General features: G+C 39.0%; 2 protein-coding genes and 1 long non-coding RNA gene across 9 annotated transcripts; all 3 read right to left on the reverse strand.

Moving 5' to 3' along the window:
* Positions 1–5,997: 5,997 nt before the first annotated feature.
* On the reverse strand, positions 5,998–8,318 carry LOC138896976 (uncharacterized). 6 transcript variants are annotated; one of them, XR_011410655.1, is made up of 5 exons: positions 7,352–8,318; positions 6,874–6,962; positions 6,479–6,576; positions 6,307–6,401; positions 5,998–6,207 (listed from the first exon to the last, which is right to left on the reverse strand). It is a non-coding gene; the product is annotated as an uncharacterized lncRNA (long non-coding RNA). The 6 variants fall into 6 exon arrangements; XR_011410654.1 differs by having other exon boundaries at positions 6,859–6,962; XR_011410653.1 differs by having other exon boundaries at positions 8,134–8,315.
* A 9,606-nt stretch (positions 8,319–17,924) lies between these two features.
* Positions 17,925–36,413, reverse strand: LOC104110228 (lysine-specific demethylase JMJ17). 2 transcript variants are annotated; one of them, XM_009619681.4, is made up of 25 exons: positions 36,216–36,413; positions 34,724–36,103; positions 33,061–33,118; positions 32,090–32,212; positions 30,323–30,380; positions 30,058–30,194; positions 29,567–29,725; positions 29,392–29,478; positions 28,650–28,826; positions 27,563–27,715; positions 27,282–27,473; positions 27,118–27,189; positions 26,456–26,551; positions 24,152–24,235; positions 23,944–24,060; positions 23,653–23,860; positions 23,506–23,570; positions 23,194–23,252; positions 22,976–23,107; positions 22,716–22,869; positions 22,311–22,643; positions 21,270–21,449; positions 21,077–21,138; positions 20,224–20,302; positions 17,925–19,371 (listed from the first exon to the last, which is right to left on the reverse strand). In XM_009619681.4, the coding sequence occupies exons 2-25, from the start codon at positions 36,046–36,048 to the stop codon at positions 17,977–17,979; spliced, it is 5,505 nt and encodes a 1,834-aa protein (XP_009617976.2). In that variant the 5' UTR covers positions 36,049–36,103; positions 36,216–36,413; the 3' UTR covers positions 17,925–17,976. The 2 variants fall into 2 exon arrangements, with proteins under 2 accessions (XP_009617976.2, XP_009617975.2); XM_009619680.4 differs by having other exon boundaries at positions 21,077–21,144.
* A 2,677-nt stretch (positions 36,414–39,090) lies between these two features.
* On the reverse strand, positions 39,091–47,477 carry LOC104110229 (glutamate--cysteine ligase, chloroplastic). The gene is made up of 16 exons (XM_009619682.4): positions 47,220–47,477; positions 45,294–45,628; positions 44,515–44,665; positions 44,195–44,302; positions 43,762–43,854; positions 42,699–42,782; positions 42,429–42,497; positions 42,283–42,353; positions 42,131–42,199; positions 40,995–41,088; positions 40,835–40,924; positions 40,665–40,745; positions 40,068–40,160; positions 39,776–39,856; positions 39,624–39,693; positions 39,091–39,465 (listed from the first exon to the last, which is right to left on the reverse strand). Exons 2-16 carry the CDS (start codon positions 45,617–45,619, stop codon positions 39,377–39,379), a joined length of 1,569 nt encoding a protein of 522 aa, XP_009617977.1. The 5' UTR covers positions 45,620–45,628; positions 47,220–47,477; the 3' UTR covers positions 39,091–39,376.
* Between the last annotated feature and the right edge of the window lie 24,612 nt (positions 47,478–72,089).

A 72,089-nucleotide genomic window follows, 5' to 3' on the forward strand; every position in this document is an offset into this window, starting at 1 on the left:
TTGTGGACCGCGTATATCGGTCATGTGTGGTGATTATTGGGGGTCTGGAGACCCGAGTAGATCTATTATTGCTCAGTATGGTTGAATTTGATGTGATATTGGGTATGTATTGGTTATCTCCATGTCATGCTATTCTAGATTGTCATGCTAAGACAGTGACGTTGGCTATGCCGGGAATTCCGAGGGTTGAGTGGAGTGGTTCTATAGATTATGTACCAGATAGGGTGATTTCATATTTGAAGGCTCAGTGCATGGTTGAGAAAGGTTGCCTATCTTATTTGGCTTTTGTTAGGGATGTTAGTGTAGAGACTCCTATCATTTATTCTGTTTCGGTGGTACGTGATTTTTCGGATGTGTTTCCTGCAGACCTACCGGGCATGCCGCCTGACAGGGATATTGACTTTGGTATCGATTTGGTGCCGGGCACTCATCCCATTTCTGTTCCACCGTATCATATGGCACCGGCGGAGTTAAAGGAATTGAAAGAACAGCTTCAGGAACTCCTTGATAAGGGATTTATTCGGCCTAGTGTGTCACCTTGGGGTGCACCAGTTCTATTTGTTAAAAAGAAGGATGGTTCCATGAGAATGTGTATTGATTACAGGCAGTTTAACAAGGTCACAGTCAAGAACAAGTATCCTTTGCCTTCCATTGATGATTTATTCGACCAGCTTCAGGGAGCGAGGGTGTTCTCCAAGATTGATTTGAGGTCCGGTTACCACCAGCTGAAGATTCGGGATTCAGATATTCTTAAGACAGCTTTCAGAACCTGATATGGCCATTATGAGTTTATGGTGATGTCTTTTGGACTGACCAATGCCCCAACAGCGTTCATGTATCTGATGAACAGTGTATTCCAGCCCTATTTGGACTCATTCGTCGTTGTATTCATTGACGACATCCTGGTGTACTCTCGTAGCCGGGAAGAGCACTCTCAGCATTTGAGGGTTGTATTGCAGAGATTGAAGGAGGAGAAGCTTTATGCAAAGTTCTCTAAATGTGAGTTTTGGCTCAGTTTAGTAGCATTCTTGGGGCACGTGGTGTCCAGTGAGGGTATTCAGGTGGATCCGAAGAAGATAGAGGCAGTGCAGAGTTGGCCCAGACCGTCCTCAGCCACGGAGATTAGGAGCTTTCTTGGTTTGGCAGGTTACTACCATCGCTTTGTGGAGGGATTTTCATCTATTGCATCTCCCTTGACCAAATTGACCCAAAAGGGTGCTCCATTCAGGTGGTCGGATGAATGTGAGGAGAGCTTTCAGAATCTCAAGACTGCTTTGACCATAGCTCCAGTGTTAGTGTTGCCATCAGCTTCAGGTTCTTACACCATGTATTGTGATGCCTCAAGGATAGGAATTGGTTATGTTTTGATGCAGGAGGGTAGGATGATTTCCTATGCCTCGCGCCAGTTGAAGACCCATGAGAAGAACTATCCTATCCATGATCTTCAGTTAGCAACCATTGTTCACGCCTTGAAGATTTGGCGTCATTATTTGTATGGGGTTCATTGTGAGATCTATACTGATCACCGGAGTCTGCAGTATCTATTAAAGTAGAAGGATCTTAATTTGCGTCAGCGGAGATGGTTGGAGCTTCTTAAGGACTATGATATCACTATCTTGTACCATCCGGGGAAGGCCAATGTGGTGGCCGATGCTTTGAGTCGTCGGGCAGAGAGTTTGGGGAGTTTAGCATATCTTCCAACAGTAGAGAGACCTTTGGCATTAGATGTTCAGACTTTGGCAGGCCAGCTTGTCAGATTGGATATTTCGGAGCCTAGTCGGGTATTGGCTTGTATGGTCTCCAGGTTTTCTCTTTATGACCATATCAGGAAGCGTCAGTATGATGACCCCCACTTGATCGTTCTTCAGGACAAGGTTCGGAGAGGTGATGCTAGGGATGTGACTATTGATGATGACGGGGTGCTGAGAATGCAGGGCAGGATATGTGTGCCTTATGTAGATGGGCTTCGAGAGCTGATTCTTGAAGAGGCCCACAGCTCGCGGTATTCCATCCATCCGGGTGCCGTGAAGATGTACCAGGATTTGAGGCAGCACTATTGGTGGAGGCGGATGAAGAAGGATATAGTTGGTTTTGTGGCTCGGTGTCTAAACTGTCAGCAGGTTAAGTATGAGTATCAGAGACCAGGTGGCTTGCTTCAGAGGTTAGAGATCCCATAGTGGAAGTGGGAGCGGATCACTATGGACTTTGTAGTTGGGCTCCCACGAACTTCGAGGAAGTTCGACGCTATTTGGGTTATTGTGGATCGGTGGACCAAGTCCGCGCACTTCATTCCAATTGGTACTACTTACTCTTCAGAGCGGTTGGCTGAAATTTACATCCAAAGATCGTTTGCCTACATGGTGTCCCAGTTTCCATCATTTCAGATAAGGGTACTCAGTTCACATCGCAGTTTTGGAGGGCCGTGCAGCGAGAGTTGGGTACTCAGGTTGAGTTAAGCACAGCTTTTCACCCTCAGACGGACGGGCAGTCCGAACGCACTATTCAGCTATTGGAGGACATGTTGCGTGCTTGTATCATTGATTTTGGGGGTTCATGGGACTAGTTTCTGCCACTCGCAGAGTTTGCATATAACAACAGTTATCAGTCGAGCATTCAGATGGCTCCGTACAAGGCTTTGTATGGGAGGAGGTGTAGATCTCCGGTTGGATGGTTTGAGTCGGGTGAGGCTAGGCTCCTAGTTACAGACTTGGTCTAGGACGCATTAGATAAGGTGAAATTGATTCAGGAGCGGCATTGCACGGCGCAGTCTAGGCAGAAGAGCTACGCGGATAGGAAGGTCAGTGATGTGTCTTTTTTCTGTTGGGGAGAAGGTTTTGCTGAAGGTATCACTCATGAAGGGTGTTATGAGGTTTAGGAAGAGGGGCAAGTTGAGCCCCCAGTTCATTGGGCCTTTTGAGGTGCTTCAGAGGATAGGAGAGGTGGCTTATAAGCTTGCCTTGCCACCCAACTTGTTGAGTGTGCATCCAGTGTTTCATGTTTCCATGCTCCGAAAGTATATTGGAGATCGGTCCCATGTTTTGGATTTCAGCACGGTTCAGTTAGAGGGTGATATGACTTATGATGCGGAGCCGGTGGCTATTTTGGATCGGCAGCTTCGAAGGTTGAGGTCAAAGGATATAGCTTCAGTGAAGGTGCAATGGAGAGGTCAGCTTGTGGAGGAGGCCACTTGGGAGACCGAGCGAGAGATGCGGAGCAGATATCCACGCCTATTCGAGACTCCAGGTATGTTTCTAGACCCGTTCGAGGACGAACGGATATTTAAGAGGGGGAGGATGTAACGACCCGGCCAGTCGTTTCGAGAGTTATAACCCTATTTTCCCCATTCCTATTTCTTTTTGTGTTATTCAGCTATATTATGTTATATCGGGTTAGTTGGTTCGAGTCCGGAAGGGACTCGGGGTGAAATGAGATACTTAGTCTCATAATTAAAAATTTTAAGTTAGAAAAATGGACCGGATATGGACCTATATGTAAACGACCTCCGATTTGAATTTTGATGATTCCAATAGCTCTGTATGGTGATTTTGGGGTTAGGAGCGTGTCCGGAATATTATTTGGAAGTCCGTAGAGGAATTAGGCTTGAAATGCCGAAAGTGTTATTTTAAGAAGTTTGACCGGGGGTTGACTTTTTGATATCGGGGTCGGAATCTGATTCTAAAAATTGGAATACCCCTGTTATGTCATTTAGGACTTGTGTGCAAAATTTGAGGTCAATCGGGCGTGATTTGATAGGTTCCGAAATTGTTTGTAGAAATTAGAAATTTCAAAGTTTATTAGGGTTGAATTGGGGTGTAATTTATGGTTTTAGCGTTGTTTGAGGTGATTTGAGGATTCGACTAAGTTCGTATGATGTTTTAGGACTTGTTGGTATATTTGGTTGAGGTCCCGAGGGCCTCGGATGAGTTTCGGATGGTTAACGGATCAAAAATTGAACTAGAACAGTTGTTGTAATTTCCTTCTGTTGGAAGTTGCTTCTGCCCAGCAATCTCCCAGCGATCGAGCCTGGAATCGAGGGCCACGATCGGAGACACGATCGAGCCCAGAATTGAGGGGCACGATCGAAGACATGATCGAGCCCAGAATCGAGGGCCACGATCGAAGATATGATCGAGCCCAGGGTCGAGGGTCACAGTCGAAGGCCAAGATCGAGGCCTAGGATTGAGGGCCAAGATCGAGGGCTAAGATCGAGGGCTAGGATCGAGGACCTCGATCGAAGACTGAGGATGTCTGGGCAGAATTATAAAAAAAATAGGGACTTCGTCCCATTCGCTATTTTTGGCAAATTGGAGCTTGAGGAGAGCCGGTTTTTGGTATATTTTCAAGAAAAAACTTGATGTAAGTACCTTGTTATCATTTCTACTCCAAAATATTGAATTATCATCGAATAATCCGGCTAGATTACATGGTTTTGAAGTGTAAATCGGAGATTGGAACTTAGAAATTTAGAAATAAGATTTATACATTTGAGGGTCGAGTTGAGATCGGATTTTGGTAAAATTGGTATGGGTAGACTCGTGATTGAAAGGGCTTTCAAATTTTATAACTTTTGTCAGGTTCTGAGACGTCGGCCCCACAGGTAATGTTTTGTGCCAATTTCGGGTTTTGGTCTAATTTTGAAGCTTTTCTTGTGGAATTCATTGGGGATTTGTGACTTGGTCCGCCCCGTAGCAACTGTAAAGTTGCATACTTTGTTGAAACCATTGATACTTATATGATTTAGAAAGATTTTATGTAAATTGGGCTGAATGCCATGTTTGGGCCTTGCGTCAATGCTGTTTGGACCCTTTGGGGTTGTCTCTTACCATCCTCTCATTATTTTCGATTGAAAATCTATACTCAGTAATGGTTATACTTGTTTACCGCATAAGTCCATTTTATGACTCTATTTTGATGCATATAAATGTTTTGGGCCGAATGCCATGTTTTACTGAAATGCCCGAGTGGCTTGATTTGTGAGGATGAGTGTGGATCGGGGCTGCCCGCCTGTAGCATACTTATGACTGAGTGAGGCCGAGGGCCTGATTTGTGAGGATGAGTGTGGATCGGGGTTGCCCGCCTGCAGCATACTTTATTATTATCGCACGTGAGTTGTCCGTGCAGATTATAGCGCTTGGGCTGAAGGAGCCCCTCCGGAGTCTGTACACACCCCCAGTGAGCGCAGGTACCTACTGAGTGTGAGTGCCGAGTGCTGAGTGACTGGGAGGCATGAGTGACTGTGAGGTATGCCCGAGTGGCAAGAGTGATTGTGAGGTATGCCCGAGTGGCAAGAGTGACTGTGAGGTTTGTCCGAGGGGCTGTTTATGATTTCATCATTTTGCTCACCTTTGCATTGAGCCTTTGTTTGAAAAATTGTTGGAAAAATGTCTTTAAATAATTTTTACTAGAATTGGGTTTAAACGAGATGTTTGATTCAAATCCTGATTTTTAAGAGCATGTGGTATTTTACGGAGATTTCTTGATATGAACGTTATATGCTTTATTGCTCGTCACTACTGCTCAGTCTTTATTTAGTGTTGTTACTTACTAAGTTGGCGTACTCACATTACTCCCTGCACCTTGTGTGCAGATCCAGGTGTGGCTGGACACGGTAACGGTTATTGAGTGTTCTGGTTGCATATTTTCTTGGAGATAGCAAGGTAGTTATTTGGCGATCGCAGCCCCTGCTCTTCTCCCTCTTATCTTCCTCTAGTAGTATTTAGCTATTTTCCAGGCTGAGTTAGCCTTGATATTGTTAGACAGATTATAGTAGATGCTCATGACTAGTGACACCCCGATGTCGGACTTTTCTTTTCCGCACTTCTATTTTTCTTTGATTTGAACTCTTTATATGGAGGTTTTGTTTATGTTAAATAACCTTGAAATTATCTTTGAAATGAAAATATCGTTTTGTTTTGGAAATGAATCGGCTTGCCTAGTTCCACGATAGGCGCCATCACGACATGGGGTTAGTTTTGGGTCGTGACACCTATATTGGAAGGAAAAAACAAGCAGTCTGCTAATAAACATATAGCTTCAAACTATACAGCATAGGGGTCTGCCAATTTTAAAATATACCTGCTCTCAAACATTACCATCTGGAAAATGCAAAAGCTTTAGAAGAGTTTCCACCAGCTTATTCTCAATCACCAAATCAGTTAGCTCCAACAATTCAGGAATACCGTCTATGACAGCCTTAGCAGTTTCATACTGTGACCACAAAACCATAAGAATAAAGCAAGTGTGAAGCTACAACCACAAGACACTAAAGAAGAGGCACAAAAAGGTGATCAACACATCATTATCTACCTTGAGCTCTGATGAATCCTCTCTCCCTAGAATTTCATTAAGTAGAGGAACAAGTTAACCAGAGTCTCAAGCATCTTCTAGAGCAGTGATTATACCTGTGAATAAAAATTTGAGCGTAAGTGATATACGAGTTCAAGAAAATCAGCAAAAACGAAGCTGGAGCAGTTCATACCATAATCGAACAATTTTTTGGATTTGTTTGATCGCCAACAACTTCATCAAATCGCAATCACCACACTTATGAACATCAACTATTGATGGAACATCCAACTGTAAAACCAACAAATTAGTTACCATTTAAAACCACATTCAGACTATCGTTGGAAATAAAATACAATCAGCTTGCAATCAACACACCTTCATTGTATACAACATAAGGGGTCTAAAACACACCGGATCTGACCGCTTAGGGTCAATCTACCTGATTTCTAAGAACACAAAAGACTAACATACGGATCCAGTATTCTAAGTTTTACCCATCAAAAAGCTAAATGGGTATGCATAATGTACTGATTAAATAAGAAGAAAAATAACAATATACAAAAAAAACACCTCATCATAATCCACCTCGGGATCCTTAGACAGTTTTCGAAGACGCTTTGCAGCACCATGTGTTACCATAGGCATCTTAGTAAAAATCCTTTAAAAAGTGAAAACTGCAAGAAGGAAAATAGGTAGTATTATGGGGAAGGGAAGGGAAGGAAAGGGAGAAAGATAATTGAATCAATGTAACCCTAAAACTGAAAGATAGAAGCAAAGAGTTAACAGTAGTACCGGAAAATACCTAAAACAGAGCAAATAGCTACAAACACAATACTAGCACCAATGGCAGGGATGTACTAATTAATATGTCAAAAACAACACTAACATCAAAAGGACATGCAACGATGAATTATACTATTAAAATTCTAACGTCAAATCGACGTTTGACGTTAACTCAGAGATTCGTCAAAGGAAAAATATTAAGGCATGGGCCCTCCGACTGTTAAGGCAGTGATTCAGAGCAGAAGAGCAGAGAAGAAAGGGAAGAAGAAGAATATCATACCTGGAACTTAGCGTTGAAGAAGAAAGAAGATCTTCTGAAAAACCTTCTGAAAGCAGCGAAAGAAAAGAGTCCAAAGTAGCAGGAGTTTGGATGATTTTTATTTTATTTTAAAAAAAATATTTTTTGAGTTAAGTTGAAATTTGAAATTATGTTTTGACATATATTTTACTTAACAAAAATATTGTAATTTTATGAGTTGAAAAAAGAATTTCCGAAAACTTATAAATTTTCATGACAAACACTTTTTTTTAAAATCCGGGAAAAAGGAAAAAGACCTATCCAAGTTAGTTTGAATAAATAGAGAACCTTTTCTTCTGTGTGAATCAATGTAACCCTAAAACTGATAGATAGAGCAAAGAGTTAACAGTAGTACCGAAAAATACCTAAACGAAGCAAACAGCTACAAACACAACACTAACACCAATGGCAGGGATGGACTGATTAAAATGTCAAAAGCAACAACTATAAACACAACACTAAAACCAAAAGGACTTGCAACTATGAATTATACAATTAAAATTCGACGTTTGATGGTAACTCAGAGATTCGTCAAAGGACATTGTTAAGGCATGGGTCCTTCAACTCTACACTAAAGTCCCCTTCGATTGAAGGATTCACCGATGGATTTAATGGGTTGATTGCGCAATAAGGAGGATGCCATTTCAAACGGTGTTGTGGAGAGTAGAGAAAAGCAATTGGGAAAGAAGCAACATCAGAAAAAGAAGAAAGAAGAAAAAAATGGCGATTCAGAAGGCAGAAAAGAAGAGCTTAGAAGATCATACCTGGAACTTAGCCTTGTGAATTGATCGCAGTCCTGGGTTTATATTGAATGTGGAATTCACTAACTCCAATTGTCCAGTTAGCAGTTAGTCAACTGTAATATATGTGGCCTACTTTTGGCCAATGATTATTAACCTTGTTGGGTTCTTCATGGCCTTCCCTTAAGGACCTTGTTGGACATATTATGTCCTCTCATTCTAGGCCTTGTTGGCCAATTGTATACCAAGCGACTCCAATTCATTTGGTTATAAATTGAGTTGATCCTAGCTCATTCAACACACACTAACAAGATTTGATTTCTTCATTTCTTGTTTATTCTCCTCTTTTAGTAATTGAGAGTATTTTGTAAGAGAGTTGAGTATCGGGAAACACTTGTGTGAATCCTTCTTTGGAGTGATCTTGTGAGGATATTCTCTTGGGATATTTTGGATTGATTAGAGTATTTACTCTAATTTTGTACTCTTGGTACTATAATAAAATTGCTCTTCTCCGCTTGTGGACGTAGGTCATACTGACCAAACCACGTTAAATTGGTGCCTTCTTTATTTGTTTTAATTGTCGTTGTTATCAACTTGCATTGTCTTTGTTATTATCATTATAACATTGTTTGGTTAAATTCCGCACTACCTGGGTTCCCGATCCTAACACCAACCGACCCGATAATTCATGCTTATGAAGGACATTCTTCAAATGAAAAGTTGTCACAATGGCAATGAGATGACATTGAAAATAAGGCCAAAGCTTTCGAGAAGCGATCACGAGAGCTAGGCCAACTTTTCAAGGTGCGGATAACATGTCTCCGCCTCCGATAAAATATTACTAACATAATAAATAGGAAATTGCGTACCTTCTTCCTCCCGGACCAGAACAGCACTTACTACTACTTCCTAGGCCGCTTGATAAATTAACAATTGCTCACCTTCCAACAGTTTTGACAGCAACGGAGCGCTAGACATGTACCTTTTTAGGTTTTTCAATGTCTGGTGGCATTGCGGAGTCCACACAAAATTGTTCTTCTTTTTCAAAAGCAAAAAGAAATGATGGCATTTCTCCGAAAACCTTGAAATGAACCTACTTAGATCTGCCAACCTGCCGGTCAACCTTTGCTCTTCTTTTCACACTTGTTAAGTGAAATTTTCTTTCTAAAAATTTCGTGAACAAGGACACTTGTTCGAGTTCTTCAGCGGTTGATTTGGTCACATCCGTTTTCTCCGTTACTTGAAAAGACCTCGGTACCTAATAAAAATTCTATGACCCTCTTCTCCATTTGTCTTCAATCGGGGTGGAAGAGGGCACCGACTCCTGTAGTTGATATTTGCTTGTTTCTTTCCCCTTGCTACTGGACAAGGTAAGTGAATTCATCTCTTTCGCAGCCGGTTGACTACTATAAAAAAGGCCTTTGGTGGAAATTATTTAGCGGCAATAAAGCAATCATCGCTAATGAATTATGTAAACAAAAATATTAGTGGCACATGATCATTAGCCAGTAAAAGATATTCTTTTGCCGACAAAAAATAAATGCCATAAAAATCATTAATTAAAACTAATTTTTTATTATTTTAACTTTCCCTCCGTACAAAAAAAATAAAATCTTTCCCTCTAATATTTTTGGACAAGAAATTACATTCCCTCCAATTAGAAAACAATAAGAAAACATATTTTCTTTAATCAAAAGGAACTCAACGACGGTCTCCAGAAAACATATTCCTGATTCCCTTAATCTAACAGCTTGTTTGGATAGTTGTTACATATCGTTTTATAATGTATCGTATCGTACTGTATTGTATTATACTGTATCGTTTGATGAATACAATATTTGGATAGATTGTGTCATTTGCCATCGTTTCATGATATCACGCACCAACAATATGAAGAATAAACTTGCAATATTATACAGAAAAATTATGATATGGGATAAAATTACTATATTAAAGGTAGGGTAAATGATAAAATAAAATTATTTAATAATAATGAATTGTAAGATTGAGAGAAAAAGATAAGGTAACGACGCGACCACACCAAATCGGTCGTTACATAAAGTGACACATTTCGTCATTACGTAATGACAGATTTAACGATACGATATAATAAAAATTAAGTAACAATTAAAACAAATACCGTATTTAAAGTAACAATATGAGTAACCACCATCCAAGATATATTCTTGAATGAGACTGGATTTCAATGGAGTTTACAGTCTGATATCAAATAATGTGGCTTAAACCTGCAATAGAAATTAGAAACAAGAAATTAGTCAATGAACTCTATGAGAAAGGCAAAGCTGTAAGGTGATAACTGGAGAAAAGCTTTGTTTTTTGCCAATTAAGGCAAGATTTTACTCAAAGTTTTATGAGAATCAAGAAATGTTAGCGCATAATTTTTGTTTTATGTACGATTCCTCAGATATATAACTTCCGAGTTTCCGACTATTAAATTCTATATTTATTGTTGCTATATTATCACATGTCTCGTCCAATTTAGAACAACAATTAACGTGCTCCCATACTTTAATAAGACTACGCCAAACTACTAAAATATTACTCCATCATTTATGTGAAGCTGTTACTATTATTTACTATTAGGGAAGTCAAACAAAGTTATCTTTGACCATATTTTTTGCATATATTTTTTAAATATTTTGAATTATTAACTATTCTAACTTATAGTACTTTTTTATGTAGTTTCTAAACATGTAACTTTTGTTTCAAAAATTCTATGTCAAAATTCACATCTAAAATTAGTTAATCTGACCCTTGTGAAATGAGGAAGTATGTAACATCTATTTATTTGGGGAAAAGGGTCTAATTACTCTAATCTTCCGTAGCCGTTAAGAAAAAGTCTTAATTATGCCCTTCCCACTAATGACTGGGTTCTAATATAATGGACGCTAAATTTTATTAATTTTGATATAGAACATAGATATTTTTTACCAATCTTACCTTTAAGATAACAGAAACATAGGTGCTTCTGTCTCTGTAAACTTGAAAGTTAGTTGTCTTACCATCATTTCATTTTTTTTTTCTTCTCTTTTTCTTTTGCATCAACAATTTAATAGACTTTCTCTAAAGAACAACCTACAAATTACGAAGAAAAGGTTAATTAACAAAGCAAAAAAAAACTTTACACTGAAATACATTTTACTGATATAATTCATTTAAGTTCAGGATATTCCCTTTAAACAAAAGACATTTTATATGAGTCATACTCATGCTAGAATAATAAGTTTATAAGTAAAAAAGAAAACAACCTGATTCTACAACTACAAGTTCAAATTGTACAAGCTAAAAAACTGAACAAGAAACTTTAAGGAAAATCCTACTACATGCAGATAATAACATGAACATAAGCCTACTGCTAAAAGTCTACAACAAATGAAAGAAACAACAGAACAATTTCAAATAGTTTTGCTTTGATCAACAGTTGTGATGATAACTTTCTCCAACTACTGGAACTCATCAATCATAAAAGGTCCAAATGCTATACTAAGATCAGTCCATACACTGTAGGCATCGAGTGGCTGATAAAATGACTTTGAGAGCTGCATTCTTACGCTCCATAATTTCCTTCTGCATTACTCTAGCTGCCTCCATTTGTGTACCAAGTTTTTCTACCTCGACTTGTGCAGTCTTATGAGCTGATTTATATTTTCGTTCATCGCGTTTCAAATGCTTTTCTTCATGTTCAATATGAGCAACCACTTCTTTCAACCTATGGCTAAGTTCTTTTGCCTTCTCGATCTGTTTCTTCACATGTTCCTTTTTCTCTTTGGTCATTTTCAGTTTAGCTTGAGTACAAACGATCACCTCTTCAAGATCATCAGCAGTAATAACAACCTCTTCATATTTCTTCTCTAATTCTGAAACAGATAACATAGCTCCTTTTCTCTGTGCAACTTTCAAATCATATTTATGAGAAATCAAATCCTCCACAGCTTTGTAGAGACAATGATAATCAGCACCGAGCCAATTCAATGTTGTGAAAGCACCATTGGCAAAAGTAACTGTGTCATTTACGTTACTCGTCCCATAAATGAGCTTAGACACCAATATAGACTTGACATCAGTGACCATTTTCTTCGAAATTTCATTCATTTGGGGAGATTATTCATTTATTCCAGTATGTGTTTTTGTTGGTTGCTTCAGTCTTGATAAAGGATTTAGCTTAAACTTTGTCTCTCTTTGTTCTTCCTCTTCATCACAAGGAATTAGTAAAGGCCGATCACTGGTTGAGCCCAATGGTGGCAAAGGAGAAGGGGGAACTGCTGGAGCTTCCGTGGACACTATCACATTAATAATACCAATCAATATTTCGGTTTATGATATAAGAAAGAAACAATGAAATAGGGTGGAAGAAGATTAAAAAAGTCAAATAGAACCAGCTGTTAACAGAGCCTATAAAAGAATTTACTAAGAAAATGTTGTTATTGTAGAATGCAGAAATACATGATATATTTTAGTACAACCTACAATGCCAAGAATCAACAACTATAATCTTTGGTGTTTTACTGAAGAAACAAGAAAGTAAGGGCACCCCAGGTTATTATTGTGCTCCACAGCTAGCCCCAAATGCCAAGAAACTACTATAATCTTGTAAAACTTCAGCTTCTTATGTTTCACTGAAGAAACAAGAAAGAAAAGGGCACCCCAGGTTGATAATTTGTGCGACACAGCTAACCCAAAATACCAAGAAACTACTATATAATCTTGTAATGACTTCAGTTTTTTTATGTTTAACTGAAGAAACAAGAAGGAGAAGGGAATCCCAGGTTGATAAATTGCGCTACACAGCTTAGCCTCAAAAATTATTTATAAGTTAATTTGCGCTACACGGCTAGTCCTGCCAATATTGCTGTATTCCCGCCAATATTGCTGTATTTGTAAATAATAATTCTGCAAAATATAAGTTATCGTAATGAAACACTGTGAATTCAGTGGGCTCGAATTAATTATTGTTTCATTACGATAACTTATATTTTGCAGAATTATTATTTACAAATAAAGCAATATTGGCGGAAATAACAATATATGCTAGCACACATTTTCTGCTCCTTTTGTACTGTATTCATCAAATAGGTTTTGAGTTAATTAGGAGCTTTATTAGCACTATTTTGATGCATGGAAAGTACAAACAAGAAAGGGACAACTGAAAAGAAAAGGAAAGCAAGGTTGCTGGAAAATTTTGGGTACTAAGAATATTCTTCAGCAATATTTGCATGAAATGACTGAGCATAGTTAAAAGACAATATTTATGAACTCACTTGCTTATTGTGATTTCTCAAAGTAATAAAATGTTCCTAGCCTCCCAAGTTGAGAACTAGGTGTTTGGAAAAAAGAAGTTATTTTATGCCCTTAACTTTAGTGTAAAATGTTCCTATATTTAAGTGTGTCAAGTAGTTGAAATTAATTGAATCTGTTTCGTTAGACTTTATAAATTACAGTTTACTTCTTATTATTTTAAGTTCACGATATTCCCTTGAAGATATTTTAAAAGAGTCATACTCATTACTCATAGAAAAGTTGATATATGAAACTGAAGAGCAAAATTTAAAAAAAAAAAAAACTATGATTGTTCAAATTGTGGGGAGAGGAGATTAGGCAGGATATTGCACTACTTCAACTTACCGAGGACATGACCCTTGATAGGAAGGTGTGGAGGTCGAGAATTAAGGTTGTGGGTTGACAGGAAGTTGACAGTTTCTCCTAGTCGTACCAGCAGTATTAGTACTAGTCTTGTATTTTCCTATTCCTAGTTCCTTGTTGTTATACAGTTTATTCTTGTATTTTTATATTCCTAGATGTTTGTTATTACACGTTGTGCCATTTGTTTCTGTTGTCTTATTACCTTGTTATTGTTATTGTTTGTTTATTGCGCTCTTTTCACTGTTCTTGAGCCTAGGGTCTATCGGAAACAGTATCTCTATCTTCATAAGGTAGGAGTAAGGTCAGCGTACACATTACCCTCCCCAAACCCCACGTGTGAAATTTCACTCGGTTTGTTGTTGTTGGTGTTGTTGTTGTATTCTTCAAATTATATTTGTACCTGCTAAAAACTGAACAAAGAACTTTAAGGAGAATTACTACATGCATGCAGATAATTACATGAACACACAATCTGTCTGTTGCTAGAGCAACTGAAATTCCAAAACAATTCAAAATAGTCTTTACTTTGATCAACAGGTATAATCAAAACCTTCTCTAACTAATGGAAATCATCAATCATAAAGGGTATAAAAATGCTATTAAGCTCAGTCCATACACTGTAGGCGTCGAGTGATGGATTCAATCCGTTTGCGAGCTTCCTTCTTCACTGCTTTAGCTGCCTCTACTTGTGTACCAAGTTTTTCTACGTCAGCCTGTGCAACTTCATGCTCTTTTTTATATTTTTGTTCGTCGCATTTCAAATGCTCTACACGATCTTTAATTTCATCAACCATTTGTTTCAATCTCTGGATCAGTTCTTCTGCCTTCTCAATTTCTCTCTTCACATGTTCCGTTTCCTCGTTGGCAATTATCAGTTTTGCTTGAGTATTAATAATCGCCTCTTCAATATCATCAGCACGAATAACTACCACTTCATATGTCCTCTCCAATTCCAAAAAAGTCAAGATATTGCCTTTCCTCTCTTCAATTTGCAATTCATATTTATTAGAAATCAATTCCTTCACATCTCTGTAGAAACAATCATAATCCAATTCAACGTGTTGAAAACACCATTGGCAAAATCAACCATGTCCTCCACATTAGCAGTCGTCTCAGAAGTAAGCTCGGACACCAACGTGATCATCATCTTCGATTTCTCAAGCATCTCGGGTTTATGATTAGTCCTTGGAGGTTGCTTCAGTCTTGATAAAGGATTTAGCTTAAACTTTGTCTCTCTTTGTTCTTCCCCTTCATCACAAGGAATTAGCAAAGGCCTATCACTGGTTGATCTCAACGGTACCATAGGAGGTGAAGGAATCGAAATGTGGGAAAGAGTATTGCCATTTGACTCCTTTGGTGGCACAGGAGGTGAAGGAACTGCTTGAGTTTAAACAACATAAGCACTTTAAAGATAATGGAAAAATCAAACAGGGAAGATCAATATAATGTTTTTGAAGAAAAACTAACTTTAACTCCCATAGTGATATATCATATTTTTCTAACTAAAAGCTTTTTCGACTTTTCTGACTCCATCAAGAATAATGTTTGCAGTACATACATTAAGCAGTTTCATCCTAAAAAAGATGAATACACATTATACCTGTTGATGTTTGCAAAATCGCAGGCGAAATATTTCTGGAACAAGGTATAAAAATAAACAAGAATTATTGCTCACCCAATCGCTTAAATTAAAAGTAATTGGCAGATGTATAATATATGTATAACTAGTGTATAATCTATGTATACCGACTATGAAAAGTAAACAGTGAATCCAACCGGCTATTTGTGTAAAGATCCCATACATAAACACTAGACAATTCTCCTATTGTCTATGGCCTGTGGCAATAACATTGTCTCATATTATTGGTTTAAGGCTGAATGTGCTAGGGAAAACTGTGTTAATAATATTCTGAAATGGAATGAACTTTGTCCTTTTGCAATCTAACACTTGTTGTTAGCTAGAAATGGTAATACTTTCAACAGAATAAATGGACATGCTTCTTTAGGTGTAGTAATTACTAGGGCCATTGAATTAAAATGATGAATCACTTCAATAACAATACTTTTAATATATATAGTATCTTTTCTACCCAAAAAAAAAAAAACAATTACTGCAAATTATAGAGACTTCCAAACAGGGGACAAAGATGTATGTATTGGAAGGAAAACTTACTGCAAATCACACTGGCTTTCTTGTACTTCCTTTTCCTCTTATTATAACCTTTGACTGTTGAAGATGAGCTAGCTGCTAGTTGTTGTGGGAGAATTCTTGGAGCTAAACTTGATCTTGTTGCCACCATGTTTCTTCTTTTTCTTCAAATTGAGATAAAGTTGCAGGGTGGTGGCTGGAGAAAAAGTTTTGTTTGCCAATTAAGGCAAGATATATAACTCAGAAAGTTTTGTTTGCCAATAAAGGCAAGATATATAACTCAGAAAGTTTTATGAGAATCAAGAAATGTTAGCACACAATTTGTGTTTTATGTACAATTCCTCAGATATACATCCTATGAGTTTGGAGCTTTTTATTAGAAGTTTAGCATCCTTTTCATGCATGGGAAGTACAAAGAACAAAAGGACAACAGAAATGAAAAGGTAAAAGAAGGTGGTGGCATGACAAATTTTAGGTACCAAAAAAGCCTATAGTTAAAGGAAATATTTTATTCAATTTATCTCACTCAGTGTAAAATATTCCTATTTTGAAGCGTGGAGGGCGAGAATTAGGGCGGAAGGTTAGTAAGGATGTCGAGTGTTTCCCTTTTTCTTTCCCGGACCGGTAGCATTAGTATTAGCATGGTATCTCTTTATTCTTGGATTGCTGGTACTACCTATTGTTTGAGTACTTTCTTTCTCTTTAGTTTTCTTAATATCTTTGCTATTGTTATCACTTGTTGTCACTGCTTCTTTTTCATCTTGTCTTAGTCGAGGGTCTATCGAAAACAATCTATCTGCCCTCCTATGGCAAGGGTAAGGTTTGCATACACACTACCCTCCCCAGACCCCAGTTGTGAGAACTCACTATGTTTGTTATTGTTGTTGTTGAAGTGTCCCGCATAGTTGAATTAATTATAGTACATTATTTTGTGATATTTGAGCCGAGGGTCTACCAAAAATAGCATTTCTACCTTCTTAAAGGCAGGGGTAAGGTTTGCGTACACTCAACTCTCCTCAGACCCCACTTGTGGGACTACAATGATATGTTGTAGTATTTTGTGATATTTGTTTTTGATAAGTATTTCAAAGTTTTGGTATAAACATGGCAACCCCCATGGGGAATCATTGTTATGTAATTATGCTTGTTAATGAATGAGAACTTAGTCTTTCTACCAAAAAAAACTAATTAATAAACTAGAAAATATATGTGCAAATGCACATGTTTTAAAATAAGAAAAGGCAGAAGGATATTAGAGACATTAATTTTGTCTGGTGTACAATTTTTACGAACCATTTCTTGGTTCTATACTTCTATCTCAATTTTCTTTTTATTTCACTTAATTAATTATGCAGAGAAATTAAGATATAGAATTTGTTATATGAAACAGGAAATGAAGGATAATCTTTAACGAATTATTATCATTTATACGATCTTTCAATCCTCCTTTTTTCTTCTCACTACGATTTATGCACCATAGTTTTTGTTTATTGTGTTATGTAACAATTTTTCCTCATTCATTTATTGAGAGAATAGTTTAATTTATATTTGATAATTAAACTGCATGAGCAATTAAATAGTTAATATCACTCCCTTGTTGAAAAGAAAATATTACACCTAGGATATATTAGACATTTCTTAGTCGACAAACTAAAGAACTAACGTGGCCATCAAACAATAAAAATTTATTCGCACCCTATATTTACACCAACCTAATGAATATATAACACATGTTTTCACACTTTTATCGCTAAACCATAGTTAAGTGATGGTTTAGTGATACACATTTTTGCCTTACTTTATGCTTAACCTTTAGTATGATTTGATGTAAACACAGAGTGCCGATAAGCTATGTTGCGCGGACTCTCCAAAATGTTGTCGCACCTGTGTCGGATCCTCCAAAAATACATTACTTTTGGAGAATCCAGCACGTACCCGACAATATTTTCGAAGAGTTCGAGCAACATAGCCGATAAGTATTTAAGTGAGGAGAAAAGCTCAAAAATTGAGAATCAATTGAATAAATAAAATAGAGGGAAAAGAGTATCTACACATAATCAAGTATTTTGTACAAAAATGAAGGGAGACAAGCTATCATAATGTTCTCGCCTACGAGCTACTCGTCTGTAAGGTTTCCTATTTTTCCAAAACAACTGTTCAATGTTACTACAACTTCTTGATACATCCATAGCAACCACTCTCTCCCATTTGTGTTTTTTTGATTTCCTTCTTCCTTCTCTGTGTCGCGGCGAAGGCGTTTGAGGTACCTCGTGTTTGCCAGCAACAACCTTCTCTTCGCCGCTTGTTGATATTGATGCAAAATCCTCTCCTTCCATGCAACATGCAGGGCAGATGTAGATCTTCGGCAGTGAGGATAACTTGATACAATCAAAATGATACCATTCATCGCATTTATCACAAGCGATCATCGGTCTCTGATCGTAGGGTCTCCGACAAATGCAATAAAGCATACTTCGATCTCTTAGCAACTTAAGCTCCTTTTCACACGATACAGGTAAATTTTCACCCTCGGTAATGAGCTCAAAGACCTTTTCCAATCCAAGCACGCCCCCATCTGTTGAAACCTTCTTCGCCATATCAGCCCACTGCAAACCTATGTGCTTCGCTTCTGCTAGCCTCTGTCTAAAATAATCTTCTGAAGGAACACCGACAGCTAGTCCCTCTTTTAAATGCCGTTGAAGCACTTGAATTGAGGGTTTTTGAGAACCGTCTAATAATCTTTGAGCTCTGATTTTCCAAGAAGTTCTTGCTAATGCCAACTCAAGTTTGTTGTTTGCCTCACAATCATATGCACCACCAACATGTACAGCCTTCAAAGCAACACAAAACTTTTTAGCAATAATGCTAAGGTCTTTATCTGGATAAGCTAAAACAAACTCGACAAACTCTTCTATCCGAGCTTTGAAATCAAGAGCTTTTTGAGCGATTTGCTGAAGTACAGCTCTTTCCTGAATCCATAAACATAGATGTTCAGCATCTGATAAGAGCTCAACGAGCTTGTGCAACTTGAGATTCTTCCGTCCAATATTCAGAGGATCACTTCCATTTCTTGATATTTTTCCACTGCTAATAAAATGACAATAAGGGCAAATAAAAACTTTTGAATCATTGGCATCCCCTGTTGACAATCCAATGCACTGCAAGTGGAAGCAGTCCTTGCAAGTAGAACACGTCAAAAGCTTCTGGTTCGCACCATCAAGTGAGCAGCATGCACATAAAGCCCTTGCATTGGAGTGATTAGATTTCTCACAAATACTGATTGATCTCTCAAGTGAGTTTTCAGTCTGTAGAAGCGCACTAACCAAGTCAGCGTCTCCAACTGAAGGCTGTAAGACTCCCATACAACGGCACTTCCACTCCTCTATCCTGTGAATCTCAGAGAAAACCATGTCTAGTTCTGTGCAACTGAAGGCATCATTACTCCCTTGTTCCTGAAAGTGTTCAAATTACTAGACACTAACAGTGAAACTCATTGAATATCACATGTAAATACCACTACATGGCATGAGAAAATGCGCGCTAAAGCTTAAAAATATAAAACCATACATTGACCCTATATTAATTACTTAGTGAGGTAGAGAATAACTTTCGGGCCATTTCCATGAACGAAAATTCCCAAATGTGGACAATAAGCCAGTGGAAAATTACTGAGTCACATCCACGAGAATTTTTTCATTATCATATTTCATAAAGTTTCTCAACTAGTGCTTTTCTGTGTTTCTTGCACTTCCTCAGTTTCCAGAAATCGTAGTAGGATGAAATTTTTCAGACACATTGTCCTGCCGAATCAATCTCCGTAAGGTTAACTGACAGCACGAATTTGAATCAGAAGTGAGAAAACGACGACTCCAGTTCAAATGAGTTTGAGGGAAAGAGGAGGAGGAGGGTTTAGACTGCTGTTACAATATGAGCCACGTGAGAAAAAAAGGACAAAAAAAACCTTTTACTTATCAAAAAAGAAGGATTACCTAGGCAAGAGGAAAAATATAGTAAGAAGAATCACAGAGGTCAGCCCTCCATTTGTAGAACAGTGTCTTTCCTTCTCTCATTTAGTGGGAGAAATTTGAAATGACAAAGCTAACACTTTATAAGAAGTCCCCAAGGGATCAGAGATGAAATTCTCAAAAGATGCAACATTAAACTAATTTTCCATCTTCTAGTATAATAAAAACTCAAAATGGAAATGTAATGCAACAAAAATACCCCCATAACAAACTTTCCAAAGAAATAAAAGCTACAACTTGTAGGAAGGAAAAGAAAACACAGCAAACCAAATATATTACCTTAAGCTGCAGCAATAGATCCCACGATCGATCCCTAAAGTTGAGGGCGAAAAATAAATGCACGTGATCCAGCCATGACCTGCCAAAATTAAATTATAAGTGATACAAACTAATAAAAATTTGCAGAAAAGCAAGAAAAAAAAAAAAATAGAAAATAGATATGGCAATATGGCCACTAAGTTTTCAGATGTGTGCATGTCAAATAATTTCTACCAGACATAATTTCATCTGCTATATTCCTTTCCCCTTATTACACTTTGCAACTTCCCCTTCACGATTATCTTCCCAGTTATCCTTTCAATCCCTTATCATTGCTTTCTATTACTTGACTTCTTTCTATAGTTGCTTTTAAGGCAGGGTACAAAAGGGTTTGTATAGGGATAATAGTGCAGTGGAATCAAGCCAAATTGTACCAGCAGAATGACCTTTCAGTAGAGGCAAGACAATAGTAATATCTATTGTCATTATAATTATTAAATCAAAAATAACAACATTACCTTCAGAAGAAATAGTGAAAAATGTGGGAAAAATATAGAGATTAGTATCGGATAAGCTACACAGGCTTTCAAAGAGAGTGATAGGTTCTCAAAAGCTACCTTGATATTTACATTCGTTCACCAGAGGAAACCAAGAAAAGAAACTGAAGAAACATAAAGAATATAAGATATTTGACCTATCATATGAGATGATCCCAAAATAGCACAAAGAAAATTTAGGTTTCTAGAATTCCACACTTCTGATAATAACATATTGCTGAAGAAGCTATTATTGGACATCATGCAAATGTGACGACAAGTGGATACATGCCACATACACGCGTACAAGGAAATTCTGCATCAAGTGCGGAACTTACATGTGTTTTTCAATAGCCGTCTGAAGCTGACTGATCATTGCAGGAGACGAGACATGAATGTTCTGCAGCTTGAAGGAGCAAACATACAGTATAAAATTCACAAATGTAACGACACAACTAGGAGAAGTTCAGATAATAGTAACATCGGAATACCTACACCAACAAAGGCTATAGAAGATGGATGAAAAAGTACCTGATACTGCCTGAGAACTTCTTCAGCCTCACTTAAACTGGATCTTCTACGAGTAGATTGAACGGAGACTTCCAAAGCTCTCTTAAGCCAATTTACCCAATCAATTAAGGCACTACACAAACTGCAAGTGGTATACATCATAGGAAGGTGGCTTGCAATTTCCACATTCGTCTCGACTTCCTACAGCAATGTTAATAAATAGACTTAAAGAGCATGGCATCATCTGTCTGGGAGGTACAGGCAAGCCGCAAAAAAATGTCTCAATCCATGTGGCACAATAAAAGCAACAAAGCCACTACACACACAGACAATAGAATTAAAAGTCTTACATGTGGACACACAACCAAAAGTTCCATGCGATTACAAAGGAAAAAAGAAAGCCTGATATGCCAAATTTGGGATTAAAAAAGGAAAACCAGCCCAAAAAGTGCTAAGGTCCTACCAACACAGTAGTTGGCAAACATATGAAGAAGAAAGGGAGGAATAAGGATGTAGTGAGTCATGTGCAGTCACACTAGTGATATCCTCAAACGAGGAGTTACTTCACTAAGCGACCATCTACAGGTCAGCAACATCGTATTCTGTTTACCTTTTGCCATTATACAAAAAAGGAGAAGGGAAGAACCAGGAATGGTGCTGCAACTATACTACCACCTGTAGTTTCCAAATTTTGGTGAATTTACCTGAAGCGAAAAGATAATACCATGTACTTCTGCAAAACGGCTAAAAGAGAATTGTGCTCCAACTGAAAAACCATCAATAATAAAATCTCACTGTTGACGACAAACTAAAAGGTATTAGAGCTTCTGATCCTTGAATACAGGCAACACCAGAAGCAGAAAACAGGATCAGAAACAATAATTTACAATGGCTATCAAAAGGAGCAAAAGCAACCAGGTAACCTAACATCTATTTACCCAAATAGCAAGGGGTGCACTAATTCACAGCCATATTGAGAAGAAGCAGAAACAACATATCAGTGTCCAGATCGTATCTCCCTTTAGGTGGAAAAGAAGACTGACAAATGTGACAATTAATTACCTCAAGTGTTGGAATTGCAGTAGCAAAAGATAGAGCCTTAAAGCACCAACGAAGTGTATAACAAGCATCTTGAAGTTTAGGAACCAAATCAAACTTGAAACCAAGACCTTGACCTGCTTCTACAACCGAGTCTATGGCTTGTATTTGCTTTTCACTTTTGCCATGTCTGATCAATATTTCATCATCTATATTTTCGACATTCAACAGACACTTTGTATCATACAACACAGAGCAGGCATCCTGCTCCCACCTGGTGCAAGTATCAAGCAATGTTTGAATCATCAGTTGTTCTCTCAAAGATAGCTTCAAAAGCTTAGAGTCTGATACCAATTCCTGCAAAAATTACAACAAAGGATGTAAGAGCTTCGTTATATTTCGCAAGTGCAGAGTTTGCAAATGATTAACCTTCAAAGTCTCTACTTCAAGAGGACTTGAACCGAGTGCCATGGAGTCACGTGATAAAAAGGGCTGTGACCTAGATAACCAAGACTTCGCAATTGATACCGCATCCTTGACTTCATCAAGAGAAGGCAGAATCACAAATATCTCCTCGGAAGCCCTAAAGATTTTGCAAAATTTAAATAATACTCAGGAAGAAGAATAAATACACAAACACAGAAGCAAGAAATATGAAGCAATAACTAAATCAGGGAACGAGGCAACACCTTATAACATCCTCAAATTCAGATATTTGTTCCTTGCTTACAAGGACGTGCCTGGCACTTTCCTCCCAAGCTACAGCATTCGCTTTTACCTCAGAAACATCAGCAAACAACTTCTCTTTCTCAATCTGCAATCTGGAGATATATTCACATGTAAGATGGGATGATCAATAGGTTTTTCAAGATAATCATTATTAGTAAAGAGAAAATTGTAATAATACATGCTAGCCTCCATCAACAGCTGCTCAATATAATCCATGGACATTTTGCAACGAAGTGCCTGTACGAAAGAATTTCAGAAAATTCAGATAGAGGAGTGAACTAAAGATTTACGAGTACCGAAATATTGCAATGAATGATGAATTACTTTAGACAGCGTAAGTGATTAGATGTCAAAGCAGTCATGAACCATAAAAAGAATCAGATAACCAAAAAAGAAAAATGAAAAAGATGGATAGCACATGATAAGAACGTTGAAAATGTAACTTAATGATTGGCAGAAAGTGATAGGAGAAGAATGACACTCTAGTTACCTTCAGAGCTTTTACCCTACAACCAGCCTTCTTTAGCTCAATATCCAAACAAGGCAGCTCCTCCACTATGTCAGAAGTGTGAGAAATATTATAGCTATTTGCATTACACACTACTAGTAAATAAAAGATTAAATGAGATCTCCAAACCTTTAACTCTAAGCAACGACGCATCCTTTAGAAGGCAAGTTAACTCGTCAAATACAGTTTCTTGATCCTCCCTTTCGCTGATGCCCAATAGAGCATGATTAGCACGCGCTATCCAAGACATAGCATCTTTATGATATTGTCTTAGAAGTTCAAGCTCTGTAATATTAACCGCCAAACCATCCCATTTGTTGAGAAGTAATTCAAGTTCCTGTACAACATAAAATGTGGCATTTACGCGAAGCTCTATTTCCATCAACGCTTTTCACGAAAATATGATAAGGTAGGAACAACCTTGAGACTGAGAGAACCTTCCAACAGATCACGGCACTGAGATTGACAACATTCAACTTGTCTAATTAAATCTAGGAGCAGTTCACCTTCAGGAAGTTGCACTTGAAGGCTTAAACTCTGAAAATGAAAAAAGAAGTAATAGAAGAATCACAAAAAAAATAATTCCAAAAAATGACAGCATCACAGAAAGCAAAGATAACTAGATCACCTCCTTCTCTAATTTGTAGACAATATCTGCCTCAACTCTTGCAGAAGTCTCAGACACGCATTTCCTTACTCTTTCAGCCCAAGCCTGAAGAAGCTCAATATGTAAGATTATAAAGCATCACTCATTCCATTTTTTAATATTGAAGCAGTAAGCAGTTTCCAGTATTCACTGACAAGCATTTATCATCTTTTTCACGTCATGAGATCTTATAATTTCTCCAGCAGTAAGCAGTTTCCAATATTTGCACAGAGAACAACAAAGACAATAAGTCAAAGAAAAAGAGGAAATCATAAGTGGGCAGGAATCTGAGGAAAAGTAACACCCAGTTGAACAAAACGGACGATCATAAATTTGCTGATCCTCTTTTCTACAGCCAATCGCATCTACAATGAGACGAAAGGCTTCAGAAATTTCATGATATTGGAACATGTCCCAACAAAAATAAAAAGGACTTTTTGGGGATAAGAACCAAACTTCAGGGGTTTTGTAGTCTTTTTTATATTTTTTTATATATTATTGGTTCTGAACCTAAAAGATTTTGTTGAGAAAAAAGGGTTGTTTCTTCTGTTTTCTCTCTCTTCTCCTAATCTTCACTTCCTTTAGTTTGACTCGATGTTTTCTCTCAAGGAGAACACAACGAGACATTATAATGTACCACTGTTACTAAAACATATAACTATAGGATATCAAGCTGTTGAGTCACACTATGAAGGTTTGGGAGAGAGTGGTGGAGAAGAGAGTGAGGACGGGTGTATGTATCTCTGAGAACCAGTTCGGATTTATGTCGGGACGGTCAACTATAGAAGCCATTCATCTTGTGAGACGATTGGTGGAGCAGTATAGGGAGATGGAGCAGTATAGGGAGAGGAAAAAGGACTTGCACATGGTGTTCATTTATCTTGAGAAGGCTTATGACAGAGTCCCGAGGGAGGTGCTATGAGATGTTTGGAGGTTAGCGGAGTCCCGGTAGCGTACATTAGGGTGATTAAGGACATGTACGAAGGTGCTAAGACTCGGGTGAGGACTGCGGGAGGAGACTCAGAACTTTTTCCTGTGGAGATGGGGTTGCATCAGGGATCAGCTCTTAGCCCATTTTTGTTTGCCCTAGCGTTGGATGTGCTGACGCGACACATACAAGGGAGGGTGGTGTATATTATTTGTTGATGACATAGTACTGATTGACGAGACGCGAGGGGACAGACGCTGGAGTCCAAAGGTTTCAAGTTGAGTAGGTCAAAAACTGAATAATTGGAGTGCAAGTTCAGTGATGAGAGGCATGACGAAGAAGTGTTAGTAAAGATTGATACTGAAGTCATTCCCAAAAGATATAGTTTCAAGTATCTTGGGTCTATAATTCAAGTCGACGGGGAGATTGACGAGGATGTTACTCACCGCATTGGAGCTGGTTGGATGAGATGCTTCGGGGGTTTTATGCGACAAGAATGTACCGCCTAGATTTAAGGGAAAATTCTACAGGGTGGTAATTAGACCGGCTATGTTGTATGGAGCTGAAATGAGGATGTTGAGATAGATGTGTGGACATACCAGGAAAGACAAGATTAGGAATGAAGTTATTAGGGACAAGGTGGGAGTAACATCCGTGGAATACAAGTTGTGGAAATCGAGGCTGCAATGGTTTGGGCATGAGGAGATACATAGATGCCCCGGTCAGGAGGTGTGAGAGGTTGACCATGGCGGGCCCAAAGAAATATTGGGGAGAGGTGATTAGGCAGGACATGTCGGTGCTTCACCTAACCGAGGACATGACTAGCGGAAGGTGTGGAGGTCGAGGATTAAGGTGGTGGGTTGACAGGTAGTTGTGACTTTCTCCTAGGTTTACCAGTAGTACTAGTACTTAGCTACCACGTCCATTGTTTTTTTAAAATTGCTATTGGAAATTGTTGCTCCCTGATTGTTACTATTTGATGCTACTTTTTTTTCCCTTTTACTGGAAATTGTTGCTCCCTGATTGTTACTATTTGATGCTACTTTCCTCCCCATTTTCCTTATTGTCTTTTGTCTCCCTTTTCTTTCTTTCCTCCCCCTCTTTCTTCTTTTTCTTCCCTTTTCTTCCGTGACACCTTTCTTGAGCCGAGGGTCTATCGGAAACAGCCTCTACCTCTCCAGGTAGGGGTAAGATCTGCGTACACACTACCCTCCCCAAACCCCACATGTGGGATTATACTGGGTTTGTTGTTGTTGTAGTGTTGTTTGTTACTAAAACATAAACAGTGGCGATGTCAGCCTGGTAACCTTTCCTAAACAGTGTATAAGACAGAAAACTTACAAAATAATAAGGTATACCTTAACTGACGACAACTTGTTCAACAATTCTTCACTTTCTTCGATGTAGATGGGGCAATCTACAGTCTTGGAGTACAATGCCTCCAAATCAGATACCTGAAAAGGCAATGAGGAAATAGTTAGCAAACATAAGAGAACAGAATGAGCAACACCTTTTCAGAATGAGCAACACTTCCTAACCTCAAAGGGAAGAAGAAGAAGAAACATTTCCAGATGATCCAAGAATGTAAAGACTATGAATGATATGAAAGGCAGATAAAAGGTTCAGAAATTAGACAACCTTTTTTTTGTTTTTATTTTGGTGGGGGGAGGGGGGAGGAATATGTTATTGTGAAGAATTGGACCTAGGGCCTAACTCAACCCCAAAAAGCGCTTATGAGGGGAGGATTGCCAAAGACCATATAAGGAGACTATAACCCATTCCCTCAACCACTGTGGGACTTAACAACTGTATTAGCCACAAATGTCATAACAAAAACCTGAAATTATACCCTAACCTGAACTACCATTCTCAATGAACAGCATTAACACCTGTCAAACTGTTCGGTAATGCGGCAGAAACATAAACTAACAAATATATGGGGTACGATAGATTCATAGAATATCAAACCGCACTAATATGCACTTAGATAACTATCAACGAGGTGAATGAACTGGCTTACAAGAATATTTGAGCATGATGAAAGAACAGAATCAATCTCCAGAGTCAGCTGGCTCGCTTCTTTCTGGAAATCCTGTACATGAAGCATACTCGGGTGGTCAGAACCAGCGCAAAATATAAGTGCAGAATAAAAGAGGTAAAATCAGAAACAAAAATGCATTTCACCTTCAATCTGAGATGTGCAGGTTCATTACAGGGTACAGGGTTTAAACTGAGCAAACTGTTAACAACTTCCATCTGCACCTTCACTACATCACTACTGCGATCAGACATCCAAGATTTTACTTTAGAGAGACAGTCCTTAACATTTTGAGCCCAACTCTGAGCTTCAATCAACTTCTTCACCAACTCTCTTACCTAAACCCCATTTGACAGATATTTAGTTGAAGAGAGGAACAAAATCTAGGACTAAGGAGTTACAGAAAATGATATGGCTGAAATCTCACTGGATCCATTTCATGACCAGCCCACATAAACTGTTCGGCTTCCTTTATTGCACGACGATAAGCATCTGAAGAATAAGGATCCTGAAAAAGCTTACTGAACTTCATCAGCCATTTTTCAGCAAGCTGCACGTGTGTGATACATCCACCTTTTACCTACATTTGGCCATTTGTTAGAGCCCATAAAATTTAGAAGCTAATACTTTATATGTTTGCACGAGCCACATATTAGCAAAAACTATTTTTATTCTTTAGATTATTAACACGTTATTTGTATCACGAATCTGCAATTAATACTGCAGATGTCACATCTCAAAGTATCAACCGATTCAGAAAATATGGAACAGCTAACTGAGGTATCAGCCTATCAAAGAACAGAACTTCCCAAATAGAGCAGAAAAGGTTCGAGAAGCATGTATCTGAAGACCGTTAGTATCATTCAGATAGTTAAGCTTCTTGACCACTAGTATCATTAAGATAGTTAAGCTTCTCAACTAAGTCATAGGATTGGGTGTGCGATAGCGAGAAAGTTAGACATGGTAAAGGAAAGTGAGAGAGTAGGAAGATATTTCTCACCAGTCGTTGACACAGATTATGAAGGAAAATTAGTAGTATTAACATTTCAGATATAAAAGATCAAAGCACAAATGATTTAACACTGGTAAAGAATCATTGAGCTTGTTCTTCCATCTCCTAATGAATATCAATACCAAGAAATATACTTCTGTTCTACTTACTCTAAATAATGACAAGCAACAAAATGAAAGCAAGAACCTTACTTCCCCCCCCCCAACCCCAACCCCACCTCTTTGGACAAAAGCCTATTACTACAGATCTGCTGAAAACTAGGGTATAGAAATCTCTACTTAAGTGGTTAAACGGGAATCTACAAGTAATTAGAAAATCTAGCAACGAAATGCAGAACACTGTATGGAGCCCAAGAGAGGGTCCAAAGAGAAACTTTAATCCTCACTAGGCCAGAAAACAAGGGAACAAAACTGGAATCCCTTTGAGCATCAAATGGAATAAGAAAAACAAGACACTTCACCCAAAAAATGTTCTCATATGGAATGGAAGTAATGATCAGAACCTTTTTTGACAAAGCAGGTGGATCGTTGGAAGATAGAAGTTGCTTTCTGAAGTTTTTTGCAGCCTCTTCATGATTACCCTTATCAGTAGTAAACACCAAATCATTCAATTCAGCCAGCGTATGACGATAAAGGAGTCGACGCTTTTGTGGCTTACATTCACACAAATGTTCCCAGTGCTACAAGCAAAACTCATGGTTAGTCAAGAAAACAGATACAACAACCAAAATTGATGACTAAATATGACAAAGATTACACAGAATGCCAATGGCAGTACTGTAGAGCATTCAGCAGTTTAATCACTAATCCCTCCCCCCCCCCCCCACACACAAAAAAAAAAAGAAAAAACCATCCCAAAAGCAATAAGAACCAAATAATTCACCACAGGCTCTAGAATTAGTAAATCAAAACTTAAGCTGCATGATGATGGGAAAGTTCTATCTGTTGTAATATTAGATATTTGGAACCCTATATTGTGTTAGTTTACATTCAAAATATATTGATACTGGAGGGAAGAACAATGCTGAGAATGTCCTAGCCTCCTAGATGCTAGAATGAACGACCTACAAGGAAAATATGATTTTATGCTTCTACAATCAGCTAAGTTAAGCTTGAATTTGGCCAGAGTAACATTCTATAGACATTAGACAGAATAGAACTCATTGAAGCATATCACATATAGGAACTAGCGGGACAAGAAAAACAACTTATTGTTGACTCCTTGCACAAATAAAAAATTCTTACCTCAAGACAAACAAAAGATGATGGTGCACAGTTGCATACTACAGCAGAAAGATACAAATATTGCTGGCATATGATGCATGTAGGATCCTTCGAAGAAGAAACGGTAAAATTTGTCAAATACACTTCAGAACACACTCAGAGTCAAAAATTCAAGAAGACATCAAAGTTAAAGTACCTCCTCCGTGCCCACATATTCAGGCTTCCGACGAGGCGGCATGGCAGAAGAATTAACAATGCCATTTTTCCAAAGCCGCTCTCTCCAAGACTTTTCTCTAGAATAGACCCTGGCCAGTTCTGTTTTTAAGTAAGGTGCTGCCTTGCTGTCAAATTCGCTCTGCAAGGTGATGAAAATTGTTAAATTGGCATGACTAAAATTTAAAGGTAATAGAACTATAGAAGCATGGAAAAGTAATCTACAAAAATACCAAGCACAACAATAGTTCTTCAGAAGAAGCATCAATTAGCATAAGTTTGGTCGAAAACTTAGAAAATATTGTAGGCAGAGCAGTCCAACGGCTACTCAAAAAATTTAGTGGACCAAAAGGTAATCCCAACCACAGAAAGCATGTAAAGAGCCAGATTTTACATCCATGGGCAAAGAACGAATAAACAAAGCATTGGCCACAGCAGGCCATGGAAAATGGCGAACGGGACTAGGATACAGACCCTGGCTACTGCACAGAGCAGCTCTTCATGAGACAAAACAGCAGGTTTGCGATAAAGCTGGTAAAGATCTGCTCCAAATCCACCATGAGGTAACCAGTCGGCAGGGGCAAAATTGACAGCCTCAGCACAATTTAAGCCTGCAATTCCAAGATGCAGGTAAGACTACAGGAGAGAGCTGCATCATGCATGACTAGCATTTGAATAAGAACGAACTCTTCGAACTTTTTGCAAACCAAAGATAAAATAGCAAAAATGCATGGCTCACCGAAGTTGAAGCCTCCGTGATACGATCTGGGAAAGGTAATAATGAAGTCCCCAGGCTCCTGCCAAAAAGCAAAAACAAGCCACATAAATGAAAAGTGAAAATGAGAAAAGCTTTAAAATTGGTTCCTCTCTACACTGGAATGTCTGTCATGAAGGGGATCGTAAGCACTGTTAAGGGGATATTGCTTATTGAGTTACAGCTTGCTACTAAAGTCAAATAACAATATATATTCATAATTTGTTGAATATCTTTGGTCATTAGATTGCGAGTTTCTTCAGAATTATTATTATTTTCTATACAGTGTACTCTACTTTGCTTAATATTAGGACTTTAAGTTTTCTCCGCATTTTTGTTTACGGTTCCAAACTCGAAGGATAACGGGCCCGCCCCTCTACCCTTCTCCACTTAAATCCAATACCATGCTTTTGTCAATAGCAAGATTCGAACTCATGACATGCGCCTAACCATACATCACACCCTGAGCTCTTACCACTAGATCAAAGCTCTGGGGGCACATTTCTCCCACATATTAGTACTATAGACAGGTAAAGGAAAAGGCCTCGTGTTGCTTAAATTCTTCAAGTAACTTCTGGTCCCAAATGCATGACCATGGTAAAGAATTAGGCCCCTGCAATATAGATCATTTAATTTGCATCCTTGTTGTATGACATAAAGTTTAGGCAACCCCAAGGCTCACGACAGCCTAATTCTAATGGGTTTGAGAGATAACATGTACCTTTGATAATGAAGCTTGGAGGCCAAATGACAAAATACAAAACTAAAAGAAGAGAAAAAGTGTGGAAGAATTTTAACCAATAACATAGAGGACGAAATATAAAGAGAACAAGTTTCAAAAGATGATGCCAAAAATTGTTCTGAAACATATATTAAAGGTAACTGTAGTAGTGTAGTGAAGAAGTAAAGACAAAACGCCAGCTGCTTATCGCTCACCGGGTTCTATCCAACTACAGAGATTCAGAATACCAGTAGACTCCTGAAAGGTCACCCTACTTTGACATGTAGCCTTAGAAAAAGATATTGTTAAGTCAAACTCTTTTTCAATGTGTTTTGTGTGATACCCCTCATAAATCCTGATTTTTTACTGCATCTGTTGTGGGTGGCATAGGAGTGCTGACACAGTTATTTTTTTATTTTCCTAATTTATACATTTGGGCTATGGAAAGATAATAGTATCCTCCACCAATATCAAAACATACGGAATGTGAATCAAACAGCCAATAGTAGTTTAAAGGACCCCTTAAACACCAATATGCAACGACATACAACTGGCATAATCAATACTTCAGGCACCGAACAAAACGTCCTGCCGAATCTTAAGGACCATAAAATATCTTTATTCTCTATTTTTTTCCTACAGCTTTTAGATTCAATAGAAGTACCATTTTCAATTGAATTGGAAAAAACTGTTTTCCTAGTTTCTCAACAAAAACTTAAGCTAAAATATCTATAGAAAGAAAATCCTCCTATCTCCTGGCCATATAACAGTTGAACATAAGTTTGGAAGGGGGAAAAAAAAAAGTTTGGCTCCACAAAACAGTAAAAATTACTATGAAAAGCTCTCCCTTTTTTTCACTCTCCGGACATTTCTCCTTATTTTCATGCTCTTCTATTTACGAAGAAAAAGACGCAAATGCAGTATCATGACATCGTCCATGAATTTTGGAAGGAACTACCAGAAAGCTACAAAGGAAAAAGACAGAGCAGGACATAAGGAGAAACATCTGAGTATTAAGTCCTGAAACAAACCTGTACTACATTATAAACAGGAACCCCATTTTCTTGCAACACACGTGGATTCAGCATGGTTACAAGCTGAAATAGCAGATCTGGTTGCGCATCAAACAGATCGGGAAGGCTATTACGCATTACCTGCATAAAATTTGCTAGTTACAGGACAGCAAGAAAAGGTCCAAATTTGAAATTTATGAGGGAAAGCTACATGTAAAAACCATTTATAAACATTGATACAAGTTAACTGACAACAGCAATCAAGTATTCCTTTATCACTTCTCAAGCGGCTAAAATAGGAAAATAACTAGCATCAATGCAATGTATCAAGGAACATGGAAAAGGTAATCTCTCTATGCCAAGACGTAATGAAAGAATATGCAACAGATCTTTTAACACTAACTAGACACAAACTAATACAGATAAGAAACCACAACTAATGATATCCAAACCCCTAATGAATAGGGATTATTTACATCTTCCAAAGCACCTCCTAGTAAAACCCTGGATGTTGGTTACTCATGTTATTGTATATAGTCATCTATTACTTGTGGGTTTAGCAGGACTCCAGCTATGATCTACATCTATCAAGTTAACATGCCAGAATAACCGGTCTGAACTCATTCATTTATACATGGAAGTAAAAGGTAAAATAGATTATCATTTACTTCTCATATGAGATGATTCAAATCAATAGAACTGAAGAACTAAAGAACCAAATAGTATGAAGAACAAGAATATTTCCCATGACCTTAAACTTGCCTCATTTCAGTTCAACCATCTCCACAAAACCATTTTAAGACAGAGGACAAAGCTCTCATTAAACTAAAATCTCATGAAAGCCAACATTCAAATATCAAGAACTTGGATCAACATGTATTCCATTCATAGTAGAAGAAATATGTTTTAACTTTACTAGCCTACAATTTGTAAATACTCAAAAGCAAAAGCTATGACACTAATGAAGGATAGGAAGTGTTCAGAATGACCTTCTCAAAAGCTTGGGCTTCATTTCCAGGAACACTATACCAACATTTCGGCTCTCCCCTGAAAGGAAGCAGGAAGAACTAATTAACTGATAAATTTATCAAGATTCAATCAATGATTATCAGGATACTGGTCGTGCACAAAATAGAAGACATCAAAACAATGATATCATGAGCTTAATCAACCTAATTGCAGAAAAGATATCAGCGGGAAATGTCCGGTCCGATAAGATACTATGATAACTGGAAGTGTTAAAAAGGGACAAGTTAGACCTAAAATCGCATTTGCAAGCACTCGGGAAAGGCCTACAACCTCTTGAAATCCACATGGAGTTAGCTAGGTGTAGAACATAATGGAAACAATGTGTCCATATAGGTGATACCAACTAGTTAGAGACGAAGGTTTAGTCGTTGGTGCTATCATTTAGCCGGACTCAACTATTTAGGGATTGAGGTGTAGTTGTTGTAATCAAGCTTCAATAACCAATTAACTATGAAATGCATGGAGAGACAGAAGAGAAAAAGGAAGCTCCACTCAGTTGGCTAGGAAGTGGTAACATCGCCACACATATAAGCCACAGGTACTTCATGGTGCATGCTAGGCAATTGTAAAGGGCGTTCACGGATAAATAGAACTTACTTATAAGAAATAGTTAACAGAAAGGAAAGGTTATTCAAAAAGAAGAGCAAGCTTATATCCCTTGTTTCCCCTTTCCTCATACTTTATTTTGGATTTAGACGGGGGGTTTCTTCTTTTTTTTTTGGGGGGGGGGGGGGCTTAGATTGGTTAGTGGGTGATGAAAAGACAATATGAAGCCAATGGACATCTAATAGATGCATCAACACTTTAAAGGAATAATTTCGAATCTACTTAATTTGGGCAAAAAATGAGATAAGCTTCATGGCGTTAGGTACTACGAAACATTTCAGCAGAAGAGAAGTCAAAAGAGGCTACACTGAACAAGTAACGAATCTACCGGCGAGCTAGCAACCTAAGCAAGACCATTAAATCACATCAGCCAAAAACAGTTGAACGGGACCTAGTGAAAGCACAACCTGTAGATTGTGAAAACCCAATAAACAACGCTACATGGATTTTACAAAGCTCATTTGTAAGATTCACACAGATTTACCAACATGCCAAATTTCTAACCTTATTAGGAAAGGCATGTCACATCACATTAGGCAATAATGGAAAGAAATTAATATCAAGACCAAAAGTAATAAAGTATCTGCAAGAACTTTCGTAGCAACGCAACCTAAAATAACTTACTTATCTTGAATTGCATACACGTTTAAATAAGATGAAACTACTGGTTAGATAGAGGTCTCTGACATTTCTATGAGCAATTATATGTTGTTTAATGAATCGAACTTATTATTTTCTAAATCGATAACAAACCTTTTAAAGTGAATCTTCTTCTTTTGTTTGTCTGGTATGAAATTTATTCTTTTACTATCATGGTGACTTTCAGCATAAATGAATAAGAGCTTTTTTTTAATAAAGTAAGTAATTCTTTTAATATTATACAAGCCGTACACAAAACAAAGTAGAGAAAGAACACAATAATATGGTTCTCCTCCAATCAAATTTGTCATATGGTCACTTATTTCATAGGAATAAAAGAAATGGACTTAAGATACAAATAATAATTGGCACTCATACCAGTGAAGATAATTCATGGAGTAAAAGCAGTGGTCTTCAAAATGCCAGCAGAATGAAGAGAATAGCATTCCGATATACAGCCAAGGCACCATAACACCAGCAATGCTATGATGTACAGCTCGAAGCATCGAACCTGGCAACTTCGGTAAGTTATTGAGATTCCATGGGCTAGCACTATATTCATCCCATGTACCTTGTTCAACTGATGATAGTTTTTCGTCGGTTACACGTGGAAATCCACTACCATAGATGGAAGTATCCAAGTCACTGCCATACTTCACTTCAACCTCCCCAGCTGATCCCTCCACAATTTCCCAGAACTTCTTTTCTAATTCCACTTGTGAAATAGATGCGGAACCAAACCATTTTTTCCTGGCACGATCAGCAATGCGCCTAAATGCGTCCAATGGTAAGTCTCTACCGGGTGCAAAACCGAAGCTATCCTTTTCAGAATTCAAGCATTGCAAGCAATACCAGTTCCCAGGTGGAATTTGTTTCAGAGGTGGCGACAAACAGTAAATATGCCACCCTTTATTGCACCGATCACAGAGAAGCATCACCTCCCCGTGCAATCCACTTTTGCATTGTTCACATATTTGATCGTGTTCTTCCTCCTTCGCCTTACACGTTTCAGTTCGATCACACTCACTATTCTTTCTCCTTCTCTTAGAACTCGAGAATTGGGGGTCTGACTCCCTTTTTCTCTCACTTCCATTTCCTCTCCTGTAACTTTTATTTCTCATCTTATTTAACTTATTATAGTACTCTTCATAATCACACAAATGTTCCAGGTACAACTGGCATAATACATGCTTGGCGCACTCCGAAATCTTCCCAGCAGGTCGTACGAACCTAAAAACCTCGCCCCACTTCTTTTCCTTAGCTACTTTATCGTACCCTCCGAGCCGCTTGACGGAATTAAACAACTTACACAAATTAAGCTCCTCCCCCTCAAACACAACACGTTTCTTCGCCGCCTTCTTCCCGCAATGCTCCTCTAGGAACCTATAGTACTCTAATTCAAAGGTCTTCGGATCGCAAGACGCGCACCGAGCCTGTAACTGATGAATCGCTTGCGTTTTCGTCGGAAACATGAAGGCATTCAAATCCAATGCAAAAGGGGGTTTCCAACTCTTAGGTGGGATAATTTTACAAATGCCATATTTCTCAGCCTCTGGCCTGATCTTGTAAATAAACCCTAAAGGGTCCTTAAATTCACCCTCAGTTGGATAATACACTGGCCCGGGTGGTATATTCAATAACCCAATTGGGGATGCACTTGTATTTTGCCCTAATTCTACAGCCCTAGGCCTCCCTCTCCCCATTATTAATGCAACTACTAACTATATCATCAAGATAATCAATACCCAATTACAAAATCTGCATGCAAGATTCATATAAACATTCAAAATATGTCTCGAATAACTATAAATTCAAGAATCTTGAAATTTAAAGGAACATTTAACTATTAAAAATGAAATCTTTAACGTACCTTTGTGGAATAATAAAGGACATAAAAACCAAGGCTTGGTAGATTCTTGTCCCTCAATATATGTCTGCAAACATGTGTGTGTTTTTTGTGTTTAGATAGATATCTCTTGTTTGGTTTTTAGGTGTAAAAAAAACGGTGTTTTTCGTTAGTCTTCTTTTAGCTTTTTTCTTTTTTTTTTTCTTCCCCCTTTTTTAAAGGTCAGTTCGTTTGCAGTTTAATGAGAACTGAGATTTATTCTCTAAATCAGAAAATTAACGATAATGTTAAGGAATCTCTTGGACTTGATGAATCTAAAGCGCGTGTGATGTAACGTCATTTGGATGTCACGTGATTTGATTCTGAAAAATAAGGATGGTGTTAAAATGTTATCTCACAAAACTAATTAATAAATATAATGATATATACGTTTAATACATGTATTTTTACTTTAATTTTATCCACTAAAATTAAATTGATTAATTTGGTGTCATTACACAATAGGAATAAGTATTTATGGTAAGGATAATAAGAGCAAAAGAGTATGAAGCACAAGGTGCAATTTATTTATTTATTTATTTGTAAAAATACCGAACTAATTATGTTAATTTGTTAAACTAATAAACTAAATCAAACTATTATAACATTGATATTTTGTCAATTTTTTCTTGTTCTCAATTATGCTAAATCTACGTCAATGTGACATACATTGAAATTGAAACTATTTGCGCACCTAGTTTGTAGTTGAATTAATAATTAATCGTTTAGTATCTCTCGATAATTAATTCTATGTCAACATAAATATAAGACGGCACATCTTATTTTACTTTTAAAAATTAAACGATCTCACTTTTTATTTCCATCTTGGTGATCTACTAATTCTAATAACTTATTTTATACTATTCAATCCAAATTATTTATGATTCAAGCCATTTCGTATATACGTAAATAAAATTTATATTTTTAACTTACTGTTCATTTTTTAAATCAGGATTATTATGAAGTTGCTCTCACCAGAGAATAACATAATTACTAAATGTCATGTAGTGTAAAAGTAGGTTAGTCAAACTTTTAAGATCGCTTTAATGGTTACTTAGTTTTCTCACATATGATTCCTTCTTTTTTTATTTACAATAAGTTATTAATGATTTATATTTTTAATTGTTACATACATTATGCATTAATAATTGGTGAAAATATTAGTGATCAAGTTTTCGATTCATTTCGTTTTACTTATATAACTTTTTTAGTTATATTTAGTATTATTTTTTTATATATATAATTTCTATGTTTAGTTCGACTTCGTTTTAATTTTTGTTAACCACCAAATAAAATCAAATATTACTTCATTTTCATTCACCACCTGTTCAAGTCAAGTCAAACCACAAATTGATCATTTGTTGGTTTGACTTTTAGTCTACCCCTAAGTCAATGGAACAAGATTTTGGCGTGTTAACACGCTCTTGATAGGTGCGTGTAGTAGTTATGATTGCAGTGTAATTGTGGAAACTGTCTAGGGCTTTTCGCTGATTGGCCCGTGGTTTTCTTGACCTACAAGGAAAAACAGTGGGCTAATAATAAAAAGTCAAGTTTCCCTAGAATGTGGCCCGGCCCATATGAAGTTTCTGGACTTATCAGTTCTTTTGGGCCCAAGTATATGCACTGAATGCAATAACATTTTTTATAATCCGGACCAGCTCGGGTGCACCGATTGATAATATTGCCGGCCAAGTAGAGGAATCCAAAATCTAAATTTAATAGGTTCAGTATTAAACTCAATATACTATTAAAATTATGGGTTCATTTATATGATTTGTTGAAATTTTTGTAATTTTTTACATGTCTATCCATGTCGAAAGTTATGGGTAATAGATGGAAGGAAATCAACTAATATTATTGCCTCTTATGCGATTTGAACTATGGTTCTCAATACACGTTATTGATACACGTTATTGACCGTTAGGCTAATCATTTAGGTGCACCATTCAATGACATTACACAATTTTCAATCAAAACCTGTAGCAATCTTTCATAACCCTCTGTTTTTTATGCCTCTTGTATTTCATTTAGGGGTCGTTTGACACGCAGACCAAAATTATTTACGGACTCCCTGGACCAATTCATCCCACCTAGGAGGTGGGATAAAATAATCCTAAATTTGATGTAGATAAGATGGGATAATGAGAATTAAGTCTAGAATTAAATTTATACTATATTTGGTTGGCGGTACAAATTTATTCAGGGATAAACTATAATATCCCTGAATAAATATACTATCATAGTATATTTAATCTCATACCTTATCCCGCATACCAAACATACTATCATAGTATATTTAATCTCACACCTTATCCCGCCTACCAAACGATCCCTTAAAGAGATGTGTATTTTGATCAACCACTCATATTTTAGCCACACAACCAACCATGGTAACATGTTAAAAGTACACGTTAACAATAATTCAACAAATTGATTACTGAAAGGATAAAGTGAAGCTCTATTACTGAAACTCTTGAATTCAGTACACTAAAAGAGCTAATAGTCTGTTTTTTCAGTGAAAAACCAGTAGTCTTCTGATCATATAGGGGACATGCACTTAACATACTCGAGCAAATGTGAACAAATAATCATGGATAAGGCTGAACATTATGCATCACTACTCCATTTTGCAACTGATAACTCCACTGCTGGAAATGTAGCAGCTTTCTGTGGTAACAATAATGCAGTATCTACCTGAAAAAATCACAGTAATTGCTGCAAATCACAGGATATATTGCTCATTTTGAACAGTAATCTTTTCAAGAATTTAGCTCACAAATGCTCGACAATGTGTGTGTGTGCGCTGTGTGTGAGAGAGCGAGAGAGGGAGAACCTAAGCATTAACAAGTAATGCTGGTGATTATGGTCAGCCAAGGTTCATTTATTTCATTTGCAAGGCAATGTTACTCTTCTGGGAAAATGTATGTCCCAGTGTATAAAAATGCTATTTGGAAGCAGATTGATCAGATCCAAGGTGAGCTACATATGACGTTTCGTGCCATATGATACATGTTACAGACAGATCTTAATCTAGCTAGATTATTTGTCTCATGATAGACAAAATTCGCAGATATCTCTCAAAAAGAAATTGAGAAATCATTTACAACATATGAAATGACTTAATTGAAATGCACTCTCAAACAACTTCAATAGAGAAGCTCCTCAAAGACAGGATCCACGCTTCGTCCCCACTTCCCATGGTACAATTCCAGGAGCTTCTCAGCTGGTGTTACACCTATCAGTAGTAATAGATACATGTCAAGTACAGCGAACAGTTCAATCAAAATTCCAAACAGCTCGAGCAGTTAAAAGAAAGTAGTATCATTTTGACATCGTGTTGTATCCAGAGAACAAGCAAAGAGATACTAACACAAGTTCAAAAAGATTACTTACCTGTTTTGACTACCTCGGTTACTTCATTCAAAAATCCTGTTTCCTTATAGCCTCTTCTCTCCAAGCCTTCCTGAAGATCAAAAATCAAACCAATAAGTTAGTAAACATGTAGAAATATGACAAGCCGTGGAGCATTAGAAGCGTTAACCCACCTTCGCCAACTTGACAACATCTTGAGCAACATGCTTAAGCAATCCATCTCGAAATGGTGTCTTCAAACCGCTTGTTGGCACCTAGCAAAACGGGTGATATTAATCATCTCTAATACTCTGTATAAGTTCTTAAACGACAAATTCTGAAGAACTGCAAATTATAACTTGATGAAAAACAAATGTGTGCTTTATGAAGAGTCCATGATACATTGCCCCTCTTTGTTTTCGAATGATTTTGCTTGTCCAAACGTTCATGCATGAGAAAAGAGAGAACTGTAATAGGATATATTACCTTATTCCTCAACATCTCTCTTTCTTCTGCAGTCCAATCAGACGTCATGTCCAAAACGGTTTGCAAAGACACCTCATCGTAGAGTATACCCACCTTGAAATTAAACCAAAAAAAAAGATTAACTAAGCTATCGGGTTCAAAGTAGACCATAAGAAACGTTGAACAGTCCCAACAAACAGGAGAAACAGAAAGAAGTTCCTCTCAGTGGGAGGGGAGGGGAGCACAACCAGAGGCAGATCCGGGATTTCAACTTTATGGGTTCTTGATTTAGAACTACTTCAAGTGCTAATAACGGGGTTCTAAATTTAATATTTGTACATATTTAATGAAATTTTTAACATAAATATAGTGTTTGAGCAAAAGCTATTGGGTTCAGCCGAACCCGTATCCGAGCTTCTAGCTCCGCCCCTGAGCACAACCATATCTTATTCTCCCTTTCTACGTTGCTTTTCCCATTGTTGGAAGTGGATGCGGTTAGGCAAACCCTTGCTGCAACTACTATTGTTTCTATCTGTAAGGTCACAACATAATACTAGCTTTCTTTCTTGTTTTTTCCAAAAATAAACATCATGATCCCTAGAGAAACAGATTTCATACCCAGAATGCAGGCAATGCACACAACCTTCTCCAAGGTCCTCCATCGGCACCTCGCATTTCCAGATATCTTTTGAGTCTCACCTGATAAAGTTAACCCAAGTTAATATTTTCATAAACTATACATAGACAAACCAGCGGTAAGGACATTTTCTCGGATGAAGCTTGCACACCTCGGGAAATATTGTTGTGAGGTGATTCTCCCAATCATTAAGAGTAGGGTAGTCGCCGGGAATAGGCGGAAGTTTTCCATTCATGAAGTCCTGCAGCAACGTTGTTAAAGAAGCACAAGCGAATGACATACAAATCTGTAATGTTGACAAAATAACTTACCCGGAAAGACATTCCAGCACAATCAATATACTTTTTCTTCCGATAGACAAAATACATAGGGACGTCAAGTGCATAATCCACATACTGCTCAAACCTGTGCCCATTAGAACAGAAAGTGTTTGCTTTGACAATGAAGTCTAACCATGGAAGTTTTGGAGATGTCAAGGAATGAATTCATTAACATTAAATACAAATCCTCATTTGATTCCTAACACATCATGTAACCCTGCTGAACAGTTCTCAAAGCAAGTTCGGACAACACATTTCGAACTCCAATAAATTTTAGCCATTTTCCTAACCCATCTCGACTATATAACGTAGGACAAGGTCATTCATAGTGAAATACATTTAACAAAAGGACCATGGGAGTAAGAGTACAAGGGTAAACATGCTTTCTTCTGACAAATCAAGAAGCCTTTTGAAAGATGACTATCCCACAGCAGCCTTAGGTAACAACTAAGATGAATGCACAATTCCAGCTAAAAATCATAATATGAAGGCATACATGCATTTACTGAACTCAATTCAGCATGCGAAAAAGTGAAGTCTATTGCTAGTAAACAGGAATGCCGCCTTCAAGTGGTCTCAAGTACAAAAGAGTTGTGCACCAGCGCAACATACGAGATTAAATTTACAAGGCTCTTTTGCAAGAGGTCTCTGACCTCCATACAGTGCTATATTCTTAAACTTCAGGGCCACTGCTAGGGGAAGGTGTCAAACATTTTTACATGATTACCAGCTGAGAGGTAATTTTTATTAAGTCATTACCTGTTCACGCTTTTACTTCTAAGAACTCTCAAAAACTAATAGTAGAAATCATGAGGCAGCTTAAAATTTGAGGCAATCCATTGAAAGAAACATTTATAATCGGAACTGAACATACAAATGAATCGGAATGTAGAAGTATAAGTTGAATTAACTTTTTTTACAAGTCAAAAGGTTGAATTACCTTCTTTTTTAAAAAAAAAAACAAGGGATTCATCTTAAAAATACAAAACGAGAAAGAAAATGTTAATATGGTTCCTAATGCCCCTACAAGTTGCACTCCTACTCTATCTAAAAAAAAAATCTCGACTGAAGACAGAAAGTAATATGTCATGACTCAAGAAACTATAAGTATTTGAAGAGAAACTTACCCAAAAGAGTCATCAAAGACGAAGGGAAGCATCCCAGCACGGTTATTATCTGTATCGGTCCAAATGTGGCTGGTGAAACAAACAAAGATTTGTAATGTACAAGTCTGATTATATTCCTCAGAGCAACAAGAACAGTATTTTAATACACATACCTTCTCATGCTGAGATAACCATTAGGTTTTCCTTCAGTGAAAGGTGAATTAGCAAAGAGAGCTGTAGCAATCTGTTTCATTAAATAGTTAGATTAAAGTAACTACATAACTTCCATGTAGAAAGAGAAAGGACAAAGGTTCCATACAGGCTGCAAGGCAAGACCAGCACGAAACTTTCTGATCATGTCAGCTTCAGAACTGAAGTCCAGATTTACCTGTTCAACAACAAATTCATAGATACCGGTTCAGCTTACAAATGCATGTTACCATGCAGGGCATGCGCAAAAAGAAAAGAGTTAAAAATAGCTTTTGAATGTTGCACAGTTGTACACAGTCCAATAGCCAAGGGGTAATGACATCCCATCAAAATGAAAAGAACAAAAAAACGAAGAGAAAAATAGAACCATTTAGCATACCTGAACAGTGCATGTTCTAAACATCATATCTAGTCCAAGTGAGCCAACTTTGGGCATGTAATTTCTCATAATCTCGTATCTCCCCTGAGTCAAAGTGCTTTGTGAGTGAAAACACCAGCTGATAGCAGATCTCAGCGGTCAAATTATACTTGAAAAAAGAAGTCATAACTAGATATATCTTTCAGAGCAAAAAAACCAGAGACAAGACACATAGCATTGATGTGTGAGAAGCACAATATAGAGCACTATTTTTAAATTACAGCTGCAAATCAAAATAAAATATCATAGTTCTGGCTTTGTTAAAGTAAATAACTAAAGAAAACAGAACATAAAAGAAGCTAGTGGGGGAAGTCTAGTTGCATTTCTAAATTGTGAAGACTGTGCTGGATAAAAACGTAGGCAAGATCTCTTGATAATTTACAGTTATTGGAAAACACTTACTAGATCTGGTCCTGGAATCGGGTTTACTATTAAGTGCTTTGCTATTAATCTAAATTTGCCTAATGGAGATGATGATGAATGATTAGCTCAAATGGCAATAATTACAGTTTTACACCTTTATATACTTGTCCTCTGGTCTTCTAAAGGATAAGATGTGGACAAGCAACATCTGAAACGTCAATCTGACTAAGTAATCATTGGAACAATATTTCATCTGTCTCTCCTGACCTCCTAGAGATATCAATGTTGATGAGATACTAGAAGACGTATTCCTCATTTTCATGATTAGAAGGAGGCGCAAAAAAGAGATCTTCTTCAAAAATAACTCTGTGCTATATGTCTGGATAGAGGTTCGTCGGTGAAAAAGATGAGGTGCTACAAAGCGATGGAATCAGAGAGCACCGGCCTGCACTACCTTCGTCGAATAGTTAACGAGACATGAAATTGCAATAGAAACAGGCTTCTACTGCACTTGACATGCTGAACAAATGTGAAATGGTCATGTACAAACTTGTGAACATCTTTTCACTGTTAAAGGCAGTCTCAAAAGGATAAGATGCTAAGGTACCAGCACGCTGGACAAATTTTTTGGTTACAACATAGATCAGAATATTGTTTTTACCTTCGGCATTACTGGTATATCTTTCAGCCCCCACTTTGGCTGGAATCCAGTTCCTAAGAATCCAATTCCCATTTCCTCTGCAACAGCTTTAACCTGTCAGCGAAAACTTTTACAAATCAGCAAAACTTAAAGTTCATCTGTGCAGCTTTTTCCTGGGGTTTGTGTGTGTGTGTGGGGGGGGGGGGAAGGGGGGGAGAGAAAGGAAGTACGTCCTTCAGCAAGCATACTAGCAGGCACACACTATGAGAAAATTCCAGTACCAAAATAAGTCATCAACCGCTTCCTGGAAGCAAAAATGGCCAACACATTCGGAGGATTTCTCCAACTCAAAAGAATAAGATTCCCTTTCGTTCCAATCCCCTTAGTTCAATCGATCTTTAATTGCCCAATATTTCACTAGAAAAGAAATTGATGGAGTTTCAAAAGTACGAACCTGGTAAAGATGTGAATTAACCTCTGCACAAGTTTGATGCAGTGTTTCAAGTGGTGCACCACTAAGCTCAAACTGACCACCAGGTTCCAGTGATATGCTTTGCTTTCCCTGTTCGAATGCGGTGCAAATTTATCCACCAATTATGTTAAAGTAAAGTCAGAACAGTTACTACAGACTTACACTTGGAAGAAAAAAAATGAATCAGGAATGGTACTTCTATTCATGCTAAGTTACAGAATACATTGTATAGAGCCATGATGAATACATCCTATAATAACTTAGACCAAAGTTCGCATAAAAACACTAAGTTCATGTTCTACCTGTTTCAAGCCAATAATCTTGTCACCCTCCATTACTTTTTCCCAATCAAATCGCTCGGCAATACCATTTAGTAATTCAGCTATTTGTTCATACTTCATGGGTCGCAGAGATCCAAACTCGAAACCAAACTTTTCATGTTCAGTGCCTATCCTGCTCATCGAGTTTTCAGAGAACAAGAAACGTTGAACTGATTAATATGGTCTAAATCAAGACACACGGTCAAGTAATATGAAATATTCAAATTACTCGTGAAGCATAAACCTAGTCACCAAATCTATGCAAAAATACATGATCCACGAAAAGTGGATCCCAAAACTCCATGTTCCTATATTTTACTACCAAAATTTCAACAATTCAAATTTTGCAAGAAAATTACAAACAGCAGATTCCTAGGAAATAAATTAATGTTTCCAGTGATCGAGCTGCACAAATGGTACGACTTGTTAGTTCAGTGTAGAAGAAGTGATCAAGTCTTAATTCCCTGGTACCCACATTTGGCAAATGCATGACAGTTAAAACGCTACAATAATTCTTTTTTTTTATGGAAAATAAAATGTAACACGCAATAATGACATACGAAAGGTATAAAATACATTTACTGTATCATACACTACAACAGAAGCTCAAGAAAGAAAATGAGTAGTATAACAAAAATATATAAGTGATGAAGAAATCCATAAATTACTCAGCATACTTGAAAGACAATCAAGTCATATATGTGATGAATGAACTAACTAATCTACTTATAGAGGCCAGATGGGAAAATGATTATTCATACCTCCATTTTTCTTTGGATTTGCATCCAGAAGCAAGATAAGCTACAAGGTCTTCTTTTGTTAATGGTTCTGCTGCAACGACGGCATCCTCTGTTGGAGGACTTGCAGCAACAATTGCCAGGCGTCCTCGTCTGCGTTCCATTACAACGCGATCCAAATAAATCCCCTGCATTCGTTTTGAGGAATTCCGTGAAGAAATATTGCCAAAGCATATCTCCTTCATTTTGAGCATCTCCATATTGTTCGTGATGCTGTTGTGTCCACTTATACATTTCATCTTTTCAGAGTAAATGCAATGAGAAGAACCTGCCTGAGACATCAAGGCCATCCTTTGTGCCTGAAAATCACGGGAGAAACTGACGTTCAACCACTTTTAACAAGAATCATGTACTCCCCCCATCTCATCTCACGTCATACCATTTGAGTTGACACATAGTTTAAATTATACTTTGACTTGTGTGTTACATGAGTAGTTGTAGAAGAGTACATTAATATAATATGTAACTAAAAGAGTAACTATGATGGGAATATATCACATGAAAATTTATTTGATTAGTCAAACAAATTTGAATTCTTGAAACCTGTAAAAGTTTCATAATAAAATTATCACTCAAAAAATGTCAAACCTTTCAGGATGTCTTAAGATATAAAACAGTTTTGTACAATTCAGAGTGCCCGTCAAATTGAAGACAAAGCACAACATTTCTCTATGACACATGGCAGAATAAACTTTTCGCCTCTTGGTTAAGCAGGAACATAGTTGTATACAATTCGATAGAGCCAAACCAACTACCCACCAAAAAGCCCAATCGTCGATCGGTATAAATATCAAAGTTGATATATACTATAGAAACAACATAACATTTGAAATCACAGTAATTTAGAAATTTACATACGTAGATTTGTCTTTCAACCAAACACTTCCCCTTCTCATTCCATATGGACTGTGCGGACACAATAAAGAAAATGTGTCGTGATATTTCTGTCTTGCATTAAGTATACTAAAATCCCATATCATAGAATGCAATCTTACACAATGCAATTTCACTTGGCACTTAAAATTACTTGGAGGAACTAGAAAAAAACTGAAACTAGTATAGCAGTCTACTCTAGGATACAAGTACCGACCACATTATCTAAAGCACTTTTTAACAAGTATAAATTTTGACTTTTCAAGATATATATAGTAATTGGGTGTCACAAAAATGATTTTGATTATTTTTTGGTGTGCTGGGGCGGCTATAACTCTTTCACTGCCATTTCTTTAATTTTCTTTGCTTATGTTTTGCTTTTATTCTCTTGAACTATGGGGGTGAGTACTGAAGCAGATTGAAAGTACTGAAGCTTTTATTCACTGCCATTCTCTTGATATTTCTGTCTTGCATTAAGTATACTAAAATCCCATATCATAGAATGCAATCTTACACAATGCAATTTCACTTGGCACTTAAAATTACTTGGAGGAACTAGAAAAAAACTGAAACTAGTATAGCAGTCTACTCTAGGATACAAGTACCGACCACATTATCTAAAGCACTTTTTAACAAGTATAAATTTTGAACCTTTCATCAATAACATCAACACCCATGTGGCAATTAACAACTATTACTATAAAACTAGCAAGACCACACAAAAACAACTAATAAAAAAACATGGGTTTTGCATAAAAACTGAATCTTGATTAACAACACCAACTCAGAGGGAAAAAAACACTAAACAGAACATGCAACAATAACAGATAAAAAAACATGGGTATTGCAGCAAAATTGAATCTTGATTAACACAACCAACTTAAAGAGGGGGGAAAAAGAAAATTCAACATAACATGCAACAGTAACAGAGAAAAAAATTATGGGTACTGCAGAAAAATTGAATCTTGATTTTAAAAAAACTAACTGAAACCAGCATAAAGTGACAAAAACTGATACCTTGGCTCAGTAAACACAAACAGAGAAATTGTAGGGTTTGGACTGGAAATTGATGGAAGCTTTTCAAGATATATATAGTAATTGGGTGTCACAAAAATGATTTTGATTATTTTTTGGTGTGCTGGGGCGGCTATAACTCTTTCACTGCCATTTCTTTAATTTTCTTTGCTTATGTTTTGCTTTTATTCTCTTGAACTATGGGGGTGAGTACTGAAGCAGATTGAAAGAAAAAGAATGGTTAATGTGGCACGGGGAACTAAAAGGTGCGGCACTATCCTTAGAGCCCGTTTGTACTAAAATAACTTTTTCACTTTTTCAGAAAAAATTTCACTTTTATTCGAAATGGGCTTGGCCATAAATTTTTAATTTTTGCTTAAAAATGAATTTTATAATTTTTCAAAAATCTAAAAAACTCCAAAAAAATATTTTTCAAAATTTTCACTCAAATCACTAATAAAACTTAAAAAAATAACCCAAAATTATATTCATATTCAGACACAACTCTAATTTTAAAATACCATTTTCACTTTAAAATAATTTTTAATTCTTTTTGGAATTAGTAAAATTCTTATGTCCAGTGGTTCCCACTTGCTTTCTGCTGACAAGTATAGATTCGTAACAATGATGTTTTTATTGACAATTTTTCTTTTCTTCTAATAAGTCATTTAACACTTATTAAATAATATTATTTATAATTATATCTTTTAAGTAACATAATTGTATTCGGTTACGTTATTAACGTTAATTCTATTTACCGTGTAATAATTTTTATTTATTGTATACGGTTAAAAATGGGCTCACCCGATTTTACTATTTGACCGAGACCGGGAGTTTGCATCGAATGATGGCCTCGTAACAGAATAGGCCATATCACGAGGATAAGGTACCGAGTTCAGAACCGAGGTACCTTTCAAGATCGAGGCTAGTAGCGATCGAAACCAAACAAGACAGACATCGAGCAAGATCGAAGATAGCACAATAACAGAAAGGCGAGATATCTGTGACTGGTCGAGAATCACGGCGTAAATCTCGGTGACTGGTCGAGGATCATGGCGTAAATCTCAGAACGGATCAAATCAGAAACGGTTAATTAGCTAATCATGAGATTTCCTTCTGTAATTAGAGTTATACCATAAGTAGAACTCCTTACTATATGAAGAGGAGTATTAACCATTTGTAAGGGACAGCTCTCACGTAAATAAAAAAAAGCAATACAATTTTCTTTCCCGTTGATACAATTGTTCATCAATTTTGCTTTATTTTCAACTATTTTGGTATCAGTCAGTTCGAGGGTACCCTAGAGGGTTGAATTCCGTTTCAATACTGGTTCGCTTTATTTTATAGTTCATTTATGTTATTAATCTTCATATTTGTCTATCGGTATTAAGTGAAATTGTGTATCCTTAGAACCTCATTATAAGTTTAATTGTTATCCAATTTTAAGAGTAAACAGTTTGACACCCACTGTGGGGCTAAGGATAATAGTGATTGCTTAATACTAATTTCGACAACACACACTGCTTTACACTTGTTTTCGTAAGAATCTTTGTTTGGAGGATAAACATGTCAAACTCACAAGCAACACCTACACATGGTGACAACAGTCACGGATTTTACGGGGAAAACGACAACACAACCGTCCCAGGAATCGAGGTGCCTCGGGCTGACTTCGAGCGAGCACCAATTGTAAATCCCGTCAATGTCAGTTCACATGTCGCCCTAAATGCAAATTTGGACGTTGAGCCCGAAGGTAGTATACACAGGGAAGTCCGATCAGGTGGTCGAAGTACGTAGGGCGGAGAAGATGGCGGAGTTAGTCTTCAATTGATATTCGAAATGTTACAGGCTCAACAGGCCGCTATAGCACAATTACAAAATCAACACCGAAACACAGTGTAGGGTCGAACCAGAAGTCGTTCAAAGGACCGAGCATATGCCAGATAGTTCGAATGTCAACGAATTGGGGACTGATCCCGCCATTATGAAAATGTTCGAGGAGCTCACTAAGCGGATTGAATTGGAAGAAAAGAAGATCGAGGCAAATGACAAGAAAGTGGAGACATACAACTCCCGGATTGACCAAATACCAGGGGCACCGCCGATTCTATAAGGTATGGATTCAAAGAAATTCGTACAGAAGCCCTTCCCACCAAGTGCGACACCGAAACCCATTCCTAAGAAGTTCTGAATGCCAGAAATTCCTAAGTACAATGGGACCACCGACCCTAATGAACATGTCACTCTTATACATGCGCAATAAAGGGAAATGACTTAGAAGACTATGAGATTGAATCTGTTCTACTGAAGAAATTTGGAGAAACCTTGTCGAAAGGAGCAATGATATGGTACCATAATTTGCCGCCTAATTCCATCGATTCCTTCGCCATGCTTGCAGACTCCTTCGTAAAGGCACATGCCGGAGCAATAAAGGTTGCGACTAGAAAACCGGACCTCTTCAAGGTGAAACAAAAAGACAACAAAATGTTGAGGGAATTCGTATCTCGGTTTCAGATGGAACGCATGGAACTATCACCGGTCACAGACGATTAGGCTGTTCAGGCCTTTACTCAAGGTTTGAACGAACGAAGTTCGGTGGCATCTCGACAGTTAAAACAGAATTTAATTAAATATCTAGCGGTAACCTGGGCCGATGTACATAATCGGTACCAGTCGAAGATCAGGGTCGAGGATGATTAATTGGGGACCCCTTCTGATTCCGCTTATCCAAACATGCTCGTCGGCAGAACTCAAAGGGATATCGACAGAGAATACCGGTCGAACAGAGATCGGTATCTACCATACAACGCAGATCGTAGAAACAACGGCCCAGGACACAATCTCATCCGAAATGATCGAAGGAATGATCGAAGACAGAATTCTCAAGGGCTCATGAGCAAAAGTGGCTTCGATAAACATGTCAATCCCGCAGAAGCACCACGATTATCAGAATACAACTTCAGTATCGACGCATTAGGTATAGTGTCTGCCATTGGGAGAATCAAAGATACTAGATGGCCCAGACCCCTACAAACTGATCCATTTCAAAGGAACCCCAATCAAACATGCAGATACCATGGTACACATGGTCATAAAATCGAAGAATGCAGACAACTAAGGGAGGAGGTGGCCCGCTTATTCAGCGAGGGTCACCTTCGAGAATTCTTGAGCGACCGAGCTAAATACCAGTTCAGAGACAGGGACGCAAACAGGAAAAACGAGTAGGAAGAACCACACCACGTGATTCACATGATCGTTGGTGGGATCGATATTCCACAAGTGGCCGTGTTCAAACGCACTAAAGTATCAATCACTAGAGAAAAACGAACTCGAAACTATGTGCCATGAGGTGCTTTATCATTCAATGATGAGGAAGCAGAAGGGATCTCACAACCCCATAATGATGCTTTGGTAATCTCTATCCTTATGAATAAAATTTAGGCTAAACGTGTTTTAATTGATCCAGGAAGTTCGGCCAATATTATTCGATCGAGGGTTGTGGATCAGCTCGACCTACAAGATCAGATTGTACCCGCAGCTCGGATTCTCAATGACTTTAACATAGCAAGCGAAACGACTAAAAGTGAAATCATCCTACTAGTAAATGTAGCCGGAATTATTCAAGAAACAAAGTTCCATGTGATTGAAAGCGATATGAGATACAACGCACTACTCGGAAGACCCTGGATTCACAATATGAGGGCGGTCCCCTCAACCCTTCACCAAATGTTAAAGTTCCCAACATCGGATAGAGTAAAAATGGTGTATGGGGAACAACATGCTGCCAAAGAGATGTTCGCGGTAGACGAAGTGATACCGGTATCGACGCTTTCGTCAACAAAAGGTTCGGGGTCAAAAGGAAAACAGGAAGCTAAATAGCAACCAAAACTACCAGTCTCAACTCAATGGAGAAGCAGGAAACGGGCGAGGACGATGACTATTGGATCCCTCGATCCTTTATAATCCCCGAGGATTCCGACGTCACAAATCGATGATCGAGGAGCTGGAGCAGGTCGTACTGATCGAGCATCTACCCGATCAAAAGGTATACCTGGGTACGGGTTTAACCCCCGAGCTCAAGGGAAAATTCATCAAATTTCTTATCAATAATATGGATTGTTTTGCTTGGTCCCATTTAGATATGACTGGGATCCAGCGGGAAATCGCTACACATCGACTTAGCTCGAACCCGAAGTTTCGCTCGGTAAAACAAAAGAGAAGACCCTAGTCCGAGATAAAACATGCATTCATCAAGTACGAGGTAACCAAACTTCTCAAAATAGGATCCATTTGGTAGGTAAAATATCCTGAATGGTTAGCAAACGTAGCTGTAGTCCCTAAAAAGGGAAATAAACTTAGAATGTGCGTAGACTATAAAGATTTAAACAAAGCATGTCCTAAAGACTCTTTTCCCCTACCGAATATCGATCGCATGATCGATGCCACGGCCAGCCACGAGATCCTTAGTTTTCTCGATACCTACTCCAGGTACAATCAAATATAAATGAACCCAGAGGATCAGAAAAAGACTTCGTTCATCACTAAGTACGACACTTATTGTTATAATGTAATGTCGTTTGGGCTAAAAAATGTTGGTGCCACTTACCAACGCTTAGTAAATCTAATGTTCGAAGAACAAATAAGTAAGTCAATGGAAGTTTATATTGACGATATGCTAGTTAAGTCCCTGCGAGCAGAGGACCATTTGACACATTTGCAGGAGACCTTCGATATACTAAGGGAATACAACATGAAACTCAACCAGTAGAAATGTGCATTCGGGGTCGGCTCGGGCAAATTCCTCAGCTTTATGGTATCAAATCGGGTTATCGAAATCAATCCCGATAAGACCAAGGCGATCGAAGACATCACAGTCGTGGATAATGTTAAGGTCGTACAAAGATTAACAAGGCACATAGCCGCCCTAGGCCGATTCATCTCGAGGTCTTCAGATATAAGTCATAGGTTCTTCTCACTGCTAAAAAAGAACAATAATTTAGCATGAACCTCGGAATGCCAACAAGCATTGAAAGAACTAAAACGGTACCTATCGAGCCCGCCACTGCTTTATACTCTGAAAGCGGACGAGCAACTATACTTGTACTTAGTAGTCTCGGAATCACGGTAAGTGAGGTCCTAGTTCGAGAAGAGCAAGGTACGCAATTTCCTGTTTATTATGTTAGTCAAACTCTAGGTGAGGTTGAGACCTGATACCCACACTTAGAAAAATTAGCGCTTGCCATAATAAGTGTCTCTAGAAAATTAAAATCATATTTTCAGTGTCACTCGATCTGCGTGGTGACTACTTATCCTCTTCGCAATAATTTGCATAAGCCTGAACTTTCGGGCCGATTGGCCAAATGGGTCGTCGAGATCAGTGGATATGATATCGAGTATCGACCCAGAATGACCATCAAGTCTCAAATCTTAGCGGACTTCGTGGCCAATTTTACGCTAACCCTCATACCCGAGGTCGAAAAGGAACTATTAATAAAGTCGGGTACATCATCAGGGGTGTGGACCCTCTTCACAAATGGTGCTTCAAACATGAAGGGGTCCGGGTTAGGAATAATTTTGAAGCCACCCACGGGTAATACAATTAGACAAGCTATTAAAACTGCCAAGTTAACTAACAATGAGGCCGACTATGAGGCCATGATTGCAGGTCTTGAGCTAGCTAAAGGTTTGGGAGCAGAAGTTATCGATGCAAAATTTGACTCTTTGTTTGTGGTAAACCAAGTCAACAGAACCTTCGAGGTTCGAGAAGATCGAATGCAGAGATACTTGGACAAACTACATGTGACTCTACATCGGTTTAAAGAATGGACTCTACAGTATGTGCCTCGAGAACAAAATAGTGAGGCCGATGCCCTCGCAAATTTGGGGTCATCAGTCGAAGATGACGAGATCATCTCGGGGACTGTCGTACAACTTTCAAGGTCAGTAATCGAAGAAGGCCACGTCAAAATCAACTCCACAAGCCTGACCTGGGATTGGAGGAACAAATATATCAAATATCTAAAGAACGAGAAGCTTCCATCGGACCCTAGGGAATCGAGGACTCTACGTACGAAGGTCGCACGATTCACATTGGCCGAAGGCGGAACATTGTATAGAAGGATGTTCTATGGACCATTGCCAATATGTTTGGGACCAGGAGATACCGACTACGTCCTACGAGAAATCCACGAGGGCACTTGTGGAAATCATTCTGGTGCCGAATCATTGATTCACAAAGTCATCAGAGCAGTATATTATTGGGCCGATATAGAAAAAGATACAATAGAGTTTGTTCAAAAGTGCGACAAATGTCAAAGATATGCGCCGACGATTCACCAACCCTGAGAGCAACTCTACTCAGTTTTATCCCTATGGCCATTCATGAAGTGAGGAATGGATATCGTCGGCCCTCTGCCATCGGCCTCAAGTAAAGCTAAATTTATTTTGTTTATGACTGACTATTTCTCTAAGTGGGTTGAAGCGCAGACTTTCGAGAAAATTAGAGAGAAATAAGTCATAGACTTCATCTGAGACCACATTATATGTCGATTCGGGATGCATGCCGAGATCGTATGAGATAATGGAAAGTAGTTCGTCGCCAACAAAGTGACAAAATTTTTCGAAGATCACAAATTAAAAAAAATCCTGTCGACGCCATATAATCCTAGTGGGAATGGACAGGCCGAATCGACAAACAAAAACATCATTCAAAATCTAAATAAAAGATTGAACGACTCTAAGGGAAAATTGAGAGAAATATTGCCTGAAGTCCTTTGGGCGTATCGAACGACGTCAAAATCCAGTACGGGGGCAACACCATTTTCTTAAGTATACGGCGCCGAAGCTTTGATCCCGGTTGAAGTCGGGGAACCCAGCATCAGATTTTGATATGCAACGGAAGAGTCAAATCATGAGGCTATGAATACAAGCCTCGAATTGCTAGATGAAAAACGGGAAGTTGCCCTCGTTCGAATGGTCGCAGAGAAATAACGGATCGAAAGGTACTACAATCAAAGAGCCAATCTTCGATATTTCAAAATCGGGGACTTGATTCTGAGGAAGGTCACCCTCAATACTCGAGACCCAAATCGAGGAAAACTTGGTCCGAACTTGGAGGGACCGTATCAAGTCCTCGACGTCGTCGGAAAATGATCCTACAAACTTGGCACTATGAACGACGAACAATTACCAAACAATTGGAACATATCACTCCTCAAATAATATTATTGCTAAGGTATGACCTTCTCCATTTTCGTTTATATTTTATACTAACCATTTGTAGATGTTTGATCGAAGACATCAGAGGATTCTTCAAGCAGCAAGTTCTTAGGTCTGAAAGAACACATTGCACTCTTTTTCCCTTAGACCGGTTTTTGTCCCAAATGGATTTTTCCGGCGAGGTTTTTAACGAGGCTACCATTGTTCGTGCTAACTTAGAGCAATTCAACAGTATTCGAGGCTCCTTTACAATCAACCTCGAAACTGGGGGCAACACCTTTGGATACTTACAAGGAAAATACTCTGTGTAGACGGGGTCTTGATAGGTAAATTTTGTAGAGGCCCAAATAGTCAAATGAACCATGTCTATGTAGATTACTCGAACCCTAATGGTAAAACACGTACGCATGTAGAATCTATTGAAAGAAGTATTTTTCCTTACCAGATGTTTCATGCTTCTGAAAAATTTATACTTTACAATTTCATACTTATGATCTATTGTGGAAACTGGCTTAAGGGATCATAACTAAAGTTCAAACAATTTACCTGATACTCGGGGACTTCCGTCCAAAAAATCGACATGATCAAATTACTAAACCTCGAAATCGTAAGACCTTAAAAAGGAAATCCTCGATTTTATAGGCCACGGCCACGACCACCCCACTCGGGGACTGATTCTTCAAATAAGTTCGAAGTATAACAGGGGAACAAGCCCAAAAGTAAATCCTAAGTTAAAGGCTACGGCCAAATTAACATGGTTCGGAGACGTCCGATTCCCGTTGTTAAATAGGCCTTCGAATATTTTCACAAACCGGTTAGAAAGGCTACCCTTGACTAAATGTCTAAGGGTCTCGATAATATCGACCCTCGAAAACTCTAATGGGTACAAAGTCGTTCGAACTCTCGAACAAATTCTTTATTTTATGCTAAGGCATTACGAAAAAAAAGGTTTTGATAACATCGATCCTTGAAAATCCTAATGGATACGGAATCGTTCGAACTCTCGAGTAAACCCTTTATTTCGTGCTAAGGCACAACAGTATTTATATGATTAAACAATAAACTTTCTCGGGAAGAGACTTGGGTGAAGTCCCCGAGTCATCGAGGATCGAAGATGCCTCCCACCATACTGAGCCAGCGGTGGGTACGACTGTCGAGACTCCTCGAGATGAGGAGAACGTTCTAAGTGATTCACTTGGGGCAATAGAAATTGGAGGCTCCCTGTTGCTCCCCTCGTTTTCTGAGGAGATGATTCAAGAGGGTCGGGCCTTGAAGACCCTCTCCATTGAAGGAGCCCACGGAAGGGAGGACCCCTTCCATGATTACTTTACTGGTCTAAGTGACTTGGAGGTCTCGAGGAAGGACTCGGGCGAGGTATCAAGCCGTTTCAACGAAGCGAAGCAAGCTCTGAATCGGGTAAACCTTAACTCCCCTTATTGTTGTAATACTTGTGTTCATTTTTCTCTTCCTGTCTAACTTATTTTCTTCTTTCTGTGTAGGCCTCGGCGTTTCACCAGAAAGTATTTTCTCGGTCTCGAGCTGAGCTGAGTCGGTGTGAGACTGACCTCCGAGGGCTCACGGAGGAGAGGAATGCCCTTAAACTTCTCTGTGGGCAAAAAGAAGAGGAGACCAAGGACCTCCGAGCCGAGTTGTCCAAGGCTCACCAAGATCAGACCGACCTGATCAAGCATGTAATAAATATCTTAAAAGCTCATGGGCTCGATTCTTGAATAGTGGCTAATATTTCAATCTCACAGTTGTAGCAGAAGGTCGAAAGGATCGAGCAGCTTCACGGGGAGGTCAATATGATGAAGGCGAAGACCTTGGTGTGGAAAGAAGGCATGGATCGCTTCGCTGCAGAAAAAAAGACTACTTTATCCAAATTTTCATCAACCGAAAGTCAACTTCGAGGCATGAGGGAGAAGAGCTCGGCTCAAGCAAGGAAAATAGAGGAGCTCGAGGCTCGGTTGGCTTCCGAACATGCCAAGACCAAATCTAAACCTGAAAAGGCAAAGGCCGAGGCAGATGCGATCGTGGCCGTCTACCGGGCCGATGCTAAAGCCGCTCAAGTCCAAGCGAGAGAGGCAGTCGAGACCGCTCAAACTTAAGCATATTGGATTGCCGAACTTGCCAAATGTCAATCTTGGAGGGAAACCCTCGAGGAGATCCACGCTCGAGGTTTCGATCTTACTGGCGAGATAGTAAAGGCTAGAGAGCATAGAGCCAAAGCTGGAGCGCTGGCCACTTTCGATGATGATAATGGCAGCAAGAGCGGGTCCGAGAATGTGGAGGACCTCGATGGAGAAGAAGCTGCCCCCAGAGAAGATCAGGAACCTTAGGATTTTTCACTTTTGATCTTTTGTATAAGATCCCGATCGGATCTTGTAAATATTCTCATATATATAAAGATCTCTTTCCTTTCCGACTTGTCTTTATTTCATTTATACCTTATGAAAATTTTATTTTGTTTATGCCTTATGAAAAATTTGTTCATAAGTTTGAGGCTTTGGCAATTTGATCGAAGCCGAACTAGTGTAGTTTTTATAATCGAGTGAGTACTTGCTCGAACTCGTAGCAGAGTGACCCTTAGGTTTTAATTGAGTGAGGATGATTTCTCAAAAATAAACTGGCCCTTTAGGCTCTTGAATTAGGCCGATACGACCATAGCAAAAAGAATGGCTTTCTCCCCCTTTTCGGCTTCCCTCATCTCGATATGGAGTCTATGCAACCTTCACCAATTCAGTGGCCTTTGGGGCCTCAGTGCTCATTCCCACTCGGGCCACCAGCCCGGAGTCATCTTCTTTCACTTCTTCATCTTCTTTCACTTCTTCATCTTCTTCCACTTCTTCATCTTCTTCCCTTAGACACCTAACATACTCTTCGGTTAGGAGGATGATGTTTTTCCTCGGTTTACAAGCCTTCTTCTTCTTAGGTTCTGGATCCTCAGAGGGTGAAGATTTTTTACTCTTTTTGTCCCTCGCCGGTTTCGGTGCCGAAGTCTCCCCCTCACCAGATAGGTGCCTCATTACAACATATTTGCCAAGGCCTGTATGAAAGGAAATTAAGTAAGAAATGCTTTGATAAAATCATTAAAGACGTGGAAAATGGACTTACCATGAGTTTTGGCATCCCATCGGCCCTTTGATAAATCGCGCCATGAACGCTCGACATACTGATCGGGTCCAAGCATGCACTACTATTGAGTAGCGAGGATGGTCGATACAGTTTTACCCAACAAGGTCGGGATCGAATCCACAGGGAGTTAATTGATTTGGAATTAGGTTTATATCCAAGTCTAGATGCGAGTTTTGTTCCTAATTACGCTTCCACATATTTTGCTTTTGATTCTACTTCTAATTCTATTATATTGTATGAATTGATTAAAGCAAAGTACAATATCTTTTTGATGTTGGTTTTCAAGTGTTTAAAAGGACTAGGGTAGTGACTTCCGCCTTGGTGGATATTTAACGGGTAGCAAGAATTTAGGGTAAGCTTGATTAATTTGGGGTCGTAATATAGCTATCACACCCAAGTACTCACTCTATACCTCTCAATATTTTGAGTGATTTTTCCTAATTTGGCTTTTTCAAGTCCAAATGGGTATTCATGCAAGTCACGTGATATTAGCTCAAGTCGGGTATTACTATCTCTAGGTTTAACCCTTTAATTTGGGCTATCAATTTATTGAGTTCACCCCAATTCCTTGTTAGCCTAGTTTTCCTAGACTTAGTCCCTCTTTCTCAAGAAGAGACTAAGTCACAAAGGCATGAATCAGTGTTTGAAACCACTAATTCTACAATTCTAGCAAGAACTAGGCTAAATATCACTAACCCATAAACATTCAAGCCCTAAAATTCAGTATCCATTAAATACCCACACTTTGGTTGGGTCAGAACCCTAGCTATGGGTTTAGCTACTCATAGAAATAGCATAAATCAAAGATGAAAAGAATATAAAATTCATAATACTAGATTAAAAGATGAAAATCTAATGATATAAGGTGAATCTAATATAATGCCCAAAAGGGGAAGTTTCAGCCATCTCACGTGCTCAACAAATACACCCACACTCTAAAAATGACAAAAGGTTCTATTTATACTAAGCTGAAATTTCCGAACAAAAATACCACTGCGGAGGTTAGGTGGCCGCGTAATTCTGATCGCGGCCACACTCTTGCTTTAGCGGCTGTGTAATTCTGACCGCGGTCCGCGTTTTTCACTTTGGGATCTGAGTTGAGCATGGTTTCGCGCACCGCATAATTTTCATCGTAGCCGCGTATGAGACTTTTGCGGCCGCATAATCTTGATGCGGACCGCACTCCTTATTTTTTCTTAAAATGTAAGCTCTCTGACCCTCAGCAACCACGGTCTGCGTAATTCCAATCGCGGCCGCGCAGGTACTTTCGCGGCCTCACCTTTCTAACGCGGTCCGCGTTCATGTTTTGGCCCAAAAATCCATCTCCCTGAATCTTCCTTTCGCGGACCTCGATATAGTGCTCCGACTGCGTTGTATCTTTCGTGGCCACACAATATATGTGCGGTCCGCGTTTCACATCTTTTGGTCCAGTCTTGAATTTTGTTCAAGTTTTAACTCTTTTATGAGTTGATTATGACTCTTTTGGCTCATTTTGAACAATCCTTGCAAGCAAGCATATTACATTAGTTTTCGGGAATACCTTCACACATTTTTGGGCCCTAAACACAAGTAAAAGAGAGTAAATAATAGGTTTAAATCCCTACTTATCAACTCCCCCAAACTTAAGCTTTTGCTTGTACTCGAGCAAATAAGATAATTCCCTCCTCTACAAGAAAAAGAAAAGGATATTTTTGCTGGCCTAAGGTGACTCCATCAAGCATCAATTGGGACTAACAATTACCCTCAACACCAATGAATTATCAACAACATCATGTTATGACCCTTTGAGTATTATAGTTCTAATGTGACACTAGAGCATCAAGAGTTGACTTAATTCATCAAGGAAGCTCGCTCTATCACGTAGGTCATTGTGGATCCCAAACTCCTCATCCTCTACTCTCCATGAGCAAATCTCACTTTTTAGAATGTACTACTCAAAACAAGGATTGTGAAGAAGTGCGCTCATCACTCTCAAAAGATTGCCATAAGTCCGGCTCTAAGTACCATAAGCTTGCCCATTATGTAAATCACCACTAATGTAAGCTCACTCAACTTGAAATCATATAGGGCTTTAATGGGATGTAATGAAGGTTTTTGGATCAAGGTAGGACTTATCGAACTATAATGGTTTCATATTTCCTTAAGCACTCCATTTTCTCATTTCGGCTCATACTTTCTTGACTCTTTGAGTCATTTTCTTCTTCCTTAGGGGAACTAGAGAGACACACCGTCACTCTTTCTTACTCATGACAATCATTTTTCTCCTTTTCTCATCATTCCATGCCTTTTATCATTGCGTTCTTTGAATCCCTTCAACCTTCACTTTCTTTTTGACGTATTTCTTTTTGGCCTTTCTTCATTTTCTTTGCCTTTCCTTTTCATCAATTCTTTTTCTTCTTTGAACCTTTTATCACTTTCAAATTCCTCGTCTCTCCCCCTAAACTTATGCTTTTGCCAATTGTTCATCATGAATTCTAAGGAAAGATTGGGTGCCAAGAGAGGATCATTATAGAATAGATAAAGGCTTGTAATGTGGCTATTGAATGAAAAAGTCTTAGGCTCAAAGGGGTTGACTAGAGATATCATACTAGTAGGATACGGAAGCTTTCAAAGTTCAAATTGGACTAAGGAGATCTTACAGTCATTTCTCAGGTTGAGCTACACTTAGAAGTTTGCCTAGACAAACATTCAGTGCAAGTTCTAGACTTATTGGCACGAGACTTGGACTTGCAATTCAGTACCTCACGTCTCAAGCTACTGGATTGTTAACGAGAACAAAGTCGAGGGCCCACAACAACCATATCTAAGATTGAAAATCACAAATGGCTCAAGGAAACCACTCGGTGATTGTTTTAGTCAACTCAAGAGTCTAAAGGTCACAACTAAAGCTAATCTTTGCCAATCAACTTGTCTCTAACCATGAGGTCGAAGTTAAATGTGTTAGTACCAAGTGAAGCCTACTTGAGACACTTTTATTCATTACTACTACTATATACACCAAAATAAAATAAAAATGAACTTGATCCCTTAAGAAGGGTGTCACGCCATCCATCGTTGGGAAGAGCCACCCGGTTCACACAACATCCACTTTTGGAAAGAACCGTGGAATTAAGAAAATCAAAGGCTTATTGTTCACACAAAATGTAAAAAGAAGCTAATAACTTAAAAAGAAGCTACTAGAGGAAATAAGAAGCTAAGTTATTAAGAAAAAATAACGAAAAAAGTTATGAAGTAAATTACGGAAAGTAAACTGAATATGTACAAAATGGAGTAAATGAATATATATATATAATGGAAATGAATATATACATCGAATGGTAAAATTATATACATACAAAAAGTGAAAATAACGGTAAATAAAGATAAAAAAATAGTGTCATAGTTATTACATACCAAATGTCATCACAAATCGAATCAAAATGGACCACCCCCCAAATAAAAAAAATAGCATTATCCTCAATCCTAATATCAAAATAAAATCACGGAAAGGTTAGAGAGTAAAGAGAACTCCCTAAGTGGTCTCTGTCTGCATCTGGTCAGGAATATGAGTGGGGTCCTCAGACTGCATAGGATCATCAGTTCCCTCCATGTCCTCTAACTGGATCTCCACATCCTCTAACTGGGGGACAACGAGGTTGCTGAGCATCTGGATCAGCTCCTCAGCAATATGTGTAGTGGCAATCGGTTCCTCAAACTGGCCAGCTGCTGCATCTGATGCCTCATGCTCTGCCGCCTGTGCTGTTGGGATTGTCTCCTCCATGAGCAGGTCTAGCGGAATATCACCAGCAGAAGCAATATTCTCAACCTCTTTGCTCAACTTCTCCACCGACTCCTTAGATGTCTAAGTCTTACGCATCTTCTTCACATGCTTCCCCAAATCCTTGATAATCTTGCCATATATATCAAGAGTCTCCTGTATCTTTTTCTGGTCATCCAGAATCTTTTTCTGCTTATCCAGAATCTTCTTCAAAGAGTTCTCCACTGATGGAGGTATCTGAAACTCTGATAGGGCTGAAGATTGTGCTGCCACTGCACTGGATATGGCAGTCAGCTTTGTGGCAGCTGCCTGTATCCAGTTGTTGAGACTGGATAGTGTCTGTAAAACTCACAGTGCAGTCTGAGGGTAGGTATAAGATATGGGCACTGAGAGGGAAGGTACGGAGGAAGGAGAAGGCATGGCGGCTGCTCCAACAGAAGTAGCGACTGATGTGTAGGGCTCGACAACTGATCTAGTGGCCACTACCCCTGGCTCTTTAGACTGGCCAGTGGAGCTAGTGGCTTTATGCCTGAATTTAGGGTTGTCCGCTCCCTGGAGGTGGTACTATGAGAAAGGCTTTTTAGCCTTCACCTCCACATCAAAATGTCTCGGCTCTACCCCTTCGTCTTGAAAATACTCTGTGAGGAAGTTGGGGTAGGGATACGATCTCTCTTCTTTCTGGACTGCATTGGAAATGTTGTAGGACATCAAGTTTCCCACATTAATAGGATATCCGGCCATAATGGAAGCTACCAATACTTCCTGGGGGAATGGAAGTACATTCTCATGTTGGCACGGGTCAAGACGGCTGCACACGAATGTTGCCCACCCTTTTGCTTCAAAGTTAAGGGCGACGCTGATAATTTGAACTCTTGCTGTGAGCCATGCAGGTGTTGTCCCCGGAATAGCAAGTATCTCAACTAGCCATGGGTGAACTGCATCACCCAATGCTAGCTTCTTCAGGTATTGCACAACCTCGACATCCTCAAACCCTACATATGTGTTCAGTGCGTGGCCATCAAACCAGATTTTCAAGTTCCGGACCTTTGTCACCTTTGTACCCTTTTTGATGTGGGCAACATTGGCATAAAATTCCTTGACAAGGTATTCATTTGCATCATGTATCCGGCAGGTGAACTATTTCCATCTTTTTCTCTCCGTAAATTACCGTAGGACATTCAGATTGTGCTGGCTTGGGTCTTTGGTTATGAATTTCCGCTCAAGAGTGAGCGACTTTTGGGGCCACCATTCCCGAAATTTTGCATACGCCTTCTCACTTACAAATCTAACAGCCCACACCTCCGACCTCTTTGATCTAGCCAGGCCTCCCATAATTGTGTCACCCCCTCTCCTGTCATCCGGGACCTCATCATCCTCATCTAAATTGATTGGGGTAGCTGTTGGGGCAATTGTTGTAGCAGGTGGGGAAGATGGTTCGGATGCCTGACTACCTCCCTCTGATCCATCAGAAGAACTTGAGGAGGAGGTAGGTTTATCGACTAAATGGAATCTGTCGGGGAATTGTTGTGATTGTGCCCCTGATTGTGGTTGTACAGAATCCCCCTCAGACGTTTCCCGGGATGAGAGGTATTCACTGGTGTCTGAGGAGTCGGCAAGAGGTCTTTTGCCTATTACCCTTTTAGCTTCTAAGGGTAAGGTTTGCTTTCCTTTACCCTGGCCTCGGGAGAATTCTTCCCTCCCCTTTGAAGTGTCTCCCCCCCACGAGAACGCACCATTTTCTACAACACACAAGTAGTGAAAGATAGTTTGAATTGGTCAATCATGTGTTAAAGAAGTACATATGAAATGAAAAACAATGCTTCTCAGAACAGGGCATCGCGGACCACACAAAATGAGTGAGGTCGCAAACTGCCCATCGCAGACCGCGTAAAAGTGAATGCAACTGCGAAGAGGCCAGGCTCAGACTACTGCTCTCTGAACTTGATCAACCGTGGATCGCAAAAAAATAAGTGTGGCCACGAAATACCAATCGCGGACTGCATAAAAATGAACGCGGCCGCAAAGGCAAATGATAGAGTCTCTGAAGTTCAAACGCGTAGACCGCGAAAAATTGGGTGTGGCCACGAAAGACAAATCGCGAACCGCAAAAAAGTGACTGCAGCCGCGAATTCTAAACAACCATCAGTGCCTGGAAGCTAGGGTACCGTGGATCGCGTAATTTTGGACGCGGCCGCATACCCTATCGCGGACCGCGGAAAAATGACCGCGGCCGTGGAATTCAAAATAAATCGGTACTGATGAACACTTAAAACTAAGGTTTTCACTAATTACCCAAGAATTGTAGCAATTATATATGCAAAGTTACTAACTCCAACCCCCATTGTGCATACAAACACTACCCATATGTTGTTAATCAAAAATTAAGTATTAATTTGACATTTTGGCATGATTCTAACCCTATCTAAAAAGAAAAATTAAAACAAAGAGAAAAGAAAAGAAAAAGATAAAATCAAATTATTGAAATGAACATACCAGTTGTAAAATATGGTAGGAAATCGACAAATGATGAGAATAGGATGAGTTTGAAACCAAGTAAGGATGCACAATGCTTTAAGTGAGTTTTAGAGGTTAGGGTTCGTAAAGTGTGAAAAGTTTCAAGAACTCCTATTTATACTCAGAACCCAGTGACCCCACCGCCTTACTTGAGTACGTCCGCGAAATTTTGTCGCGGCCCGTACTCTTTACCTTTTTGTAGATCTGCCTCAGATGCACGGGCACAGTTCGCGAAAAACTAGTCGCGACCGCACAATTTGTGCGGACCGCGAAAATTTGAACTCGGCCGTGAACTCTGAAGGAATTTTGACAGGCCAACTTCAGAGAGTTGGCATTTTTCCCATTTCAGCTACGCGATCGCGAAGTGCTCATGCGGTCCGTGTCCGTTAAAGTTTTCCACTTAGCCAAATTTTCCTTGTCAATTTCCTACACTGCACAACCAATTCCTATATACACTTCAGAACTAGTTAGTCCAAAACAATGTCTAATCTACGAAGAAAATCAAAAGAAATAAAAACACATGGGTTGCCTCCCGAGAAGCGCCTGATTTAACGTCGCGGCACGACGCATGTTACCATTATCATTTGAAATGGATCAATGCCACAACGTGGCTATCATCAATCTTGCCAAGGTAGTGCTTCACTCGGTGCCCATTGACTCTAAAGATCTCACCATTCTTGTTTTTCAAATCTAGAGCACCGAAAGGTGTCACATGTACCACTTCGAAAGGACCACTCCACTTCGACTTGAGCTTTCTCTAAAACAACCATAACCGAGAGTTGAATAGAAGAACCAAGTCACCTTCCTTGAATTCTTTGTTCCGGATATACTTATCATGTGTTCCAAATATACTTATCATGTAAGTACTTCATCGTGTCCTTATACAAGGAAGAGCTGGAAAAAGCATGGAACCGGAACTCATCAAGTTCATTCAGTTGCTCAACCCGGAGGTTGGCAGCTACATCCCATTCAAGGTTCAATTTCTTCAACGCTCACATGGCCTTGTGCTCTAATTCAACTTGCAGATGATATGCTTTCCCAAATACCAACCGGTACGAAGACATACCAATTGGAGTCTTGTAAGCTGTTCTATAAACCCATAAAGCATCGTTAAGTTTCCTTGACCAATAAGTCCGGTTTGCATTGACAGTTTTAGATAGAATGCTCTTGATCTCCCTGTTGGAGACTTCAACCTGTCCACTTGCCTGGGGATGATAGGGGGCTGACACCTTATGATTGACACCATACTTGGAAAGTAAAGTGTCAAAGACTTTATTGCAAAAATGAGAACCCCCATCACTAATGATAGCCCTTGGGGTGCCGAACCTTGTGAAGATATTTTTATTTAAGAAAGACACCACACTCCGTGCCTCAGTGTTGGGCAAAGCCACAACTTCAACCCATTTGGAAACATAATCCACAACAACAAAAATATAAGTGTTCCCACATGAACTCACAAATAGTCCCATAAAGTCGATACCCCACACGTCGAAAATATCAATCTCAAGGATGGTGGTGAGAGGCATTTCATTCTTCTTGGAAATTCCACCGGCTCTTTGGCACTCATCACAACGCCTAACGAGCTCCCTTACGTCTTTGTACAAGGTAGGCCAATAGAATCCATAGCTTAGGACCTTTGTAGCAGTTCTCGCCCCACCATGGTGACCACCATAGGGCGAGGAATGGAAAGCTTCAAGAATACCCAATTACTCTTATTCCGAAACACATGTCCGGATAACACCATCATTGCAAATTTTGAAAAGATATGGATCGTCCCAATAATAGTCCAAGCAGTCCCGTTTGAGCTTCTTTCTTTGGTTAGAAGGGAGCTCATTCGGGACAATGTCGGTCACAAGAAAGTTAGCCACATCGGCATACCAAGGTATCCCAATCAAAGACACAGAGAGGAGTTGTTCATCCGGAAATGAATCATTAATCTCGAGGCCATCATGGGGCCTCCCCTCCTCTTCCAAGTGGGACAAGTGGTCTGCCACTTGATTCTCACTCCCTTTTTGGTCTATGATTTTAAGGTCAAACTCTTGTAGAAGAAGAACCCATCTCATAAACCTAGCCTTAGAGTCCTTTTTACTCATCAAATGACGAAGTGCCACGTGATCGGTGTGCACAATCACTGTGGTACCCATGAGGTACGGGCAAAAATTTTCCATGGCGAAGACAATGGCTAATATCTCTTTCTCGTTCACCGTATAGTTAACTTGGGCATCGTTCATTGTTTTTCTTGAGTAATAGAACGGATGGAATATCTTGTTGATTCTTTGCCCCAATACTGCTTCTACCGCAACGTCGCTAGCATCGCACATGAGCTCAAATGGTAAGCTCCAATTGGGCGTGGTAATTATGGGAGTGGTAGTCAAACTATAATTTAGTAGCTCAAAAGCTTTCATGAAATCATCATTGAACACAAACTTGGCATCTTTTTTCAAAAACTTGCACAAAGAGTTCACCACTTTTGAGAAATCCTTGATGAACCTACGGTAAAACGCCGCGTGACCAAGAAAGCTCCTCACTCCCTTGACGGGAGTCAGAGGAGGGAGTTTTGATATCACTTCAATTTTTGCTTTATCCACTTCAATACCGTTCTTGGAGGTCTTATGGCCAAGGACAATGCCCTCCTCGACCATAAAGTGGCACTTCTCCCAATTAAGCACTAAGTTGGTCTCTTCACATCGGGCCAACACTTTATCAAGATTATCCAAGCATTCTTTAAAGGAATCCCCCACAACACTGAAATCATTCATGAACACCTAGAGTAAGTCATCTACCATATCCATAAATATTGCCATCATACACCGCTGAAAAGTAGCCGGTGCATTACACAAACCAAACAACATCCGTGAGTACGCAAATGTGCCATACAGACAAGTGAATGTGGTTTTCTCTTGGTCTTCAGGTGCAATGAGAATCAGGTTATATCCGGAATACCCATCCAAAAGGCAATAATGAGCACGTCCGGCAAGTCTATACAACATTTGGTCAAGAAATGGCAATGGAAAATGGTCTTTCCGGGTCACTTTGTTCAGCTTCCTATAATCCATGCATACCCTCCAACCGGTGATAGTTCTTCTGGGATCAATTCATTTCTATCATTTGTGATCACAGTCATGCCCCCTTCTTTGGGACACATTGTACCAGCGAAGTCCATGAACTATCAGAAATGGGGTACACAACCCCTACATCTAGCCACTTGATGATTTCTTTCTTGGCTGCCTCTTGCATGGCCTCGTTCAACCTCCTTTGATGTTCCACGGAGGGTTTGGCATCTTCCTCCAATATGATTTTGTACATGAAAAAGGCAGGGCTTATACCCCGAATATCTGCCAATGTCCAACCTATTGCCTTCTTCCTTCTTTGAAGCACCGCAAGGGTGGAATCTACTTGCACGTTAGTTAAGCACGAAGAGAGAATAACAAGTAATGTGGAACAAGGGCCTAAGAACTCATACTTTAGGTGTGAAGGCAAGGGTCTTCAACTCCAATGTGGGTGGCTCTTCGTTTGAGGGCTTTGTTGGTGGAGTCTTCTGGTTCTCAAGGTCCAAGGAAAGATTTCGGGGTCTATATATGTAGGATCCCATTCCTTGCAAAGCATTTGCACATTCTACCAAGCCTTCCTTCTCATCCTCATCAAGATTCAACAACACAGCTTCCAAAGGGTCTTCCACCTTAATCATAGCAATTGTGTCATTAACAATCACCTCAGTCACAAGATCCACAAACGAACATACTTCGTTGCTATTAGGCTGCCTCATTGACTTGCACACGTGGAACATAAGTTTTTCATCGCCCACCCGGAAGGTGAGCTCCTCAGCTTCCATATCAACTAAGGCCTTCCCTGTAGCTAGGAAAGGTCTCCCCAATATGATTGGCACCTCATAGTCAAACTCACAGTCGAGTATCACAAAATCTGCGGGAAGTATAAACTTGTCGACCCGAACTAGCACATCATCAATTATCCCCAATGGCCTCTTCATTGTTCGGTTCGCCATTTGCAACCTCATGGAAGTAGGCCTTGGTTACCCAATCCCCAATGTCTTGAACACAGAATATGGCATCAAATTAATGCTCTCTCCCAAATCACACAAGGCTTTGGCGAAATCACACTATTAATAGTGCATGGAATTGTAAAGGCACCGAGATCTTCTATCTTTGGAGCCATGGAATGCACAATGGCACTCACTTGATATGTCATTTTGATCGTCTCACAGTTCATTGACCTCTTCTTTGTTACCAAGTCCTATATGAACTTGGCATATCCCGACATTTGTTCTAGAGCTTCAACCAAAGGCATATTTATGGACAAACTTTTCATCATATCAATGAATTTCTTGAATTGGTTCTCGTTGTTTTGCTTTGAGAGCCTTTGAGGATATGGTGGAGGAGGCCTTGGCAAAAGAGCCTTAGCTTTGGGCACTACCGGATCCGGTATGTCTATCACGTGTTCCCTAGACAGGTTCACATCATCTTGTGTCTCCTCCACGTTTTCATCAATGTTTATCCTCACTTCATCGTTCATATTCTCATCATTTCTTGGCTCATCCTCTTCTTGCACAACCACATCATCATTCATGATCTTTCTTGGATTGGAGGTACTAGCAACTCCACATCTACCACTTCTTGTAGTCACCGCCATAGCATGGCCCGTATTGTTTCCACCCTTCGGGTTTACTACCGTATCACTTGGTAGTGCCCCTTAGGGCGCACATTCAAGGCTTGAGAAATTTGACCCATTTGGACTTCCAAGTTGCGGATAGAAGTGTTGTGGGAGGCTATTTGGGCATCAGAGTTGGCGTTTCTTTCCATCATGTTCTTGAACATACTTTCTATCTGTCCCATCTCATTGTTGGAAGAACTTTGCCCTTGTGACGGATATGGAGGCGGGTTGTTGGATTGTTGATACATCGGGGGCCTTTGAAAGCCCGACCCCCAGTTCTCTTGATTATTGTTGTTCCAACCCCCTTGGTTTCTATTGCCTCCCCAATTACTATTATTGTTGCCACCCCAATTACCTTGGTTATTTCCTTGATTACCCCAATTTTGATTGTTGTTCCCCAAATTGTTCGAATTGTTGTTGTTGCCACTATTTCAATTACATTGGCCTTGGTTGCCCCAATTTTGATTGTTTCCCTGTGATCTCCAGTGTTGTTGATTTGGAGTATTGCTCCGTTGACTTTGGTAATTGTTCATATATTGAACCTCTTCACTTTGATCGTCATAAGAGTCATCTTGGTTGTACCCACTACCACTTTGCTCAAATTGATCCTAATTGTGCTGAACTTGTTGACCTCTTTGTCTCCTCTTGTTAACCATTACATTCACTCCTTCCATGGCATTTACTTTCTTTGGCCCCTGAACCTGCTGAAGTTGTGCCTTGGTTAACTGATTCATGGTAGTTGTCAACTCTACTATGGCTTGTCCGTGATCATGAAGTTCTTTGTGAAGGTGGATAACATTATGGTCACCCTGAGGAACGTTGGCCCGACTTTGCCAAGCTGAAGAGGTGTCTGCCATCTCATCTAATATTTCACATACTTCTAAATATGGTGTTTTCATGAAGTTACCCCCTGCGAGCTGATTCACCACACACTGGTTAGTTGTGTTGATACCCCTATAAAAGGTTTGCTGGATCATTGCTTCAGTCATATTGTTGTTGGGACATTCTTTGACCATTGTCCGGTACCATTCCCAAATCTCATGTAACAGTTCATTTGGATCTTGTTTAAAAGAAAGAATTTCATCTCTCAATGTTGCCATATGTCCCGGAGAAAAGAACTTTGCTATAAACTTCTCGGTCAACTCATCCCAAGTGGTGATGGAATGGTTGGGTAGCCTCTCAAGCAAATCCAAAGGCTTCCCTCTAAGTGAGAAAGAGAAAAGCCTTAACCTCAAAGCGTCATCAGATACATTCCTCTGCTTGCTCCCCCAACATGTGTCTACAAAACCTTTGAGATGCTTATATGCGTTATGTTGTGGAGCTCCGGTGAAGAAACCCCTTTGTTCCAATAGAGTAAGCATGACATTGGTTAATTGAAAATTGCCCGCCCGAATCTGGGGCGGGACAATTGCACTTGCGTAGCCTTCATTGGGCAACACCCGATATGCTGCCCTTGGAGGAGGTGGGGGAGGGTTTGGAACGATGTCATGAGGCGGGCGACCTCTTCTTTGTACTTGAGGTTCAAGATGAACCTCATCCAATTCATTTTCATCTACCTCCTCCCCCTGAGGAATATATGTCTGAGGGCCTCGTTAAGAGCCATTTGGTACCTAAAAGCAATTGACACACAAAAATTAGAAAGACAGAAGGAAAGAAGAACACAACACATAAATAGTTGGATATATAGCTAAGACCATATAACTCCCCGGCAACGGTGCCAAAAATTGATCGGGTCCAAGCCTGCACTACTATTGAGTAGCAAGGATGGTTGATGCAGTTTTACCCAACAAGGTCGGGATCGAATCCACAAGGAGTTAATTGATTTGGAATTCGGTTTATATCCAAGTCTAGATGCGTGTTTTGTTTCTAATTACGCTTCCACACATTTTGGTTTTGATTCTACTTCTAATTCTATTCTATTGTATACAATGATTAAAGCTAAGTACAATATCTTTTTTATGTTGGTTTTCAAGTGTTTTAAAGGGCTAGGGTAGTGACTTCCGCCTAGGTGGATATTTAACGGGTAGCAAGAATTTAGGGCAAGATTGATTAGTTTGGGGGTCGTAATATAGGTATCACACCCAAGTACTCACTCTATACCTCTCGATAGTTTGAATGATTTTGCCCAATTTGGCTTTCTCAAGTCCAAATGGGTATTCATGCAAGTCACGTGATATTAACTCAAGTCGGGTATTACTATATCTAGGTTTAACCCTTTAATTGGGGCTATCAACTTCTTGAGTTCACCCCAATTCATTGTTAGCCTAGTTTTCCTAGACTTAGTCCCTCTTTCTCAAGAAGAGACTAAGTCATAAAGGCATGAATTAGTATTTTCAACCATTAATTCTACAATTCTAGCAAGAACTAGGCTAAATATCACTAACCCATAAATATTCAAGCCTAAAATTCAGTACCCATTAAATACTCACACTAGGGTTGGGTTACAACCCTAGTTATGGGTCTAGCTACTCATAGAAATAGCAGAAATCAAAGATGAAAAGAAGATAAAATTCATAATACTAGATTAAAAGATGAAAATCTAATGTTATAAGGTGAATCTAATATAAAATTTCCCCAAAGGGAAGTTCCAGTCGTCTCACGTGATCAGAAAATACACTCACACCCTAAAAATGACAAAATGTTCTATTTATACTAAGCTAAATATTTCGGACAAAAATACCCCTGCGGAGGTTACGCGGCCGCACTCTTGCTTTAGCGACCGCGTAATTCTGATCACGCTCTGCGTTCTTCACTTCTGGATCTGGGTTGAGCATGGATTCGCAGACCGCATAATTTCAATCGCGGTCGCGTATGAGACTTTCGCGGCCGCATAATCTTAAAGCGGACCACACTTCTTATTTTTGCTTAAAATGTAAGCTCTTTGAACCTCAGCAACCGCGGTCCGCGTAATTCCAATTGTGGCCGCACAAGGTACTTTTGTGGCCGGACCTTTCTGACGCGGTCCGCGTTCATGTTTTGGCCCAAAAATCCATCTCTCTGAATCTTCCTTTCGCGGACCTTGAAATAGTGCTCGCGACCGCGTTGTAGCTTTCGCGGCCGCACAATATTTGTGCGATCCGCATTTCACATCTTTTGGCCCAGTCTTGGTTTTTGTTCAAGTTTTGACTCATTTATTAGTTGATTATGACTCATTTGGCTCATTTTGAACAATCCTTGCAAGCAAACATATTACATTAGTTTCCGGGAATATCTTTATGCATTTTTGGCCCTAAACACAAGTAAAAGAGAGCAAATAATAGGTTAAAATCCCTACTTATCACATACGTAGAGGTCGAGGCTAGGTCCCGAACCCAGCTCTTGAGGTTAGGGATTGCACCGGGCATCCAAGCGACCACTACATCACGGAAAAGGATATCAATGAGAAGAAGCAAAGGAGCAAAACAATTAATAGGAACTAACAGGGGGATTGTACTTATGCTTCATATTCCATTTATCGGGAAATGACATCTTCTTGGCCGGGATTAGATCGAAAGTCCTCACTCGAACGAACCGGCCCATCCAACCTCGGTCTTTGTCCTCGTCTATGCTCGAGAATAGCACTTTGGTAGCCCGATATTGGA

The sequence above is a fragment of the Nicotiana tomentosiformis genome, chromosome 8 (assembly GCF_000390325.3).
Source record: "Nicotiana tomentosiformis chromosome 8, ASM39032v3, whole genome shotgun sequence".
Classification (NCBI taxonomy): domain Eukaryota; kingdom Viridiplantae; phylum Streptophyta; class Magnoliopsida; order Solanales; family Solanaceae; genus Nicotiana; species Nicotiana tomentosiformis.

Bases quoted from the DNA above. Each gene is read 5' to 3' on its own strand.
- LOC104110228 (XM_009619680.4), bottom strand. From the start codon at position 36,048: ATGGGGAGAGGGAGGCCTAGGGCTGTAGAATTAGGGCAAAATACAAGT. The intron at 23,571-23,652 runs GTTTGGAGATCT...CTTCTGACATAG, and splicing joins GTCGTTGCTTAGAGTTAAAG to TGGAGGAGCTGCCTTGTTTG. The intron at 21,450-22,310 runs GTAATTAATTGT...ACATTGCTGTAG, and splicing joins CTGCAATTCCAACACTTGAG to GAAGTCGAGACGAATGTGGA.
- LOC104110229 (XM_009619682.4), bottom strand. From the start codon at position 45,619: ATGGCCTTGATGTCTCAGGCAGGTTCTTCTCATTGCATTTACTCTGAA. The intron at 40,746-40,834 runs GTGTGCAAGCTT...TAACTTTATCAG, and splicing joins TCACAACAATATTTCCCGAG to GTGAGACTCAAAAGATATCT. The intron at 39,857-40,067 runs GTAATATATCCT...CCGTTTTGCTAG, and splicing joins GAGAGATGTTGAGGAATAAG to GTGCCAACAAGCGGTTTGAA.